Genomic DNA, 67,054 nt, shown 5'->3' with positions numbered 1-67,054 from the left:
TTAAGTATTGCGATAGAGCATCAGGGAGCAACAAGAGCAGACTACTCCCTAAGGTAAAGCAAGCCAGGAGCTGAGGGTAGCCATAAAACAGGCCAGGCAATGACCTCACCAACAGGGCACAGTCCCACAGCACCTGAGCTGGATGAACAGAGCAGGGTGGTGACAGCAACAGCCAAATGATCATCAAGCAAAAGCAAGGTAACAAGACAGATCCAAGATCAAGCCAGAAAAAAAGACTAGGAGCAGACACAACTACAGCATAGCACAGGCAGGGAAAACAAATACAGTAGGGAGAGCAAGTTAAATGAATTATACAGAATGTAGTTGAATAGACAGTTCTATTTAAAGAACATCATAGTGCACATATCAGCTATGGTAATTAAAATCCATCTAGATTAGGGTATATTTTTAGTCATGCATTCATCAAAGCAAGCTGCTAATGACTAACAGTTACAACATATCCTTACTTTTATATATATATATATTTAAAGCAAAAACATTTCTTTATCAAAGCTAAATAGTTATCTTGTTTTATTGAAACAGGCATATTAGAAATTCTTAGGTTGAAATGTACTAGCAATTTTAAAGGCAGTTGAATACTTTAAGATCAGTTTAACCCATTTGTGTTTATCTTCAACTAGAAACTCCAGGATGACAAAGAAATATTGATAAAATATAGATATGTTTTTAAAAAAATGGAACACCTGAAAACAGAGTATGAAATACTAAAGAGACAACTGTAAGAGAATGAGACACAATCTCAGGTATAGCTCAAACTACATATTATTTCTGCAATTGTTACTGTCCTGGTCTCAGTCTTTTCATATACATGAACCAATACATGGAATGAATCAGTTATTTCCTTTTGAGTGAGTTTTCAAAGCTATATGGTGTAATTCCATGTTCATATTTTCTGCACTCAAATGAAAATTAATATCCTTCAGTCAATTTATTGAAAGTTTGGTATTTCAAAATTACCGAGCCCAGTAATTTCCAAGTTAATTAAAAAAAAAAAAGTGCAAATCCTTTGTTTAAATACTTGCATTAATTTTGCTCAAAACCTTCCCATGTTTCCCTCTCAATCTTGTTGGAACAGCCAGAGGAGTTTTGAGGACCAACTTGGAAAGAAACAAACTACAGAAAACAAGGTTTAGCTATAAACAAAACAATCACTCTTGTCCTTTCTTTACAACTGCTGCTATTATTTTCCTTTCTCTTTTTTCATTCCTTCCCCTTCATACAGACCAGTAAAGTTCTGGTTTTAGGGTTTTTTTTTTTTTTTTTAATAAACACTCCAAATAACTTTGCTATGCAAGCATATTTACATTTACACTTCAAAAGTGAATCAGAAGGGAAGATGTTCATAAACTCAGTAGCAGCCTAGAGTCTTCCACTATAAATGCATGTTGATTGCTATCATTTTGGCAACAAAACTTTACTCATATGAAGGGATGGGTGCATGGGGAGAAATGAGACAAACTTGAAATAAGCTGAATAGAAAGAAAAGGGGGACTAATTTATTTGCTTATTTTTCATTTCACTCATTTTTATTGGGTTTGGCATTTATAGGATTTTAATCACCTTTTTCTCAGAACCATTACTCCCCATACACACACACACACACACACACACACACACACTCTTCAGTTGCAAAGCTGAGGTAATATTTTTACTGGTATCACATAACTTCCTTCCTGAGTGTAGTTTATGGATTAGAAGAGGGAGACCATGTATGTATAAATCTGAATGTAGATACAGATGGACATGGACCCTTTTCACATGTGTAGCCTATTATTATAAAATAACTCTAAGGTGATGACGCAAACATCCGAACTGGTGTCATTCTGCCAATCTGCACAGTACTACATATTTTTCATGCCACATATCTTTGTTGAATAAGCTGTTGGTAAATAAGGAGATCACTCTCATTCAGATTATGTAAATCAGACACTGACAATCCACATTAAGGTACCTGCATAATGGTGGTAAAAGGTTGTAGTTACTATTAACTGTACAACATTTCTTCAGTTCATTAAGCCATGGCAATTTATTTCAATGTGTATAAAGATTTTTTTTTCCTTTAATCATACCATTCTTTAAAAAAAAATCTTATCTTGAATAAAAGTATAGTCTTACAATGATTAGCTGATGCACACCATGCATCTTGAAATGTAGATACAGTTTGCATGTCTTGAGGGGGTACTTGTTAAATGATTGAAAACAATGATTTTTTTACAAATGTTTGACTATGAGGTGTGGCCTTCAAGGAGTTGCTATAAAAAAAAGCACTGAATGTTTCCTTTGGCCTAATCACACAGAATTTTAAACCTAGGCTCCCTTACTAGCTATATTGCATGTAACAAAATTCACAAAAGGGACAGTAAAAATAGTTGATCACAAATGTCTTAATTTGAAAATAAATGACTGCCATGCTTACTTTGGAAATGTATTAAGTAGTTGATTTTTCAGTATAAAAATTTGAGTAACAGTAAGTATTTTCAAATCTGCTAGTTTAAGAATAAGTTTAATTAAAACACATCAGTGTTATTCTGAAATATTGGTAGCCTCCCTTTAAAATTATGCTTCCAGAATGAATAATTTTAAACATATACATATCCTGAAATGTAGAATCTTGAATAATAATATTGGAAAAGCAATTTTATAAAATTGCACTGTGAAGAAGTAGCCACCAATATAATGTCCACATTAGCTTCCTGTTGATACTTAAAGTATTGAAGACGTGCCAACAGTTATCCACACTCCTACAATCTTCTCACTACAGCTCTGTTCTTATCACAGCTTCTGGCATCAGACAGGAAACTTAACTGTGGAAGTAAGGAATTTCTTCTGAATAGCTGAGTCCAAGACAGTGTCAGGAAATATTGTATCTTTGGTGATTTTTAGATCTTACTGATAATACTAATAATGAAAATTCGTGTCTCTCTCCAATGTTAATTTCCTTCCCCCCAAGTGCTTACAAGCTTTTTTACATGACAAATTTTAATTATTCATCCCCCCCCATGTATCACTGTAGTTACATCCAATACTTTGTATAAAAAAGTTGTATATAAAAGTTGCTTTCCCATTGTTTATTGCTTCTAGCTTTCTTGGGTAACCTTGAACTTATCAGGTGATAGAATGTGAGGAACTGATATAATAATTTTGGGAGATTCCTCATATAAATATGTGTGCAGTCATTTTTATTTTTGTCTCTAACATTTCTTTTTGTGGTTTCAACTTACAAATTTGGAAAGGAAGTGGCAGCACCATGAGCAAAATAGCTTAGTTATGAAGGAATGTATCCTTTTATTTTAAAAAAAAATGCAGTAAAATTAACACAGTGTAGTAAATGAGGAAAGGAGGGGGGGGGAAGGCAATGCTTTGCAAATAGCTGGCTGCCTAATAGACAATTAAACCTGCATCTTGATTCTGAAACAACTTCTATAGGTTCTTAAAGTATAACATTTGTTTTGTATTCTTCATTTTTTTCCTGTTGGGTGAGTTTTGCTATTATATTTTCTACAGAGATAAACTTTATATATGTATGTCCATTCTTACCTCTAATTATCCAGCAAGACTGGCAATTTCTTAAAAATTTATACAGCATGGTGACTTTGCATGAAATTTTTCAGTGTGTAAATAACAGTAAATATCAACCATGAAAGAAAACAAAACACTGCAATTTACGCCTTTGTGTATTTCTTTATTAAATACAAGAGGGGTTGCGTATCAAGGAAAAAATTGGGAAAAACATTGACATAAGACAAGGACATACTGTAGCTGCAGTGTGGATTAGGATAGGAGGAGCTGTGTGGTTGCTTTCTCATCACATGATGCTAAATGAAGGGCTACAGTCCCTTCCATTTGCCCCATTAAACTCCCTCCATAGAACACCTTAAATAACAGGAAGTCATTTGCAGTGAATATTAAATTAAAAAGCTATTTTAAGTAGTACCAAAGTTTTAAGTTAGGGTTGATGGTTCTTATCTTGTACTATTCTCCATAGTTACTGTAAAGATCTGAGTAGGGCATAAATTGTACATTTCATTTATTTTCCAGGGATTAAGAAATCATTGCAATAAATTCTTTAAAACATTAGTATTGAAATGTCAAAGATGTATGAAGTTGTTATGATTATAACACAAAATATTGTTAAAAGTAGCAATAGAGTGACTAGATCATATAATCCAATGTCTAATATTAGATAGTGAACAGTACTAGATGTCTCAAAAAGGCACAAGAAAGTATCTTGCAGGCCATTATATAATAGACTAGTTATCAGAAAAAAAATCCAAAAAGTTTAACTGATTTGTAAGGTTCTGCATATAGCATCTGCACATATCTGGTAAGTGTTCTAATCCTTAAAAAATATGTAATGAAAGTCTTTGTCACAGTGATATTCTGGACCAATAAATTCCTTAGATTATGTGTTTTTTTCACACTTTCAGACAAAAAATGTATTTGCTCACCAATAAACTACTGTCTAAGTAATAGAATGAACTAACCCAAATGAAATATATTTTTTGCTTGAACAAACAACTGATAAAAGATATTTTAAGTAAGCATGGATTGTCCTGTATATACAAAAATGAAGCACAATTACTAATAGCATTGCCTTTTCAGATTCCCACTGTGAGGTTAACTACCCTATGATGTATATTTTTGACCTCTAAGCATCCCGTTATTCATAGGGATAGGGATCAGATGAATGTAAGAACATCAGCTTAGTTCATAAGAACAGGATCTTCCTTCTCTATAGATGTGAAAACTTCTAGTAAGCTCTGGCTGACCACATGATTGAGTTTGCTCCCTGACAGATCCTGGGACTTCCTAGCAAGTACCAGAAGAGTTTGCTGACATTAAAGGAATGGAATTGGAACTGGAACCATTTCCTCTATGAAGATGGCACTATGGGAAGATTTTATTAAATAATCTTAGATTCCATTACTTTTAGAAGAATAAGACAAAGGGAAAATCCAAATATAAAACAAGAGGAAAAAAGAGAATGATGATCATGTTATTAAAAGCTCCTCCTAACCTGCTGCAATATATTGACTATCCAAGAGCAGATCCTTACAGAGTTTTAAGTCTGCTTGGCCTGGTGGAAAGAAAGGGACCAGTTTGGTTGGGCTGGGATAGCTATAGCTTGGGTTCTAAAATGCCAAAACATAAGGCTTTAAAGAGCTAAATGCCCTTATGATTTCTAATTATGCTAATATTTATATTGGACATTTGTTTTTTTAACTCTTAATCAGTCATAGAAACACAAAGTCAAGAGAGTGACTACCAGCCAATAATGAAGAATGTGAGTAAACAGATCACAGAATATAACAATACTCACATAGAGGCTTTACAGAACACTAGAACTTGAACCCAGGTGTTTCCTTCCTGCCTCAATAGACTAATAAAGGAGATATTCACAAGTAGCATGGAATGCTGAACTGTTGAGCTTATAACTCGTGAGCTAACATTATCAGTGCTCTCAATAGTATCCAGGTTTATAGAGATTACAGGTTTTAACAGTATTCCTCATTGGTATTCGCCAATAAAGGAAGTAAAAGGGAAAGTTATTTGCGTTTCTTGCAGGTTCCCCCCCCCCCCCTTTAGGTTTCAAGCTGCAGTATCATATGTAGCCTCTACTTTGAGAAAAATATGTGGAATAGAGAAATCAACATAGAATGAAAATAGGACTAATACAGAAGTAACCGTATGGTTTAGGATAAAGGAACTGCAGAAAACCTTGAAATAAAACAAAGCTTCCCCTTAGTTGTTTCCCTTGCATCCTACCTGTATCAACTTCCTATTGATAATTTCCTCCACCTTACAGTCAGTGAGAAAAGAGTACAGCTAACTATAGATAGGAATCCTAGCTAGAGTGTAGGCTGATCTTTTATTAAAAAAAGAAAAGCAGCAGAAACTGGATTGGTAGTTGCTCTACTACCTTAGAAAAGTCTTCCAAAGAAAGGAGCAGATTATCTGTTTCACCTTATAAAACTGGACTACACAAAGAAGTGTTTGCTGTGATTGGCAAAATATACATTAATTCAGTCTTTTCCATCTCTGTTTATCCAAATCTGACTAGCATTTTGAGCACACAGGAAGGTTACATAAAACAAATATATTGAAGATTCTTGCAAAGAGCACTGTTTCCAGATTCAGCTCAGTAAATCCTATTGCTCTCTATATTTATGTCCATATAATATTTAGACATGATGGAACAGAATTTCTATAAACCAAAGTCTGTTATCTAGGGGAAATTCATACTAATGTCTTTTCCTTCCTCTCAAAGTTTCAGCTATTCCAGAGAGAGACCATTATTTGCTGAGATAAATTTAGAGTCTAATATTCTCACCACTTAGACCCTTCATCAATCAGTGAGATCGCCTGCTGAATTCCACTTGTGCTACAATAACATAATGAACAACAGAAAGAAGCTGTAGACTGAAGGAACAAACTGCTTGCAATTCCCTTTCACTCTGGGCAGAGAATGCTTTTACACCATAGCGCTGATTATGTAAGATAGCAGACTAAAGTTCACAGGCTTTTGTTTTGTTCTCCAAATGTCTGTCATAACAAACACTCTCTCCTGCATTCTCTGGGTTTGGACGCCCACAGAGACTATTTTAAGTGGGGCTACGGAGAATCAGCACCTCCGAAAATCAGGCCTTATATGTTGTATGAAAAGAAGGGCACTGCAATGCTTATATTATCAAGCAGTATTACTCATTTACCCTGAAAAATACATACTTTCCAGAATACCTCCTATTCATCTTTTCTTCAATATTAAACACCTCCCCCCCCCCCCCCCCCCGTTTATTGTCTTGGATTTGTTTTCAGGCTTGCTGTAATTGAAAGAATATTGTTTGAAAATATTCTTTTTCAGGTTTGTTGAGCTTAGTCCAGAATACTGATAAAGCCATTTAATCATATACAGATCTAGATTTTAACTTCTCATCTCAATAGGAGCAGTATATTTTTCATACTTTTTATTTCAAGGGTAGCTACAATGATGTTGCTCAAAATCTCAAACAAAACTCACCATTTGGAAGTCTTCTTCCCTTTCAGAGTTAAGACTGAAGAGAAAGCAGAAGCTTAAGGAAAGGAGCTGTTATATTGCAACTCACCAACAGTGTGTGCATGACTCTCCTACATCAGGACAAGATTTGAGTCTATCCCAGTGCAAGGTAAATTTGGAAGTGGAGAAAAGTAGATAGCAAATTTCTCACTTGAAATTATTTTTGATCTTGGAAGGCTTGTGGCCAATATTGCATTTTTGAAAGAAAAATGCTTCTGTATACTTTTGGGGGACTATATGACAATTTAGGTGAGTTAAAAATAGATTAGAATCCATTTCAGATCCGAATGACTTTAAAGTTGAACAATGCAGTCACCAAATCAAGGTTACCACAAGAATAACATTAACAGTATGAAATTAATTCAGAGAAAGATCAGTGAATTAGAAGAATGCAAACAGGAGTCAAAGAATGAGGTTATATAACTTTAATGGATTCTTACAGAACCCTGAGATCTAAGTAGCATAGCCCATTTCCTAGCCCTTGGAGGCAAGAGCCAAGCCTTCAAACTTTGTTTATTGAGTAGCTTATACAATTAATCTTTATTTCTCCAAAATGCTCAAATATGAGGCTTGAAACTTTCAAATTCCCTTTTTTTAATGGCAAATTAGTTTAGACGGACTTATTTTTAATTCCCCAAAATGATTTGGGATAATTTAACATTAACATTTTATCAGTATTTGGATATGCAGTTGCTACCTTTTAAACATAAACATGTAAGCTCATTCATCCCTCAGAATGTGTTGTAGAAAAATTAATACTACGTAGGAAGGCAGTAACAAAATAAACAGGAAAAAAAATTACAGAAAAATATGAACTTTGTAGCTTCTTCATCAGCTCTGGTTACCTCATGTTGGAAGATGCCCCTTTAAGGCTGGCACAGGCTGCAGTCTTTCTTCTCCAGACTTTGTACTTACTCTAGGAAAGCCAGAGCATTAACATCCCTTAGGTTTGCTCTCCCAGAATCTGGTCCAGTCTTGGCAGAAAAGCAGGAGCTTGAATTTAGGTCAATTTAGTGTGTGTTCAAAATCACCCCTTTTAGTATATCTTTTAAAAACCACAGCAGACATGCTCCAAAAAATAGGAAAACAATGGGATTAAAAAGCAGTGACAATTTTGTTCTCTTCATGCAACAGCAGTGGGATACACTGGCTTACTTTCTTCTCACTCACATGACTTCACATATATGTTTGGCATCATCAGTGACCATCACCATTGTTGACTCTTACATCTCATACTTTCATTCTCTCAACACTTCTTAAAATATTCTTAGCCCCTTTTATCAGCAAAGAATTGGGAAACAAGAATGATTTTTTCCTAGCCATGTGTTGGCAACAGGCTGTTTTAGTCTATTAACATAAAGCTTATTTCAGCAATATATAAACAACTCAAAGTAAAATAGTTTCCAGAATATATACATTAGGTTTCTGTCAAACAGGCCTGTGTTTTTCCACAGTAATCTTATTGATGCAGAAACCTTAAATTCAGTTTGGTACTGCTGTATCATTTTGTCAGTTGAAGCTTTCCTCTCAAAAGAAGTCTGATAATCCCTCAAGATTTTGCATTTAATTTTGTTGTTGTAACTGCCTTTTCATTTCACTAGCAAGAAAGAGAAAAAAAAACCTCTCAATGCTCAGCCTTTCTCCACACCCTGGTCTCCAGAAGGCCTAGGAAAAGTAAAAAGAAAAAGAAAAAAAAGAAAAATGCAGAGGAAAAACTGAGCAAAGCTACTTTCAGCAAACCTGAATTATCTTTTATATGTGCCTATATAGGACAGAGAGTAAAAAAGGTAACTGAAACTCTTCAGCAGGGACACTCAAATCAAGCAAATCAACTATTAAAACCAGAGTATCAGCTATTTCACAGTGCAGAATAGGAGCTGCAGGAAAGAAGCTTAAGCTCTGTAATATGTGAGCCTGTGATTCACATTAGCTGATTGCAGTTGGTAGTAATTTCTGAGGGTGTTCTACTGCCTCCTACTAAAACACACATTTTACTAGCATGTCAAGGCCAAAGTAATGGCTTGTATCCAGAAAAGCGCAATACAGTCAGAACAGATGGCCTCAGTGGATAACAGGAGATAACAGTACGCATACCAACAGGATGGGCAACAGTACGGTCAACTGATAACAGTATGCATAGTCAACAGATAACAGTGCAGATGTTCAACAGATAGCCAAGTGCAAAGTTCCACAGTACCGAGATGCTTACGGTGTGAGTCTGCGGTGTCACTTCCCCTTTGCTGACTAGGTTTGCTCAGCACTCGTGGGGTCATTGGAGGGCTACCCCACAGTGTGGTGACTCTGGCCATGGTGCACCCGGGGTTCCTAAACTCTTGGGGAGCACCCCAGAGCAAGCCCCTCTTCTATGGGCTGCACCATCCTGAGTCCTATGCTTGCCTGTGTAGCGTCTATCACATGCTCCCTCAAAATTTTCACATCTTTTTGGCAAAAACACAATTCTTTTTGCAGGTCAAAAAAAAATCTTCTGATTAGCTGTGTGTCATGCCAAGAATTGCTTTTTCCTCCTCAAGCATCATGCTGTCAACCCTATAACATTCAGGCTGTAGAATAGGGCCTACATAATTTTGATTTTTCAGTGGTGTTGAAAAACACTGGGGAGGGGGGGGGGAATAACCTTTGCAGCCCTCAAATGCTTAGTTTCACAAGTTAAAAGTTTAAAGAGTCTCTGAAACATATACTCAGGCTAGGAACTTCTATGCACATGAGTTTATTTCCCCCAGGTGCTTAATTACATGTCCGCTTTTTCTTTCAGAAGCTAGCTAATGACAAAGTAGCCATCATAGCGTTTGACATTATGCATATGAAGGTGTGGTCCCAAAATTTGGATCAATAGAAAGCCAAATATAGTCCAAGACATGCGTTTCCTTTAAACTCCCATTTTCCTTTAGCTTTTCTTTCCACTCCTTCATTCCATGATGTTTCTGGTGCTAACTCCTGGGCAAATATGTAATTAGAGACATGATGCCCAGTTTCCTGCATACATCTTATGTCATAGAAAATATAGCCCTTCCTCTGTTGAAAAGGGTCTTATTTTTAATTGACACATTTTTCCAAAATGTTTATGTATGCATAAAATCTTATTGCTGAGATACAGAGAATATTTTCCTTAGCAAATTACTTATAGTAGGCTACAAAAAAAAGTTAATACCAATGTATTTTTTATATTTCACAAAAGTGAATGTAAATTAAAAGTGTAGCAAAATGTTCTTCACTATACAGGTTTCGATCAAAACTGGTTAAAATATTTTAATATCTACAGGACTGAAAAAAATAAGAATTCAAATATGATTCTAATATAACCTTGGATAGTCAATGGCATGAGTTAAGTATTTTAAAGCACAGACTTCTCACTAAGGAGTTATCTCACTAAGGAGTTGTCACAAAAATCTTATGTTCGATGGTGTATGTGTGTGTGTATACACACATACACATATATTGTATTTTAACCCCCCCCCACTAATTAGCTTTCAACATTTGTATTTGTAACTGACTGCATTTGTGTATGTCAACTACAAAATAAGGATCAGAGTCAAAACAGGAGGCATCTAAATCCAAAATTGTCATCTGAGAATCTCTGAGATACCTAACCTTTTCAGGCATCTCATTTTCTGACTAAAATTCCCCAGATGATAGCTAGGGATGTGCCTTTGTGCATTCATAGAATCATTCAGTCATGAGTGCTGAACATACCGATGCCTACGGCCAGTCAGGATCTGAATGTCTATGCCTCTAGAGGGATTCACTCAGTGACAGTTTAATGTCAAATAGAGAAACAGGACCAAGAAATAGAACAAATACCTTTGAAGTTGAAATAATTTTGAAGTTGAGTCACACGCAGTGATATAAAAGAATAAACCTATCAATCAAGTGTTTCAGCTAATTAGAAATTGCCATTATTAAAGCATATTTTAAAATATTTTTGAATATGCCTTAGAAGTATACTGGACATGAATAAAAAAGTTGCTTAATAATGTTTTAAAGAAATTTCAGTTAGACAACACTGATATAGTATGCTCCCAACTCTTAGATGTGTTTTAACAGAGAAAAGTACCACCTATCAATTAAATTAGGAATTCCCAATTTTAATTTGTTTTGGTATCACTAATGGCAGCAGATGCCCTCAACAGCAACTGTGACAACAGCCTTCAGCTCTGCTTTATGTTAAAGGCAAGCACAGAAGGCATGAGTAACTCCTCCACCTCTTCAATACTAAGGTTTTTCACTACTGATATTAATACAGGAAGCATCAAAGGAAGCATTCACAACATAATTTATCCTCTACTTCCTCCTATCAAGTTACCATCTCCCAATCTACGTTCCTCACCTTTTACCACATCCTGTAACTACTTTCACACACCAGGGCCACATATTATTCTTTCTACTTCCACCCTACTGCAACATGCTCTTACTACCTCAAAGCAGGACCATACCTCTTTCTACTGTATACCTTATGTCCTGAAATTAGGATCTCGATCCCATGACCTCAACTCTCTCAGTCTATTACTGCACATGCTACCGTCATGAACTTATTGGCTTATTGTAAGCCTCTCGCTGTCCTTATCCTCCCCACCACACACCCTCACTCCCTCAGATAGTAACCCCAATCCTAGTTCCCAATTTTATCTACTCTTACCACTCTCTTACTGCACAGCCCAACCTCCAAAAACCAAGACCTTGGCACCAGTAGCCCCAACAATCCAGAAGTCTCTGCTGCCACCTGAACTCTTCCTGAACGAGATGGTAAGCATCTCTACAGCAATTACTCAGTAGAGTTAAAAGCCAGGAACTATAGCCACAGCCTGGCACTAATGTATCATCTTGAAATTGTTTGGCCACCACTTGTTGCATGCATACCACTTAGGGAACCTCTGAATTAGATCAGTTCTTAGTCTTCCCTATTTTAACCAAGCGCCCCTCCCCCCCAATAAATAAATAAATAAATAAATAATATATATATATCAAACAGTAAGATATTTTGGCATGAAATATAAGAAGTGCTTAAAAAAATACAAATGTTATGCATGAATTCAAAGTTGTATTTAAACAAGCAAGGGGTTGCTCAGAATGCAAAAAGGAAGGAGTAGTAGGGGCTTCCTGCTCCAGAAGTTTTCCCAGATGATATTGAAGAAATGGTTTCTGAAACTGCAGTCTTTCATGTGAAATCAAAGGGAGGAAGAGGACATGCAGCGTCTCCATTTCAGTAGTGAATACAATCAAGGCTATAACAAGTCAATTCACTTATTACTGTGGTATTTCCTGCTGGGATGCTTCCTAGTAAAATACTATTTAAGCCTGCAGACGGAATGGAAACGTGACACTTGCAAAATATTCTTGCTTTTACGATCTGGTCATTGTGGGTTTATTTTTCAGTTAAATGCAAGGAAAGAAATAATTGCTTTCATAGTGATCATAGGATAATTCAGGTTGGAAGGTACCTCAGGAGGTCATCTAGCCCAACCTCCTGCTCAAAGCAGGGTCAACTATGAGGTCTCTAGTTGCCAGGGAGGAGCAAAGGGCAGCTGCTCCCTAAGGGAGGGGGAGTCCAGCATGATAACAAGGCCAGCAGGGCAGGGGCCTCACCAGCCAGGGCCCAGTCCCACAATACCCAAGCAAGGCAAGCAGGGTAGGCCCAGGGATGGCACCCAGGGTCAACAGAGAGTCCAAATCATCAGGCAAATCCACAGTGATGAGGCAGGTCTGAAGTCAAGCCAGAAATTCAAGTCAGGATCAGGTCCAGTGAGGGCAACCAGGGTGTGGCGGACAGATGAGTGAACTTTTGCCTTAAACATTTCTTGGTACGTAAGGTGCAAGCAAACCATAACCCCGAACAAGCCATCTGTCCCCAGCGGAAACAGGACTAAGCTGCTGCGACCCCCGAAATGGTCTCCCTGCGACCACCCGGGACACACCGAGCCTGCACTGAACCAGATCACGATCGGGCAGAGACTTTGGGACCTGGACTGTAAATTATTGCCGTTTTTAGCACAACTTCTATAAAACTTGCTTAGCATGAGTAGCTAAATTTGCTGAAGCCTTAGGCCGCACTCCCTAGTTCACTGAGAAAGGGCCCCAGAGCTGGTGCAGGCGGGAATGATAAGGGAGTTACCAGCAATTTACATTCCTGTGCACTGCTGAAACAGTGCTAATTGCTGGAGTTACCACCTCTTTGTCAGGACCTTGAGAGATAATGGCTGGACCCAAGAATGGAGACACACCTGTCAGCAGAAACAGCAACAGTAAACGGCCTACCTAGGGACAGTGATGAGACCCAATAAGGAGCAGGAGACCCCAGACCCAAATATTATTATTGGTCTGAACTACCACGTGAGGGGTGGGAAAACTTAATTTGAAAAAAGCTATAATTGCCGAGGGATTTCTTTGTTTGGGGTCCCTCGTCCCTCATCGGAGGCACCCAGCTTGAGCTGTGATTCGAACGGAGTCAGCAGAACATCATCGGCCTCGGAGTGGTGGTACCTAGTTTCTTTTCTCCTTTTCCAACTTTCTCTATCTTTTCCCCTTACCCTTGTTCCCCTCTTCCCTTCGCCTCCCCTTCGCCTCCCCCCCCCACCACCTTTTCTCCCCACTCCGTGGAAAATAAAGTTAAAAGGTTGTACGATATTTGACCAGTTTTAGCGTCTTAATCTCGTCCTTGGGATCATAACAAAACCTTCCCGATATTGGATCGGGACACAGGGTCAGACACAGCCCAGTGACCACCAGGCAAGTCCATAGTGACAAGGCAGGGCCAAGGCCAAGCCCTAAATCAATGAGGTCTATACCCAGGTACAAGTACAGCTACGATAGCACTGCAGATCCATACTCCTACAACATAGCTCAGGCAGAGACTAAAAGCCCAGGCCTGAGCTGAAATGGGGCTCCTGGGCCCATGGGCAGGGGGGGGTGTGGGTGGAGGCCCCAGGTGAGGCTGGTCAGGGCCATTAAGGCCTATTGGTGTGCTCAGGCCCCTGACAGTAGTGTTATACACTGTATAAGGAGGTAAAGCCTTCCTATGCAGCAGTTTCTATACTTCCATATAGTCCCTTTAGCATCTCTGTATGGTTCCTCTCTTGGGTAAGTGTTTGCAGGACCAGAATTTAATATGATATCCATATAGTGTTTTTATTGGCTATGGAGTGCCATTTTGTATCTAACCTGTCACTCAGCCCCATATCCTGCCTTTGGGATCTTAGCTCTCATCCTCCTCTGAATACCCAAAGTACTGCTAATGGACAGATGGTCTGGTCAGATAGAAACATATGAATATAAAGCAAGTGTATTTCTAGTTAGGAGCCTAGAAATATTCTTATCTTCAACAAGGTAAATTAGTCCTTGTAATTATGAAACTTCCAGAGTTGTATTATGCAACAAATTCTGTATTTTTTTTCCATTTACTACATACTCAGTATAATGGAAGTATATCTAATAAGTTAGTTTAATATGATTTGGATGTATTCCAATGCTTATTTCAATACATACTAGGGTATCTCAGGGCTTTTTAAATGAGCAGTACAGGAGCCTTTTACAGCATGTAAGAAAAAAAATAATGGCTGTTAAGGAATTAAATTTACAACTGTCTTGAAGAAAACACTATCATGTGATATTCTAGTCTGACTCAGCAGCTTATGAATCCCTCATTGCTTGCTCATTAATACCAGTGTCACCAGCACTGGCCCACTTTCAAGAGTTGTTCTTGTTCCAATAAGCCAATATCCAACCAAGCATAAAGGTACATATTTAATTTTCAACATATAAGAATTTCCATCAATCTAAGGATATGCTGAAATGATTTGGTGGTCTGGGCCAAAGTTTGGTGGAAGGCATATAAATTGCATTAATTTTTAGATGCATTTCTTTAGCAGATGTATTTTTTTTATATATATATATATAATGGTTTGATACCTCTTTCAGTGATGAGTAGCTAATTTAAAAGCTTTACTCTGTTTTTTACTTTTTTTTTTTTTTTTTTTTTGCTTTTTACATTGGATCACATACATGAATAGAAGATTTAAATGGGTCTCGGCTCCTTTACTAGGATGTTATAGCTGACCTTGCTTAATATAGAACTAATTACAAATTAGAGGATTTGGACTGAAATAGTATAGTGCCTATACCTTCCAAGATGGAAAGTATTCCAGAATCATTTTTAGCATTGATGAAAATAAATCAGCACCATTTTCCACACACTTTAATTCAAACATAAAGTTATATTCTAGAAGAAAATTTGATTTTTTTTGATGCTTTCTATTAAAAATAGTTCCACTGAAAAAAATCATAATGGCATATATATTTATGCATATAATGTGTGTTTTGGCTAAGAACAAGTATCAAAACAACCTTTTCAAAGAGTTGTTCCTTCCACTTATGGACAAAATGAACACAAGAAATGGCATGTGTTTAACACCTAAAGGCACATGCTAACAGACTTAGAAAATCAAGAAAGAAACTCAAGCTAGAACAAAGTTCATGGTTTCTAGGCCTATGGCATGGCCAGCCATATTTATGAATTATTACACTGAGGTCATTCAAAGGGCAGAAGACACAAGAGACTTAAATAAATCTCAAGAAGCTCAGGGAATTTTACAAGGCAGTGTAGTCCGGAGGATCTAGCCTTCAGAAAATGAATGTTCTATGCTTTCTACTCAAATAAAAACTGATACATGTTAATACTGGTAACTTAGGTTGGGAAGACGGCCTTCTCTTACTTAAAACACAGAAAACTTGTTGTAGGGTTTTGAAGGTAACTCTAAAGACAGTTGGCTCACTGCCAACACATATACCTTCAGGTATTAGGGTCAGTATAGCTGGAGAAAAAATATTCAGGTTTTAATTCAGTGCTACTCTTCTTATAGAAATCACAAAACTGCATGTTTCAACTGCCAAGAATATAATAATACAGCTTTTTATTGTGAATATGTTCAAATGTAGAAAATACCCCAATTTTTACCATACTGTAATCACTAATCATTTCCTCCATATCAGTACTGGTGTTAAGTTTATCCACTAGCTGTGAAATGAGACAGAAGTCCAACCAGTTAGTGCACTGTCTTCTTTTAATTACATAACAAAAACATCAAACAAGTAGGTAGGAACTCACATGTCACAAAGACAACAAAATTCTGTTATTGCAAATGGAAAAATATGATTTGGTAATTTGAATAATTAATCATTGTACGCAAGTTTTTGAAAACACAAACATTATGTAGCAGTATTTCTTTAAATTCACATGCATCTGCTTCTCCTAAAATCTGGTATATTTTCTTCTTTTATATTCTTCCTATTTTCTATTTGTTTCCTTTTTAATAACTGAATAAAAAGCAGTGTTAACATTTTTACAGAGAAATGTCAATTAAAGAGATACTGAAAAATAAGCAAAGACATTCCAAGTAGAAAACAAAAGGGACAGTATGCAGTATCCAAAGCTGACAACAGCATACAATATTTCATCAACTAAAGCCTCTACCCTAAATACAAAACAGAAATGCAAACTTTCAACAGGAAGGGTTTCCTACATAAAAATAGAATCAAAGAAAAAAAATTATTTTACTGTCCCCTGAAGCTTGCACAACATTCTAGGATGCAGTCTTGTGGCTAGGAAGGCTAGCAGTGCATTAGCTGGAACACATCTCACCTCTTTTCATATGAGACAGGCAGAATTCTCTTGGTTGTACATTTCTGTTTCTTTCTGCAGCTTATTAATTTCAGTTGTGAGTTCACTTATTTTGTTTCTGCAGGAAATCAAAAAAAAAAAAAGAATTACTCAAGTTTAAACATACTACTAATGTTGTCCAAAAAGCGGATTCGTTGCCCGGTGTGCAATAAGCCAATAATTACACACTCAGGAGAGACATTTATTTATTTATTTATTTATTTATTTCAGAGTTGCACAAGCCTGGGTGCTCGGTGATCTCCCACAAATCAAGCACACCCTTCCCCCCCCCCCCCCCAAACTTTTCAGGTAGCATTTATACAATCAAATTTGCCATATTTGTGACTTCCTTCCTCTTATTTGCCATATTTGTGACTTCCTTCCTCTTTTACACTGATTGGTTAATGATTTCTTCACATTTCCCTGGGTCCCACCCCTGCTTCTCAAGGTCCTGGTCAATTAATTAACACTGCCCCAGCTGGGTCAGTAGGTGTTATCTTCTAAGGCCCTGAGGAAGAAGACATAATCCAGACCCCTTAATCATCACTGTTTTAACAGTGAGAGGAAGCTTTTTGCTTCCCAAGGTCTTGGCGCCCAAACAGGCCTTATTTCTCAGCCTTGGCATCCTCCCTTTCGGAGAGTGGGGCACAGGAATGCAGACTGCTTGTAACTCCCTTATCTTTCCAGCCTGCACCAGCCCTGAGGCCTTTTCTTAACGAACTGGGAGTGTGGCCTAAGGCTTCAGCAAATTTAGCTACTTATGCTAAGCAAGTGTGCGGCTACTCATGCTAAGCAAGTTCTATCTAAGATAGAAGTTATCCAAATCTACCTACTTCAAACATTCTTTCTGAGCTTCTCAGGGTTGTCTTGTAACAATTCCCCCCTTTGAGACTTATATGATCATTTTCATATTAGTCTCACTCCCTTAAAATCTTTCCCATATTAGTTTCATATAACACTTAGAAATACATTGAATCACTACATAAACGCATACAAAAATTACTAGCACCAATCCTAGAATTGTTAAACATTTTTTAACCCATGAGCTCACATCAGGGAACCAGGAAGTCAACCATTTCCATGTTTCTTCAAATCCAAAAGAAGTATCTTCTTTCTGAACCTCATGTAAGATTTCAGTCTGCTTCCAGATTTCATTTAGATCGGTAGAAATTCTCCCGCTTTGATCCACATATACACAGCAACTAGTGTTTATTACTGTACATACTCCTCCCTGAGATGCCAATAACATATCTAGAGCCATCCTGTTTTGGGTACTTATTTTAGCAATTTCTGAAACCTCCTCTTGTAAAGCTGCAATGGCATCAGAGGTTTTATTCCCTATTTTTTTCAATAACTGCTGAAATATTTACTATTGCTTTTTCAAGTTCACTCACTCCCAATTGTGGAAACAGCCACCTTACGAATGACTGAAACCTAGTAGGTCGATCTATTAAAGGATTATTGACCCTCTTTTGTCTCCTCATGAATGTTCTTAGCCAGGATTTTTGATATTTATTACTCAGTTCTTTTCTTATAGTAACATTAGGGATTATTGCCCCTAAAGTACACGTCCCTGACCAATTAGGAGGTAGCACTTTTCGTGCCTTGTTCCCACACAACCAATACCATCCACTACCTTTCGGAACACGCCACCCATTTAGTTCCTTACTTGGCCACTTATAACCTATTTCAGGTATATGAGAGCAATTTTTATAACCTCCCACCTTAATGGCTCCAGTACAGTTGATCAGCTGCTTTCCATAGGGTACAGTTTTTTCCCACCATCTATTACTATTATTACATCTTCGGATACATTGATGATAATCTCCTGTCACACTCTGGACTTCCCATTCCTGTTCGGTTGTTTCATCATATTTCGTTTGATCACTATCATTTCTTATCTGTTTCATAAATTCCATAAAGGAAAAATTAAGAGGCACTCCAATTAGGGGGAAGCCCTTGTTGGAATGTTCAGGGAAGTGGGTACACACCCAGCAATCCCTCTGGTTAACTATCTTCATAGATTTCGTAATTACTTCCAAATGGAGATTATGGCTCCAAAATCCTTCCTGATTCCCTTTAATTGTTTGGCTCAGGTAACTTAGAAAAACTAACCACCACATTTCTCCCCTGGTTATTTGGGAGAACATCATTTTTACACAGATACCATAGATACCATAACAACAATATTAACCCTATTCCTAACAAACAGATTAAAGCAATTCTTTCCTGCGTACAATCTAAATTTAAAACCGATTCGCTTCCAATACAACTCATATATCTTTATATATTTTCAACTTTAGAGGTTGAACTTGTTCAGCTTTCCACGTCTCTCGAGGTACTGCTTTCACTCGGGTGTAGTGGATCCAGGAATCAATTCCCTGCAGTTTCACAGCAGTATTTGTTGTTAGCAGTACAAGATACGGTCCCCTCCACTTTTCTACCAATGGCTCGTCCTTCCAGGTCCGAAGATACACTTGATCTCCCGGCTGGAATGAATGTACAGGTGAATCTAAAAGTACAGGAGATCTTAACTGGATGTACCTATGGAGAGAAGTAAGAACCTTTGCCATAGACAAGAGATAATCACTTAAAATTTGATCGCCCTTAACGTGCATTTGAACTTCATTTCCAGTTAAATTTACAGTGTAAGGTTTACCATACAGAATCTCAAATGGACTAACTTTCTCCCTAACCCTTGGGGTTATTCTGATTCTTAATAATGCCAGAGGTAAAACATCAGTCCATTTCATCTGAGTCTCCTGACACAATTTTCCTACCTGCCTCTTAATTGTTTGATTCATTCTTTCCACTTTTCCACTGGATTGTGGCCTCCAGGGGGTATGTAAGGCCCATTTAATTTGTAGTATTTTTGAGATCTGCTGTACTAGTTCTACTATAAAATGAGGTCCTCTATCTGAAGAAAACCCTTCTGGTACCCCAAATCTTGGTATAATTTCTTTTAATAACATTTTTACTACCTCCCTGGCTTTATTGGTACGACACGGGAAAGCTTCAGGCCATCCTGAAAAGGTGTCAACAATCACTAACAAATATTTATATCCATTACATTTTGGTAATTCAGAAAAATCAATTTGCCAGTAATCCCCGGGCATGAAGCCCCTTTTTACTTCCCCTGGGGGGGGCTTCTTCTGAATCTTGGGATTATTTCTAAGACAGATTTCACATTTCTGTGTAATACCTTTTGCAATTATTAGCATACTGACTCCCACAGCAAATCTTTTAACTGTTTCAACCAGTGACTCGGCTCCCATGTGGGTGCTGTCATGTATTTGCTTCATCAGCTTCTTCATTATCGGCAAAGTTACCACACATTGTCCAGTAGATGTCACCCACCATCCTTCGGGAGTTTTTATGCATTTCAGTATTTCTGCTAATTTATTTTCTTTTTCAGTGTATACTGGAATTTCCATTTTTAACATTCTTTCTGGAACTAAGGCTGCCACCGACACGGATAATGCTGCCCTTTTTGCAGCCTCATCGGCCCTTTTGTTCCCTTTAACTATGTCAGTCTGTCCGGACTGGTGCGCTTTGCAATGCATTACTGCTCTTTCTTTGGGTTTATTAACTGCTTTGAGTAGTCCCATAATCTCCTTACTGTATTTTATAGGATTCCCTTGAGAAGATAGCAATCCTCTTTCCTTCCAAATTGCGCCATGGGCATGTATGACCCCAAAGGCGTATTTTGAATCTGTAAACACATTAGTCCGTTTTCCCTCTGATAATTCCAGAGCCCGGGTTAAAGCAATCAGTTCTGCTTTCTGGGCGGATGTATTTGCTGGTAGCGATCTTGCTTCGATTTCTCCTTCCAAAGTGACAACAGCGTATCCAGCCCTTCTTTCTCCCTTTACTATAAAACTGCTCCCATCGGTAAATAATTCCCAGTCCGGATTCTGCAATGGAATATCTCTCAAATCTGGACGGCTGGAATATACTCACTCAATAGTTTGCAGACAGTCATGAGCCAACCTCCCCTCTTCATGAAGTGGTAATAGAGATGCCGGATTAAGGGTATTAGACACCTTCATGGTTACATCTTCTTGCTCAAGTATCACTGCTTGGTACTGCACCATCCTACTTGGGGATAACCAGTGATGCCCTTTTTGTTCTAAAACTGCTGCAACAGCATGTGGCACATAAACAGTCACTTTTTGTCCCAATGTCAATTTTCGTGCCTCTTGTATTAACAGCACAGCAGCTGCAACTGCTCTGAGGCATCCTGGCCACCCTGCACTCACTTTATTCAGCTGTCTTGAAAAGTAAGCCACAGGTCTTTTCCAATTTCCTAAAGTCTGTACAAGCACTCCCAAAGCCTGGTGCCCTCTCTCATGTACATAAAGCTCAAATGGCTTTGTTAGGTTCGGAAGTCCTAATGCAGGGGCACTCATGAGAGCAATCTTGATTTCATCAAATCCTTTTCGGCACTCTGGAGTCCACTCCAGCAAGTCTCCCGGCCCCTTAACAGCTTCATATAAAGGCTTTGCCATTAATCCAAAATTAGGTATCCACAGGCGACACCACCCAGCCATTCCTAAAAATCCCCTGAGTTCTCTTTTTGATTTTGGGGGGGCGATCTGACAAATCACTTCTTTTCTTTCGATTCCTAATTTTCTCTCCCCCTGGGATATTTCAAATCCTAGATAGATTATGTTTTCCTTCATGATCTGTACTTTTTTCTGAGACACCCTGTATCCCGCTGTTCCCAAAAAATTTAATAAACTGATGGTTGTTTCTCTACATTCTTCAATCGTGTCTGCCCCCAATAAGATATCGTCCACATACTGTAATAAGGTAGTGGTCTCTTTCTTACCTTGCCATAATTCTAATTCTTTTGCAAGTACATTACCAAAAATTGTAGGGCTGTTCTTGAATCCTTGAGGGAGTACTGTCCAGCACAACTGCATTTTGCGTTTCGTTGTAGGACTTTCCCACTCAAAGGCGAATAATTGCTGACTTTGTTCCTCCAAAGGAATACAGAAGAAAGCATCTTTTAAGTCCAATACTGTAAAATAGACATTGGAATCATTTATCGTCGTTAACAAAGTGTATGGATTGGGTACCACCGGGTGCACATCAGTCACTATCTGGTTAATAGCTCGCAAATCCTGTACTAGACGATATTCTTGTGAATGTGGTTTTCTTACAGGCAGGATTGGAGTATTGTACTCGGATTGACATTCTCGCAACACTCCATACTTTAAGAAATTATTAATCATAGGCTCCAGTCCAACACGGGCCTCTAACTTCATGGGATACTGTTTTCGCCTTACCGGTTTGGCTCCTTGTTTTAATTCCACCTTTACCGGTTCTGCACATCTGGCTCTTCCAGGTCTCTCCGTTGCCCACACAAAAGGGATTACTGCGTCCATTACTTCAGAGGGAATTTCACTTGGTCCATCCTCCACCTGTTCGGAATCCAGTGCTTTCTGCAACATATATGCTTGTGCCTTCCAGGCGTCACTTTGTGGAATGTGCACCTTAACTTTGTTTTGATCAAAGGTTATCTGTGCCCCCAGTTTATTCAGTAAATCCCTCCCCATTAGGGGTAATGGGCATTCTGGCATGTATAAGAATTCATGTGTTAACACTCTATTTCCTATTTCACATTTAATTGGTTGACAGAAAGGTTTGACCTCTCGCTTTCCCGTGGCCCCAATTACTGGCATAGAGAATTTACTCATTGGTCCCTTACAGCTATTTAGTACTGAGTATGCTGCTCCAGTGTCTACTAAAAACTTAACTGTTTCGTTCCCCAGCTTTACTGAAACCAGGGGTTCGGCTGGGGAATCCAATTCCTCAACCCCCGGTCCCCGTCAGTCTGAATCCTCTGTACCAATCATGAGCAAATCTGCCTCTGGAACAGATGCAGACTGAGGTTCCCAATGATCTGATTGTCTCTTCGGGCACTCATTTTTCCAGTGCCCCTTCCCCCTGCAAATTGCACACTGATCTCTCCTTAGCGGAATTCTATCTCCCAAATTCCCTCTTACTCTATACCCTCTTCCACGTCCTTGTCCTTTCGGAAAACTCCTTCCCTGAGAGGGAGTTTGTGCTTGGGCAAATGCAGCTGCCAAGATTGCAGCATTTTGCCTCTTATCTTTCAGTTTCTCCTTTTGTTTTTCCTTTCTCTCTACTTCTTCCCTGTTATTGTACACCTTATATGCAATTTCTATTAATTGCGATATCGACATCCCCGACATACCATCTACTTTCTGAAGCTTTCTCCTTATATCTGGTGCTGACTGTCCTACAAATAATGTAGTAAAAGTTATTTTATTTGCTTTGTCCTCAGGATCCAAGTCTGTCCATTTTCGGGCAGTTTCACATAACCGCTCGTAAAATGCAGAGGGATCCTCATTCTTACCCTGTGCGACTTGATATAGTTTTGCAATATTTTTGGGCCTAGGTACTCCATGCTTTACCCCATATAATATTAACTGTTGGTACTGTTTAGTCATTAACCTGCCTGCCCCTGTGTTTTGATCCCAACCCGGTTCCCGGGTCGGCATAAAACGGTCTGGTCCGTCTCTGGCATTTTGCCTTTCATTCTCCTCTTGAGCTTTGTCTAATACCATTCTTTTCTCCTCAGGTGAAAGCAAAGTATTTAAAAGCACCTGTAAATCCTGCCAATCTGGATTATGATTTTCAATTATCATTTTAAAGGATTGATACATCTTCTCTGGATTTTCTCGGTACGACCCGGCAGACTCCTTCCAATTCATTAAATCTGTAGTTGAAAAAGGGACCTTCACATACACAGGCATCCCGTCTGGTCCGACTGCTTGACGCAGCGGGGCCTGAATCGCGGGATTTTGTTGAGCCCGAGTAGCCCGAGTTCTGCCTGCAATCGGGCTACATACCTCACTTCCCTCATTTCTGCTATCGACACTATCTTGATCTCTTTCCGGAGAGACCAATAATTGTACATCCTCTTCCTCATCACCCACTTTTAAACATCTTTTCCCAATGCTACAAGCAGAGCAACACCAAGGCATTTTCTCTTTGTTTCCCATCATCATTAACACATTTGAGTCAGAGATCAATAGCTTACATTTTTTTCTAGTTTCATGATCATTTCTCAGAGAGAAGAACAAATCTACATATGGGACCTCATCCCATTTGTTCTGTCTTCTGCAAAACAACATAAGTTGCAAGATTGTATTATAGTTTAGCGTTCCCATTTCTGGCCATTTTTCCTCATCCTCCAGTTTATACATTGGCCACCACTGAGTACAGTATTCCTTTAATTTTCTCCTTGTTAAAGGATTCCCACCAAACTTACTCCAATGTTTCAGGATGCATCCTAAAGGAGAACAGGAGGATACCCCCACAGATTGTCCTGTTCCCATATTACCACCCTTAAAAGAACGTTCTTACCAATTACGCTTTCGTACACTCCAGTCGTCACTGTCCAAACGTGTACAAAGCTTACCTTTGGTTACCACAACCAATTACCCTTGTATCATACCCTTTATGCAATGTCTCTTAATAATTACTGCGTTGCACCTTTGAGTCGCTTACCTGTTCCGACCAGGGAGGGTGCTCACGGAGTCCCCGAACAAAACGGTCGGTGCGCGCTGGAGTCCGATGAGCAGTGTCTCCCCGCCGGAACTGGCAAGACGATCCGGGCAAGGCTTTACAGCGAAGGTCCCACCAGAGTCGCCAGAAAACTGTTGTCCGAAAAGCGGATTCGTTGCCCGGTGTGCAATGAGACACTGTTAAGACAAATAACATTTTAAGTGAAGTGCAATCAATATCTCTTTCTCACATTGCAGTGTGTTTCAAATTCACTATTTCAAGGAATAGCTGGAGAAATGAGAGGGGGGGAAAAAAAGCCAGTGGTTCTATCAGATAAAATCTCAAACAGTTACTAGAAAGCTTGGATAAGAAATAAAAAGAAAAATAAAATATTTTATCCCCTTTGGTAAAACACATGTGAATTATCAGATGGGTGAATATGAAAATCATAAAATCATTTCACGATATGATCATCCATATTTAAAATGATGAGATTTAGGACTGCTTATTCAATATTGCAATGTGATCAAGTGACAAAGCGAATTATACAATTTTAGTCTTTGCTCAATATATAATCTAAGTACTGCCTGACACAGACAACAGACACATACAGTAAGAAGTCCTGAGTTTGAGATGCTGGTTCTCTCAACTGGAGCTATCAGACCTATCAGGCATAATGCATTGTAGCTCAAGTCCACTGGCACTCAAGTTACTAATGCCGTGGGGACTCAAACATTCCCCATTGATCCAAGTATTCTATAGCTTTGCAGTTGGCCTGCTTTCACAGACCAAGTTAAGGAATTGTTAAATTGAGCGTATATAATTTAACAATCCCAATAAGGAAATAGCAAACAAATCTACCTGTACCTAGATATAAGCATACATTTCCTCTTCTCCTGACAAAGAATCTGCAAAGGGGCCTTCTTAACTGTTATAACAGGATACATTTCATCACAATTGAACAACAATTAGCCCATGTTATTGATAAGTACAACTATAACTTCATGTTGTTGTATTTCATTCCTTGAAATAAGTGGAAAGAGAGACATCAAGTGGAAGAGAACATTAAGCCTTCTACTGTATGAATGTATTCTTAAAACATACCTAAGTGGTCCAAGATAATAGGATTTATCCATTATCTGTTGCTAAGGACCTGACAAAGGAGAGTAAACGACACTTTGTTAGAAAGCTATTCATTTTGATGAGTTGTAAATTATGGTAACAAAGAATCTGTAGAACTATACTCCAGGCAGAGAACTGCCACCTTCTCAATGTTCTCAAATAGATTTTATTCAGTTAATACAAATGAAAGCAGAAATCCATTTTTGATTGTTGTGCAGATATACATTACTTAATCAGTTGTATAAATATTTAGAGTAACAAGGTATTTTTAATTGTTTTGCAGTGCTGAAAGATACGATTTAGATCCACTTCTTTTTTAAGATCGCTCAAGAGATGTGAGCATCATAAGCAAAGCTCAGGCACAGAAAAAGCAAAAGATAAAAAAGAAGGGTTGTTAATCTTCCTCTCATTTCTCTCATCCCTATTAGTTGCAGCTATAATCTGTACAGCTAAGAAAAAAAGTCTCTGTATATCTTCCTCTAAAAAGATTTCAGATGCCTCAATGACACTCAAACATTTATTCCAGTTTTCATTCCACTTAATCCATGTTGTGTCATTGGGTGCTCTGCAACTTTAATCTGAGATGAGAATGCTCCTCCAGTATCCATAGGACCACCATGAGTACCCGTGAATGTCAGCTGCACAACTGAGCACCAGGGAATGCTATAGAACATTTGCCTTGAAATCCCCCCCCTCCCCGCCAGCAATGTGCTGTGTCTAACCTGATAGTCCACAAGAACTACATCTCCCAGAATGCACCATAACTACGTGAAGGCTGGTCTTCCTTCTCTCTCTGCCTCTGTCTCCATCTCGGTCTCCGTCTCCGTCTCAGTCTCTGTCTGTCTGTCTGTCTGGTCTCAGGTGTCTCAGGTGTTATCAAAAATTACAACTAGCCCATACTGGTTGTAGCTAGCAAGTAGCAGGCTTGTGCTTGAGAGTTCAAAAGTTCAGTTTTAGATATTCCCTCCCTCCCTCCCCCCCCCCCCGGGCAAAAATTATCAGCTGCCTATCAGTGTTCACTATTTAAGCTATTATTCAGCTACAACATGTTTCTGTTTCTGTCCTCCCTCTCCCTTTCTCTCTTCCTCTCTCTTTCTTTTTATGTGTGTATCTGCCTCTCAGTCTCTCTCTCTGTCTCTCTATATTTCTCTTTCTGTCTGTCTCGCCCTCTCTCTTGCGCTCTCTCTGTCACTCTCTCTCTTTATATCTCTGTCTCCCTCTCCATCTCTCTCTCTCTCTCTCTCTTTCTCGGTCTCTCTGTCTCTATCTGTCTCACTTTCTCTTTCTCTGCCTCCTGCTGTCTCTTACTCTCTGTTTCTGTCCCTCTGTCTGTCTCTCTCTCTCTGTCTCCCTATGTCTCTCTATATTCTCTGTCTGTCTCTCTCTCTCTCTCTCACCATGTCTGTCTTTCACTCTCACTCTCTCTGCCACTCTATCTCTCTTTCTAGCTTTCTCTCTCTCCTTCTCTCTCCTTCTCTTTCTTTCCATCCATCTCTCTCACTCCCTCTCTCTCTCCCCCCTCTGTTATGGAAATTAGGCTCCCCGGCCACCATAACAGGGTCCCACCCTAGGTTCCCGCAAAAAAAGTTCAGAGCCAAATCAAAGCAAATTAAATAATTAAATTTTAATGACGCGCGTGCCATAATTACAGCTCGAGCTGGGTGCCTCCGAAGAGGGACCCCGAACAAAGAAATCCCTGGGCAATTATATCTTTTTCAACTTAAGTTTCCCACCCCTCGCGCGGTAGTTCAGACCAATAGTAATTTTTAGGTCTGGGGTCTCCTGCTCCTTATTGGGTCTCATCGTTGTTCCTAGGCAGGCTGTTTCTTTCCTTATCGTTACTGTTGCGGTTTCTGCTGACAGTTGTACCTTCGTTCCTTGTTGGGTCCCGCCGTTGTGTCTCAAGGTCCTGACGAGGAGGAGGAGGTGATTCCAGACCACAACAATTAACACTGCCCCAGCAGTGAGAGGAGGCTTTGTCCCTCAAGGTCCTAATGCCCTGCACTGGTCTTATTTCAAAGCCTTGACATCCTCCCTTTCGGAGTGTGAGACACAGGAACGCAGACTGCTTGTAGCTTCCTTATCTTCCCAGCTGGAACCAGCTCTGAGGCCCTTTTTTTTACTGAACTAGGTAAAAGTTCATTATTTTATCTGAGTGTGGCCTAAGGCTTCAGCAAATTTAGCTACTCATGCTATTTTTTTAATATATATATATATATGTTTTATATAAATTGTGCTAAGCGGCTACCTGTAGACAGTTTCAGTTCAATATTCTTTAACACCCTCCGCTGTATCTTTCTCCATCACTATCTTTTTTTTCTCTCTCTCTGCCTTGGCCTCTCTCTCTCTTTCCTCTTTCTCTCTCTCTCTCTCTCTGCCTCACTCTCTTTTTTTCGCTCTCTGACTCTGTCTCTCTCACACGGTCTCACTTTGTCTCTCCTTCTCTAGCTCTTTCTCCCACTCTGTCACAGAATCACAGAATGGTTGAGGAGATCATCTAGTCCAACCCTCCCCCCCGGCTCAAGCACGTTGCACAGGATCGCATCCAGGCGGGTTTTGAATATCTCCAAGGATGGAGACTCCACAACCTCTCTGGGCAACCTGGTCCAGTGCTCTGTCACCCTCACAGTAAAGAAGCTTTTCCTCATGTTCAGACAGAAATGCCTGTGTTTCAGTTTGTGCTCGTTGCCTCTCGTCCCATCGCTGGGCACCACTGAAAAGAGTCTGGCCCCGTCCTCTTTACTCCACCCCCCCATCAGGTATTTATACTTTAGATTTATATTTTTTCCTGTCTCTATCCCTCTCTCTTCCTCTATTTTCCTGTCTCTTTCACCCTCTCTCTCTCTTTCCCTGTCTCTATCCCTCTCTCTTTTCATTTCACTCTCTCCTCTCTCACACTTTTCCTCTCTCTCTCTCCCTTTGTCTTTCTCTCCTCTCCCTCTCTTTTTCCTCTCTCTCTCCATCCTTCTCTCTTATCCTCTGTTGCTCTCCCTCTCTCTCCTGTCTCCCTCTCTCTTTTTTTTTTTTGGCTTTCTCCCTGTCTCTCCTTTCCCCTCTCTCTCTCTCTCTTTCCCTGTCTCTCTTTTCTTGTCTCTCTCTCTCCCTCTCTCTCCCCATCTCTCTCTTTTCAAGTCTATCTCCCTCCATCTCTTTTCCTCTCTTCCTTTTTCCTGTCTCCCTTTCCCCATCTCTCCTCTTTTTTCAAGTCTCTCTTTCCCCTTTCTTTTCCCATCTGCCTTTTTTCTGTCTTTCTCCCACTCTCTGACTCTCTCTCCCTTTTCCCATCACTCTCACCCTCTTTCCTTCTTTCTCTCTCTCTTTTCGTGTTGTTTTCTAGCCCTCTTTTCCCATCTGTCTCTTTTCCCATTGCTTTCTCTCTCACCCTCTTTCCCTAATCTCTCTCTCTCTCTCTCTTTTCCTGGCTCTGTCTTTCTAGCCCTCTTTTCCCCCCTCTCTCTCACTCTAATGGTCTTTTCCATCTCTCCCTCCCTCACCGTGTTTTCCTGTCTCCCTTTCCTTGTCTCTCTCTCTTTTTTCCCATTGCTCTTTCTCTTGCCCTCTTTCCCCATCTATCTTTTCCCATCTCTCTTTCTCTCTCACCTTCTTTTCCCATCTCTCTCAACCTCCTTACCCATCTCTCTCTCGCCCTCTTTTCCATTTCTCTCTTTTTCCTGTCTCTCTCACCATCTTCTCTCTCTTTCGCCCTCTTTACCTGTCTCCCCGTTGCTCTCCTTCTCCCTCCTTTCCCATCTCTCTCTTCCCATCTCTCTCCGTTTTCTTGTCTCTCGCCCTCTTTTGTCTCTCTCTTTTCCTCTCTTGCCCTCTCTTCCATCTCTTTTGCCCTCTTTTCCCATCACTTCATCTTTTTCCTCTTTTCATCTTTTCCTCGCTCTTTCCTCTCTATATCTCTTCTCCTCTCTCTCTCTCCTTTTCCTCTCTTCCCTTCTCTCTCACTCTATTTCCCTCTTTTCTTCTCGCCTTTTCCTGTCTCTCTCGCCTTTTCCTGTCCATATCTCCCTGGTCCTCTCTCTCCCTTTCCTGTCTTTTTCTGTAGACCTCTCTCTTTTCCTCTTTCTTTTCCTCTCTCTTCCCTTCTTTTTCTCTCACTCCCTCTCTTTTCATATCTTTTTCTTATCTTTCTTTCTCTTTTCCTGTCTCTCTCCCCTCCTCCTTCTCTTTTTCTGTTTCTCTTTCTCTCTTCCTCTCTCATTTCCTCTCTCTCTCTTTTTCCACTCTTTCCCCCCCTTTTCCCTCTCTCTACCCTTCTCTTTTTTGCTGTCTCTCCATTTTTTCTCTTTCTCTCCCTCTTTTCTCTCATTTCCTGTTTCTCTATCCCTCTCTCTTTTCCTGTTTTCTGTCCCTCTCTCTTCATCTCTCTTCCTCTCTCCCTCTCTCTCTTTTCCCATCTCTCTCCCTTTATCTCCCTGTTTTCCTGTCTCTATTTCCCTCTCTTTTGTCTCTCACTCTCCCTCTTTTCATCTCTCTGTTTACTCCCTCTGTCTCTCTTCCTGTCTCCCACTCTTGCTCGCTATCCGATGCCCAGTCTCTTTACCTGACTCTATCTCCCCCCTTCTCCTCCCCCCCCTTCTCCTTTGACATGTAAAATCAGTCTTCACCAAACAGATTTATGGAAAGTCATTGTGGGGGAATCTGCACAGCCCCCCTTCTTGGTAACATGGCCTGGATAGCAACAGCTGTTAAGATAGGAATGTGAGTGTAAACAGCGTGTGTGAATAGGACACCCAAAACTGTCTATTCTGAGAGGATGTTTGCCCAAAAACTGACAATGCTTTGAGGAAATTAACAATGACAAAATTTGCTTAAGACCAACCATCAACTGGATTAAACAGTAACCAGGAGATTACCAAGAGACTTTTGAGAAAAGGAGTCATCTCGAAAAGAAGTATAAAAGCAGCATGAAAAATTGTGATCGTGGAGAGAGATCTCAGAATGAGAAGACAGTAACAGAGCAGCAGTCAAACCACCTTTGGCACTGCCAGAAGTGGCCCCACTGGCATCGCGACCTCTGCCTAGGCCTGACAGAGCAGCCACCCCACCCCGTTGGATGCCGCGAGCACCTGCATCCAGTTAGCAGACTGACAGCACAGGGTACAACACATAGGGACCCGCCCCTCAGGTGTGCACAGGCCTCGTGGGGGGGCTTTCTCACCAGCATGTGGATCAGCAGGTTGTAGGGAGCAGCACGGGTGCACCTATAGCTGGAGCACCCGCAGCTCCCACAGGAGGGGTGTGCAAGTGGGGGAACCCACACTCCCACGGGGTGGGGGGGTGGGGGTGTGTGCTTGTAACCCACACTGCTTGGGGGGGGGGGGGGGGGAGGATTATATAATACTCCAAGTATTCAGATGTTGGGGGAACCTATCCCGGCTGGTTTGTAAAGTCTGACATGCAATTAGAACGTTTGTGTGAATAAAACAATTACTGTGCATGTCTAGAAATAGAGAAAGATGCCTTCAAATATCTGAGAGGGATGAAGTACATACACATGCAAAAGACCAATACCAGAAAACTATCACACTCCTTTAAACCTTAAAAAAGGATTTTAGTGGAACATAGGCCTTACACTGGGTTTTTGCACACAGAAGTATTTCACTCTAAGTCCATACTTGGTTTGGCTTTTGGTTTTATTTTGGGGGAGGGGGAGCCATTTTAGAACAGCTTGGGGCCAAGCCATTGTAAATTCTGTAGGTGATCACTTGCCACATGGACAGGGTATCTGGGGTGGGAAGGGCTTCCTTTGTGGAACCTGCAACAATTGAAGACAATAAGGCTATCCTAGAAATACTACATTAAAGTAGAATCAACTCACAGCCCATTTCCCAAAAGATGCTGAGCATTAGCTTCTCTGTACATCTGTAAAAGTCATTCTGGGCGTTAGCGTCTTGGCAGGAATACAGATCTTTCAAATGCTATATTGTCATGGGTTATATTTAGTCAAGTGGCAAATAAGATTGCCCTTTATTTGCAGTTGCCTTTATTTGAGTGCTGCCTGTCCATTGATTTGATTAATTTTATTCAATTCTTGTGGTTTTCTTTGCATTTTTTTTCCTTGTGTGTTGTTTAGCTTCTGAGTTCTGAGGCCTCCTTGAGTGATGTGGCATTTTAGTTCCACTGAAGCCAGAAAAAATCAGGTTGTGATTTATTGTTGCATCAAATTTTTAGTCTGGTTCCAATTGTCGAATGGAGAGAAAAATCATTTCCAGTAAAATACATGAACTAATGGTGTAGTTTGCTAAAGTGTTGCTGGCTTTGGTCTATACTGGATTTGACTGGTTGTTTCATCAGGGTTTCTTTTTGTATTTTTATAACTGCATGCTGGGATGCCTTGCAGTCAGCACCTTTTACATGGATTAAGTAAATAACTGATGGATAGTAAATAACTGTACTTAGGTGGAAGGTTTGTTATTTGCACCCTTCCGCCTACTGGGGGATGCCATTATTGTTCCTACATTGCTGACCATGTGCTGCCAGTTCTTTGAGATCAGTCCTCTGCCCATCCAGCAGCTCCAGATAATTGTTTTGATGTATTGCTATATGGATGGGATTTGCATGCCCTTCAGTCCTGCTGATACAAAATGCCTTTAAGATCCTGCCTTTACCATCCTAATCTACAAAGGAAACAGGAAAAAGGAACTTAAACTCCCTGTACTCAGACAGCAATGAGACTGTTCCAGCTTGCTCCAGCACTGCACTTTCTTGCCTGTGACTTGTAAACAAGATTCAGCGTACCATGCAAAGGAAGAGTAACCAGTAAACCTTCTACCCCAGTAAAAGGATACTCCTAACTCCATGAGCTGCTGTAAAAACTGGATGGATATATTTTGGAAATCATGGATGCTTTAGCACATTTAGCTCTCTATGGATTCAGCCTGATGATTTCTGGTAAGCCTTTGCTTTAATTTCTGCTTTCAACATGGCATGATTTTCTTGTTTCTCACACAAAGCGCACAATCCCCCATCCTTATTCTACTGATTTATCCTTACTAATTTACCACTTATTTCTGTGAAGCCCTCTTGCACCGAGTGAGGGGAGCAGGGCTGTGACTAAATTATCAGGTAGAATTTGTCTATGTTTAGGATCTGTCACCAACTCTTTTTAACTGTAGAGGTTGTTTGTTCACACATATGCACATTGTAACAGATTTCCTCTGCTGGATAATGTTATTAACTTTTACATAAAGCTGATTACTTTGAAATGATCAACATTCCCCCCCCCAAAAAAAAAATCTGTTATAAATATAGGTTAGATGTTGACTCTTACTGCCCGCCTACTTCACGAGCTGGTTGTGTAGTAGGGAACGTTGTTTTTTCTAGTATTGGCATTCTAGTACTTGGTTTTAGTTAGGTTCTCTAATTGTCAAATCTAGATAGAAATCAGTGGATATAAAAGTAGAATATACATTGTATACAGCTAATTAATGCACTTCAAATACAACTGAGGGAAATAGTGCTAGTCATAAAGGACAGGTTTATGAAAAGGTATGCAGTAAGATTTTATTTATTAGCATTCTGACCCTTAATGTTAGAGATGCTGATAATATTCAGAATCCTGAGAAAGCCTGTTTTCTTCCCATGGGATTCTCAGTTGCTCAGCATTTAAGTGTTGCTCTCACCATCCATATTTTGATTTTCTAGTCAGTTTCCTGAGGATAACATACAGAGCAAAACCTGTAAAAGGGAAATAGGCTTGATACTTTACGCAGTTCCAGTCCATCTCTGAACAAAAAATAACATGCTGTAAAACTGCACACTGCTACAAAGAGAAACAGATGGTAGCAAGAAAAGATAGAAGTCTTCATTGAAGCATAACTTGCTTTACAGTTTCTGGATCTTCATGAATTGCAAAATGTTAATAGTTAAGTGAAATGATGAAGAAATGGATTTGAGATGTTTTTGATGTGTTTGATTTCTGGAGATATACAGGAAAGAGAATGTAATTAACATCTGGTGAATGTGTGCATGTGAGTATTGCTATCTAGCCATTGCTGTAATAGGCTGCATATTGTTTATTCATTTCTATTTTGTGGTGTGTGTTTCTTGATTGTTGTAGCTGCACATTGATTCACCCTATTTAACTCTCAGATCACTTCCAACTTTTTCAGTTAATCCAACCGCTTTTCCCAGGATAAAAATCTTCTCTTGTGTCTCCAACTTCTACATAGTAATGTATACCCAGTTATAGGAAGGAAGTAACATTCATTATGTCATGAGCATGTGAGGGACAAAAAGCTAGCTACACAGATTAGCTATAATTAGCTGACAACGCACGCAGTTCAGTGTTGAATACTGCCAGTCACAGCCTTAGCCATAGAGCTTGACCAGTTAGGTGCGTATTGTAGTCACACCCATCTCAATAGATCTGTCAGCCTTCCCGCTTTTGTTTGGGTGTGATATCATGTTTCCTGGGGCCAGCAGTGGAAGACTATGTGAACCTGCTTTCCTCTAGATACAGCGGGAGTTCAGAAAAGCAGTATTGACATTCCCTGAGCAGGAGAGGCATTAAAGTCAATGCAATCGGCAGTGAACAGATTTAACCTTGTCCCAAATGATATGGGCTCTTGCAGGTGTGTTGCTGGGTTGGTAAAAATCTGTTCCACCCTTGTTCCCAGGTAAGGACCATGGCTCCGAGCTTGGCTCCCTGTTACAAGAAATGTCCTTTAATTTCTTTTTCTTATAACAGAACCTCATTGTCAGCTAAAGCCAAAGACTTGACTTTGAAAGATACTGTTCAGTACACAATATATTTCATCCTCACTTTCTCTCTCGCACTGTATATATAATCATTGCTTGCCACAGCACATGTTTCTTTATACTGACAAAAGGTCGAATTTAACACTAGTGAAAGGCTTGAAAGCAAACCAAGCATTATCATACTTTTTTTTTTCTTCTTTTGGCTAATTCTGCTCCAGTCGACATTTTGCAGACAGTCATTTTCCTCATGAGGGGCTGAATCAAAATGATCCTGACATTTATACAAGTGTGGATTCAAACCCCAAGTTTGTGGCTTGATAATGTCTCTAGTAAATCCTGAGAAGAGATATGTTCCATACTCACCTATTCACTTGAAAGGCTGAGGATATAACAAGGGACAAATGTTATAGCTTGTCTTTTGACTGTTAACAAGAGTCTTGGATGGATTGAAATTTCACTTACAGCTTCTCACAGTGGGATAACATCCAGGAATGTTAGTGTGTAAGATTTATTTTAGCAAGATGGCCACCATCGGCAAGAGATTTGTGGAAAACAACAGCAATTAAAAGCAGGCTCAAATACATTTAATAGACTTCCTGTCAGGAAACAAATACATTTTCTAATGTCTACGTTTTCAAAGACAGACAATTTTATGTGCTACAGTTTTGTACTCTACCAATAATGGGCGAAGCAGTGTTTCTAAAAATACTAGAACAATTTTTGGCAATTTTGCTGTTGCATTTCAATCCATATATGGTGAAAGACACAAACAGTTACACTAACGTTTTAAGAAAGGATTACAGTGAAACTATCAGTGCAGTAGAATTCAGTGATAACTATGTATAATCCTTATATATTGATGAACCTTCCTTGGGATTAGTAGGCATTAGCATGAAAAAAAGATATAATCATATATATTAAAATTATTCTATGGCTCACATTTATAAAGCTAAACAAGTTTATTCAAGCTACAGTACCATATGCACACAATTATATTGAGCATCATTATTATGATGTGGGCTCTTCAAAAACTACATAAAAGTGGTACTTCTCAGTTTTTTAGTTACACAAACTGGAAAGTTCTAACACTTCTGCTTCAAGACTTTTTTTTCCTTTTGTGAAACTTCCCCCTAACCTTAACCTAACCTAAAGAAAATATTGAAATCTTCTACACTTTGGTTAATACAAGTCTGTGATAGTGAACAGGAAAGTTGTTCACGGGAAAGTCATTCTTCCCCTAGTCCTAGCACAGTATGAGCACCTTGAAATATGCTTTTGCCAGAATTAAATGGAATTTAAACTTCGAACATGTTCTATTCTATGGCTACAGCTCTGGATTTTTTAGCCTCTGACAGCTAAAGCCAGTGATACAAGTCACATTTGAGTTTATGAAGTCAGGTATTTCAGAACTATTTTGTCTCGACATTAGCCATTAGACTGAAATAGCGTCCTTAACACACCTAAATTTTTAAACATCTACTAATCTGAATTGCAGAAGAAAACAATTAGGGTTTATAGTCCTTGTCCCTGAAGAATATTTGCTTTATGTGATCCAGCAATTGCATCTGCCTGCCACATTTGGATTAGTTGCACAGTACATTAGTAATTTTATATAGAAGTTTGGTTTGGATGATCATGACTACAAAACCTTTGGATCTCTATTTTGGGAGGAGAGAGCTATTATGTTGTGGTGGTCTGATTCACGGACTCCGATGTGCTGGATCAGAATCAACTTTATTCAAGCAAGCAAGCCCTATATATAAGCTCTAGCCCGGATCGGTACTTTCCCGAAGGTCATGTTCCCATCATCACTCCTTCTCATTCCGTGCGGCTACTACCTTATCTACATACTGCTATTTATTCCTCCCAAGGCTTTCGGCTCCTGTCCCGATCCAATATCGGGAGGGTTTCGTTACGATTCCAAGGACGAGATTAAGACGCTAAAACCGGTCAAATATCGTACAACCTTTTAAATTTATTTTCCACAGAGTGGGGAGAAAAGGTGAGGAAAGGCAAAGGGGAGGAGAGAGAGAAAGAGAGAGAGAGAAAAGGGGGAGAGAGAAAGAGATATCACCACCCGTGGATCCAGCGGCGTCCCGTTGGTCCTCTTCACCCTGGGTGTAAATTTTAGCGATGCGCGTGCGGTAATTACAACTCGAGCAGGGTCCGACCCTAGGTTCCCGCTGAAAAGTTCAGAGCCAAATCAAGGCAAATTAAATAAATAAATTGTAATGACACGCGTGCAGTAGTTACAGCTCGAGTTGGGTGCCTCCGAAGAGGGACCCTGAACAAAGAAATCCCTGGGCAATTACAGCTTTTTCAAATTAAGTTTCCCACCTGTCCCGATCCAATATCGGGGGGGGTTCGTTACGATTCCAAGGACGAGATTAAGACGCTAAAACCGGTCAAATATCGTACAACCTTTTAATTTTATTTTCCACGGAGTGGGGAGAAAAGGTGGGGGGAGAAGGCGAAGGGGAGGAGAGAGAGAAAGAGAGAGAGAGAAAAGGGGGAGAGAGAAAAGGGGGAGAGAGAAAGAGATATCACCACCCGTGGATCCAGCGGCGTCCCGTTGGTCCTCTTCACCCTGGGTGTAAATTTTAGCGATACGCGTGCAGTAATTACAACTCGAGCAGGGTCCGACCCTAGGTTCCCGCTGAAAAGTTTGGAATGACACACGTGCAGTAGTTACAGCTCGAGTTGGGTGCCTCCAAAGAGGGACCCTGAACAAAGAAATCCCTGGGCAATTATAGCTTTTTTCAAATTAAGTTTCCCTCCCCTCATGCGGCAGTTCAGACCAATAGTAATCTTTGGGTCTGGGGTCTCCTGCTCCCTTATTGGGTCTCATCATTGTTATCTTTACTCTGCCCTTCTTTCTCAGGGCCTTGACAAACAGGTGTTGTTCCAGCAATTAACACTTACAGTGTTATCTTCCAAGGTCCTGATGAAGAGGATACAATCCAGACCCCCCCTAATTAACACTGTTTCAGCAGTGAGGGGAGGCTTTGTTTCCCAGGGTCCTGGCGCCCAAGCAGGCCTTATTTCAAAGCCTTGACATCCTCCCTCCCGGAGTGTGACGCATAGGAATGCAAACTGCTGGTAACTCCCTTATCTTTCCAGCCTGCACCAGCTCTGGGGCCCTTTCTCACTGAACTAGGGAGTGCGGCCTAAGGCTTCAGCAAATTTAGCTACTCATGCTAAGCAACTTTTATAAAAGTTGTGCTAAGCGGCAGTAATTTGCAGTCCAGGTCCCAAAGTCTCTGCCCGATCGTGGTCTGGTTCAGCGCAGGCTCGGTGTGTCCCGGGTGGTCGCAGGGAGACCATTTCAGGGGTCGCAGCAGCTCAGTCCTGTTTCCGCTGGGAACAGATGGCTTGTTCGGGGTTATGGTTCGCTTGCATCTTATGTACCAAGAAATGTTCAAGGCAAAAGTTCACTCATCTGTCCGCCACACCACCCCTCACGCGGTAGTTCAGACCAATAGTAATTTTTGGGTCTGGGGTCTCCTGCTCCCTATTGGGTCTCATCGTTGTTCCCAGGCAGGCTGCTTTTCTCCCTTATCTTTACTGTTGCGGTTTCTGCTGACAAATGTGTTGATTCCTCGGGTTCTGCCCTTCTTTCTCAGGGCCCTGACCAACAGGTGTTGTTCCAGCAATTAGCACTGCCCCAGCAGTGACAGTAGGTGTTATCTCCCAAGGTCCTGACGAGAAGGATATAATCCAGACCCCCCCCCCCCCCCCCCAATTAACACTGTTTCAGCAGTGAGGGGAGGCTTTGTTTCCCAGGGTCCTGGCGCCCAAGCAGGCCTTATTTCAAAGCCTTGACATCCTCCCTCCCGGAGTGTGACGCATAGGAATGCAAACTGCTTGTAACTCCCTTATCTTTCCAGTCTGCACCAGCTCTGGGGCCCTTTCTCACTGAACTAGGGAGTGCGGCTAAGCAAGTTTTATAAAAGTTGTGTTAAGCGGCAGTAATTTGCAGTCCAGGTCCCAAAGTCTCTGTCCGATCGTGGTCCGGTTCAGCGCAGGCTCGGTGTGTCCCGAATGGTCGCAGGGAGACCATTTCAGGGGTCGCAGCAGCTCGGTCCTGTTTCCGCTGGGAACAGAAGGCTTGTTCGGGGTTTTGGTTTGCTTGCACCTTACGTACCAAGAAATGTTTAAGGCAAAAGTTCACTCATCTGTCCGCCACAGCTCCTTAACTCTATCTTGTCCAATCCTTCGCTGTCTGCCCCTACATTATGTTTTAATTACATTTCTGGCTATACATTTGCAAAGAAAAAAAAGTTCCAGCTGTGATCTTATTCATCGTGCTCTGACTCTGCAGCTAGCAGCCAAAAACAGCAGCTTCAGTCTGTGCAGGCTGCTCTGTGCACCTACACTAAGTGGAGTTACAAAAGTGGCCTGATACCCTCCCTTTTTAGCTTTAAAGTTTGCTTTTGGTCTGTAGGTGGTTCAGCCCTTAATGAAAGTTAGAATAGCTCTTGGGAAGCCTCTGTTCCAAAGGGCCATTCCAGCAGCTGGTAATAGGGTGAAAAAGCATTACATCAGACCCTGAGGAACCAAATCTAAAAGGGTGAAATTAAATCACAGTACATTCACAAGTGTTAACATATGCTATTGTTCATATATAAATAATTAGAACTGGTTGGATGGAACATTTTTTGCTGAAATTTCAGAGAAAACGTGAAGCTGTAATGTTTTGCAGAGATGGTCTGGTCTCCGCAAAAGTTTCATCTGGAAGACTTCAGGAGTAGAGGAGGAAGCAGAAAAGCCAGAGACTGACTTCAGCTAAGCAGTTAAGCTTTAGGATATGGGAGATCTAGAGCTGGTCCTTCATGTGATCACATGAGAATCACCTGAGATGAAAATCTGCTCTGAATCAGTCATGCAGAGTTGGACCTGCACATTCCACAGCCTACACCTGTCTCCTAAGCACAGACAAACTCTCAAACTCTCTCCAGATTTCCAGGAAAGATTCAGAAGTGTGTGTTGGGGGGGGGGGGGGGTGAGTTTGTATTAGCACAGAAGAAAATCAAGCATTGATGCATCTACTACTTCTGTGAAATGGATATATATGGTTCCAAAGTCAGCTCCCATCATGATACAGGAAAGGATATATTGCTTGAGGGGAATATACTCCATATCACTAAGGTCACTGGAGGAGGAAGAGGAGGCCTTTATTTTTCAAGAGCACTGGAGCAGGTTGCCCAGAGAGGTTGTGGACTCTCCTACCTTGGAGATATTCAAAAGCCGTCTGGCCAGGGTCCTGGGCAACGTGCTCTAGGTGACCCTGTTTGAGCAGGGGGGGTTGGACTAGATGATCTCCAGAGGTCCCTTCCAACCTCAACCATTCTGTGATTCTGTGAGTCACTACTCACCTTATACACAATATATGCTCTGATATATTCTATCAGGACTAATTGGTTATATAGGTTATTTAGTACACTTCAGCACATGCACACGAACACACATCATTATCCTCATTATGCATCTGGCACAAGCATCCTTGTTATATAGAGTTTTTCTAGTTTGCAAGTAACTTTTTGACCTTAGGACCCATATTTGGATCTCTGCAAATCCAGCTAGGCTCAGCTGAACAACAGGCCTGTTCTACTCAAGCCTATTCACATTATTCATCCTTTTCCAGCATTACTTAGCTTTGTCAGACTGTTGTTCAACACGCAATCTTTGCAAATACTTTGCTTTTCATTTTACTTGCTTATGTTCAGCAAGACAGCAGTGTTGTGAAAGCATTTTTCTTCTTTATACATTTCAATACCCTCCCATATTTTTAGACTACCTCACTGGGAAACCCAAAACCAAATTTCACCAGTGTGTCTTTTCTAGCTTTTCTTTCAGCTTAGCAGAGTGCACTGATAGGTTGAGAAACAGACCGAAATGTACGGGAAACAATTTTACACTATTTTACATCAAGGTAATTGCATTTTCTTCATGAGAGTTGCTCCTGAAGTACCCCAGGGCCCATGAGAGAGCATTAGCTATGAGAGACTATTTTATTTTTCAGACTTATGCTCTGGTCTTTCCACTATTACTAAGTATCAAACCAGTTAGTTTAATACCGCCCTACCCCCTCCAGTAATGTTGAGCTCTATTTTTAAAGACAAGAAGGCCTCAGTATTCTCTGAGTTATAATCAGTCCCAAAACTGCAGAGCAGCATTATGAGAGCCATGTTTTTTTCAAAGAGCAATCTTCTTGCTTTAGGAGAATGGATAAGTGGAAAACACAGAGGGGAGAGAACTGGTGTCTGGTTTAGACTGTAAGCTGTAAAAGCAATTAGATACTTTCCATGGACTACAATGAGATTCCTGGCAAACTTGACATAAGTTTTGTTCATTTCTGCTATTTATCAGCAATAATTTCAATAGTTTTAAGTTTGTCCCTTTCTTTTTTTCTTTTCTTTTTTTTCATTTTTTTTCTTTTTTTCTTTTTTTTTTGCTGCTGCTCTGTGGCAGACAGTCTTGATCTACTTGGGTAATAATAATTTCTTGGCAACAATATATCAGCATTGTTTTCCTGCTGAGGACTGAGTTGTCAGAGGAGATTCTGACTCACTGTGAGAAATTATCTGAGTTGCTGGTATCTTTGCATCACAGAAGAAGTTAGGCATTTTCCAGGGCATCAAGAGACTATGGAGTCCATAAAATGAATTTGTGACTTCAAAGCCCATAAAAAGTAATTGATTTTTTGAAAGAAAGAACAAAAAAGAACTGAGATTCATGAGAGAAATTTTGCATTGGCCAAGAAAAAAAAAAAAGGAAGGAAAAATTACTTGGTGAAAATATTAAGCTTGGTCAATATTCCACTCTACACACCCAAAAAATGCCCACACAGCCAATATTTTGGATGTTTCTTATTAACTTAATGTCAAATAAGGAATAGTCCACTTTTTTTTTTTTTTTTTTTTTTTTTTTAGAAAAAAGGGGGGAGATGGGCAGATCAGGTCTCTAATTTGTTCATTTCTTTGACTTTCAATTACATTAGATCAATATTGATTACTTTCCAAATTAATTAATTAATACCTTTTGGTATCAATTACTTTAATACTATGCTAAGAATTAATCAAATACTGAACTTAATTCTAAAGATTTGATGGCTTTCTTGACAAAATTGCTCAAATGATTGCCACTTGGATTCCTAAATAGATTAGTCGTATTCTTGTAATTCAATAATGGATTTTATACACAGAATTAAAGACAGTCAAAGAGGTTACAGTTGAAAATATAAGTACCAAGACAGGACACAATGAGAAATCCTGAGGTGCAGAAGATTTAGTAATGTTTGTTCTAAATGAAAAACTTTTTTGAGCAGACCATGTGTTTAGTGTTACTTTTTAAGAGACTTGAAAGAGGACGGGCTGGTGACTTGGCAGTCTGGAATATATTTTTGCAACAGATTCAGAATAATTCTTAAATCCCACAGTTAGTATCATAAAGGAAGTATGCAACTGATTATTTTACTCTCAACAGGCAATGCAACAGTAAATCTATGCTAAGCACAGATTCTAGCCCCCCTGTTAGTATAGCATCCATATGATTTATATCCATATTTCAAGATAGTTACTAGAAGAAACAGTTATATTTATTGTTGTTATTGGCAGGAAATCAGAGATCTGCCTAAGCATTTCGAGTTTATATCACTTTGCAGTCACCTCTCTACACATGATGATAAAAGGGGGGATTTGTACATGGAAGAGTCACTGGGTAAAACCTTGTTGTCTTATCTCCTGACTCGCCTCCCCCCAAATCTTAAAACTTTTTTTGCTTTTTTGACTACTGCTTCAGATTTGAAGACTACCTCCTACAAACTGCTCAGTGCTCTGAAAGCTAGTACAGTCCAAGTGTTCAGCAAGAAGGGAGAGTTTCTACTTATCCTGCACTAGGAAGTGTACAGAGGCACTTGTCCTGTGTCTTGAAGGGGTTTTCAAGTATTGAACTATTATCCGAACATAATGTTTTGAGTTTGTTTTTCTATGTTTTTTTTTTTTAAACAGTTGCTGAAAGCTGTCTTAAGACTAAGACTTTTGCCATTGACTTCACTGGGGACTGGATTTTAGGCCGAATATAGTCGCTTTGGTATACTGCATTACCTGAAGCTGGTCGAAAATTCTTCCCAGTTATGGCCAAGTTCCTTTTGCAGAGAGGGCTCTCTGAATTCTCCGCTTTAATTCATGCTCTGCTGCTACTCCTGGTCTGAGTGGAATTCTCCTTCAAGGATAAGAGTTAATTGTTCTTGAAATCTGGAGGAGCCTAGACTATTTCAGCATTGTTTACTAAACAAAGCATTCAGAGATAGCTCTTCCTAAGAAAAGAGCAAAGATCTTCTGCTCAAGGGAAAGAGCCAGAAGAAATATGAAGATCAACTAAATATAGGGCATGTCTGCACTGCACCCAACAGGGTAGATTACACAGTGTGATTTCAGGACCCAAGTTATCTCATTTAGAGCTACACTCTGCATTCTACTCTATGTGAGTGTGGACGTACCCCAATAAGACAAACAAGTGAAAAAATGAAAGCAGAGGTGTGAATCATAAGGTTTAAACAGAGCATGTAAAAATGAATTATGCCTAGATATGTGAATGAGCAAGTGATAGGGAAAAACAGATTAACTCAGATTAGCAAGGAAACTCTTGGGCCTTGGCTCCTGGCTGCTTATGTGTTAAATAGACTGTTCACCTTTAGAAGTATTAGTGCTTCCACCTGCCTCTTGCCGTAGTTCTTTTTTCTCTGTTATGCTCCAGATTCAAAGGCAAGGACTTCCAGTTTCTAACCACTTCAGGCAATTAATAGTAATGTTTAACAAATTTAAAGAAAACAGATACATCATTAGATTTTTTAGAGTTTATAAACTCTTTTTCTTTCCTTCTTCCCACTGCTGCTTTCCTTCCCTGTGTCCCTCATAAAGTCACCTCAGTACTAATTAACTAAAACATTTGCTCAGCACTTTGCATTCTCAAAACACTATGTAAATATTGACTAATTATTAAATATGTTTGGGGTAGGATTATCCTTTCCCTCCTTAAAGATGCTGTGTCTCTGATCCAGTTCAACTGACTATTCTGACTGATTGCTATGATGGAGGAGTGCTAGCCACTCCACATTCAACATTGTGCAGAGGTTTCCAATTTCTAGGCAACTTTTCAAAGGCCTCATGTATGTATACATTGTCTTGAATATTTTCATGCTCTCCTTGGGGCCCAGAGAAGGGTTAACAGTGCGAATCTGGAAGTATTTGGGCAGGGACTTTCAGAGGTAAAAGGACAAAATATAACACTTTTCTATTCTTATTATACACATGCTGTATCTATTAATCTATGTCATTGAGCTGCCTCAAACTGAGATTGCCTCATTGTTTTATTACTGAGCTAGTGTCTAACACCAATTCTGATTTAAGAAAGCAATGTTGTAAATTTTATTAAGAGACTTGATCCATGAGCTGACATGTGTCTGGGCTGTGTTCCAAGGAATTTCTCAGAGGCAGTGCTTCAGGTAGTCCTGACTGAGCTTTGCAGAGAACAATGATGTGGGCTTGCTCTGTGGAGCAGCACAGCACAGCGAACATGGAGACTCCATGCCTGTATGAATGCAGCATTTTGGTAGGGAATGAGAATACACAGGGGTTGCAGAGAGAGCATGATATTTCCTGTTCTGCATGATTTTTCCAGTTGAATATGTACTAGAGAAACTGGGAAAGAATGATAGTAAGGTCCTTCTGGTGCTGCCCAGGCCAATACTGCCAGGCAAACCTAACAAGAGAGAGTGCAATCTTTTAGTTAAGAATGGTCAAGTGGAACTTGAACTCCCTGTATTCACATTGCCATATGAGTTACAGTGGGTACAGGCAGAAGATGTTACTCAAACTGTCTGCTTCAGGGGATTCCATTTTTCCCTACGCTAAAAGGACACAAAGCGGTGCTGGGCAACAATGAGCCTGTGTCCTAATGTTTGAGCAATGCATCTTCTCTGCATGACATTTCCCAAGTTCTTCCCAAGTTCTTTTCAAAATCCATTTGCACACACAGCAAATCACTTTCCTGCTGAGGTCAGTTCTTCAAGGAGAGGGACAGGAGTCAAAGGACTTTTTCAAGGAAACACAGAGGATCTTCACTGATACAGACAGGCTGTATTTGTTGTGCTTATTCAGTCCCAGTATAGACAAAAACCCTCCGTAAGGATAGGATTTGCCTGTTTTGCCAGACTAAGGAGTGTAAATTCCTTCTCAGCAAGGACAATCAGATTAATCTAAGATGCATTGCCAGAAAGAGATGCTGTAGGAATCCCTTAGCATGGAGCAGAAATCCATTTTATACTTTTCTGCTTTTTTCCCCAATCTGAGGGCAGTAAATCCCAGTGGAGTCAAAAAAAAAAAAAAGCCTTCCTATCACTTCATTGAGCACTGGGCCTGTAAAAGGCCAGTTCTGCTAGATGCTGAGTTGAAGGAGCTCAGTGCCTTCTAAGACAAGCTCTTCCATGGTCCTTCAAAAATGCACTTAAAAATGCAGGTTCTATTACTGCAAAACTGTGGACTATATTTTCATTTCCACTTGCAATAGATTCAATCCATGAAACTTTAACTGCCAAGGACTAAATGACTCTTGGGGAATGATTGCACAGGTATTTAATGCTCTTTTAGACACCCAAGTTACCCTTCCTGGCCTTGTGGCGGACTGATGAATGAATTTTTTGCCTTAAACATTTCTTGGTGCATGGAGTGCAGGCAGGCCACAACCCCGAACAAGCCATCTGTCCCTGGCGGAAACAGGACTGGGCTGCTGCGACCCCCGAGATGGTCTCCCTGCGACCACCTGGGACACACTGAGCCTGCACTGAACAAGACCACAATCGGGCAGAGACTTTGGGATCTGGACTGTAAATTATTGTCCGTTTTTAGCACAACTTCTATAAAACCTGCTTGGCATGAGTGGCTAAATTTGCTGAAGCCTTAGGCCGCACTCCCTAGTACAGTGAGAAAGGGCCCAGAGCTGCTGCAGGCGGGAATGATAAGGGCGTTACCAGCAATTTGCATTCCTGTGCACTGCTGAAACAGTGCTAATTGCTGGAGTTATCACCTTCTTTGTCAGGACCTTGAGAGCTAATGGCTGGACCTAAGAATGGAGACACACCTGTCAGCAGAAACGGCAACAGTAAACGGCCTACCTAGGGACAGTGATGAGACCCAATAAGGAGCAGGAGACCCCAGACCCAAATATTACTATTGGTCTGAACTACCACGTGAGGGGTGGGAAAACTTAATTTGAAAAAAGCTATAATTGCCGAGGGATTTCTTTGTTTGCCCCCCCCCTCGCTCCCTCTCTCGTCCCTCGCTCCTCGTCCCTCGCTCCTCGTCCCTCGCTCCTCGTCCCTCGTCGGAGGCACCCAGCTTGAGCTGTGATTCGAGCGGAGTCAGCGGAACATCATCGGCCTCGGAGTGGTGGTAGCTAGCTTCCTCTCTCCTTTTCCAACTTTTCTCTATCTTTTCCCCTTACCCTTGTTCCCTTTTTCCCTTCGCCTCCCCCTCCCACACACCTTTTCTCCCCACTTCGTGGAAAATAAAGGTAAAAGGTTGTACGATATTTGACCAGTTTTAGCGTCTTAATCTCGTCCTTGGGATCGTAACGAAACCCTCCCGATATTGGATCGGGACAGGCCTCCTGCTCTTTCTCCAAAAGGACATGGATCTCTATCTGTGTTATATCTGCCAGCCTCATGTAGGCTACTCTGCAAGGTCTAAAATGATGCTAGACACCTATTTTTAGGCAACCAGATCCTGTCCACCAATGGCTAGATTTTGATTCCTCTGGGATAATCACAAGTGTAACTAAACAATAGGCCTGAATTGTAATTGCTTTATACCTTGATTTAGGTGATTTATATCACTCTGAAAAAAGAGAAAATTATGTAGCAAGTGCTCTGAATCTGATATGATATTGCTTTGCCCCTATTTTGCATAGGGATCAAAGGCAACACAAAAGCCAGGCCTCAGACCTCAGACTGATACTACTGCTTTTTCTTGGGATGTTAAAATGCTCCTGAGCTTTGGGGGGGGCGGATGGGATACATGCTATTTTCACTTTGCAATCTGTGTTTTGAAGTCATGAATCAAGGACTCATTTTTGTAGCATGCTACAGGATGACTTGACTTCGCTGACCTGTGACTTTATACAATATTTATTTTAATTGTTTTTGCATCTTTTCCAGAAGGTTTTGTTTCTCCATTATGTAACTTCAAGTTATCTGGGTTGGCACCACAAAGGATGGTAACTGTAGCAGACTGGATGGGTGTGGTGAGCATCAGTGTGCTGTCAAGATGCTCTAGTCCCCAGAGTGGTCATTGGCATTGAATGCAGAGAGGGACCTCCTCACTTGGCCCAAAGCACAAAATACACACACAAAGTCTGCAGTAAGCACTAAGACTCTTTGACCTCTTTACCTAAGACTATACCCATTTCTTTCAAACAGAGTACCATTTGCAAGCTGAATGGCATTAAATATTGAGCCTGTCTGTGTACATACAAAATATATTTGCATCCAAAGCAGGAAAATAAAGGTGATACATAAAATAAATCAATTATTCTTCCTGTTTTAGCTGGAAAAAATATTACTGTTTCTTTTCTCCTTACCTAGAATTTCAAAAGTAAAGGGAAATGCCGGTTATTTGCAAAGGGCTAATTATAGGAGATGCTGTATTTCCCTCCTGCTATGTGCAGTTGAACCACTACTACCTAGAACACTTTCTAAGAGACAATATTTTAATTAGGCTTGTAGCTACATTTTCAAAGATCTTGCATCTCCATGTCTTTATTAAAATTCTGTTTATCAAAGGGAGCCCTGTCTATTGGTTAAAGCATACCATTACAAAAAACTGGCTCTATTCCCACTTCTGCCACTGACTTGTTATTTACCTTTGGGAAGAAATTTTTGTGCTGTGGTTCTCTGCTGCTTATTAGGGCTACAAATGCCCTAATATATGAATGATTATGAAATCAATAATTGAAATTCATAAAATAATTGAAAAAGTATTCTAAGCTTGCAAAATATTTATTACTAATTGCTATGACTAGAGACATGCATGCACTATATCAAATAATACATAAAGAAATATATACTTGGTTTATGGCCACTCGTCAAGAAAGCTGTTAAACCCACTTACAGAACACAATAAGCAACTCTATTACACTGACAGTCTTATGAACAACCAACCATATTTCTGGCAAAGCATCAGACTTGGGACAAATACATATGTGGCTAGTTATCCAAGGAGTCAGTTGTATCTGTGGAGACAGCACAAGGTTTTCCTTGGGCTTCTGCATCATCTCTTTAAAGATGCTCCACAAGTTTGGGAGGGTCATTTCCTCTTCTGCAAAAAACAAAGACATGAAGAGCAAACCACATCTGTTCATAATGTTCATAAAATAAAGCCTAAAGTCAATATAATAGAATAGTTAATTTACAGCCTTTTTATTTCACATAAACACTCAGTAAACTACCAGCCAGGGAAGCACCAAGTATTAGGTGAAAGGGGTTATCTAGTGATCAGAACAAAGAGATATGCAAACTCTGCAGTAAAAATCTTTTCACCTGCTGGTTTTCTTCCTAGGTAAAGTGGAAGCAGCACTGGACCTGATACTGATCAATTCATTCCCTCTGGTGGGCAACTCAGAGACCTCACTTATCTGTATTGCTTCCAAATGGCATTCCAGTGAGCCTATCACAATAGACAGAGATCAGGCAGATGTGACAAACCAACACCGAGAGCTGCTGGAAGTTAATGAAGACTCGAAGAGAACAACCGCCAAAAAAGTGGTGTGGAAAAGGGAACAGGCTAGTGAAACTATTGGAGTGTACTACTGTGAAGGGAAAGTCAAGGATGAGGTGACAAGGATACATACAATGAAGATGCCACTAGGAGGTACTGTATGGAGGTCAAAGCTGAATTGTGCGTGTCGTTACTTGCAATCTGGCAGTTACCTTTGGTTAACAGAAGTGGGTACAGAATTGGCCCCAGAATGGGCAAGGCAGTTTGGATGCAATAAATGGACTTGGCTCAAATCCATGTTTTCTTTCTAAAGTGCAGAGATAATTAGTAATATTGATGGTTAGTCATTTTCTTACAGATGTTAGTCAGACATTTGTGGATATTCTGCCTATATCTGGTTACAGCCAGGAACACAAAAGGCAGGTATTAAAATAAGGTAAGAGCAGCTGTTCTGGAGGCATCAATGCCATGAAATAATAAATATGGTAACTCTCGTACTGTGCTTTTCATCTTCTAAGCCTTTTATAAACATGAATCCATTTCAAATCTTGACAGCTCAATGAGGTAGATAGCTAAATATTGCTATCCTCATTTTACAAATGGGATACTTGAGCCTGAAACTAAGTGCCTTGTCTAAGGCTCAGGAAAGCTCAGGCTCAGCAAAACTGGATCTGCACAATCAGTATCAGTAAGATTAAACAAATCCAGTACAATAGCAAAAAGAAACTCCAAAGTATTTTCTGTGAATCTAAGAAAACTGTCCACAAAAATCAACTAGGGATTTCACTACTGACTGCAATTTTAGGCAAAATGCACCCTGGTTGTAAGACAATGGACAGTAGGGGAAAAAAAATCCTATATCAGGCAGGGAGGTAGTGAGGTTAGAAGCTGGGAGTTCCTAGGAACTAGTGCTCTGGCCATTAAATCATCTCTTCCCATGCCAGAAATTTCATATACTTCTGTATCTCATTAGATGTGTTAAAGAATAGCGAACTGAAACTGTCTAGAGGAAGCCGCTTAGCACAACTTATATAAAACTTGCTTAGCATGAGTAGCTAAATTTGCTGAAGCCTTAGGCCGCACTTGGATAAAATAATGAACCTTTACCTAGTTCAGTAAGAAAAGGGCCTCAGAGCTGGTTCAAGCTGGGAAGATAAGGAAGCTACAAGCAGTCTGCGTTCCTGCGTCTCACACTCCAAAAGGGAGGATGTCAAGGCTTCGAAATAAGACCAGTGCAGGGCATTAGGACCTTGAGGGACAAAGCCTTCCCTCACTGCTGGGGCAGTGTTAATTGTTATGATTTAGAATCACCTCCTCCTCCTCGTCAGGACCTTGAGAGACAACAGTAAGACCCAACAAGAAACGAAGGTACAGCCGTCAGCAGAAACCGCAACGGTAAAGATAAGGGAGAAAAACAGCCGGCCTAGGAACAACGATGAGACCCAATAAGGAGCAGGAGACCCCAGACCTAAAAATTACTATTGGTCTGAACTACCGCGTGAGGGGTGGGAAACTTAAGTTGAAAAAGCTATAATTGCCCAGGGATTTCTTTGTTCGGGGTTCCTCTTCAGAGGCACCCAGCTCGAGCTGTAATTACGGCACGCGTGTCATTAAAATTTAATTATTTAATTTGCTTTGATTTGGCTCTGAACTTTTCTGCGGGAACCTAGTGTCAGGCCCTGTTATGGTGGCCGACAAGCCTAATTTCCATAACAGATGTCCAGACTGAGTTCCAAAGCAAAGAGATCACCATAAGCTCCAGAGAAGTGTAAGAAATTTTGGCTAATTTTCTGCAGTAAATCAAGCTTTCAGAAATTCCACTAATGTTTAGCAGAATTTATTATATTGCCAACATTTTATATCACAACAGTTAGCCTGCAAGGACACTTTTTAATCTGTCTCTCCATTTGTCTTTCTGAACTTTAATATGGGAAACCATTATTGTAGGTATCTCCTAAAATTATACAAAAAAACTTTAAAAAGATGTTTTATTTTGGTCTGAGCCATGGCTAGTGTGTGTTTGTTTATTTTAATATGGGAATGTTAAGGGAAAGGTGTCAGGACAATGCATTTTGCTTTGGCTTGTGTTTTTCTGACAGAATGTGCTCTTTGGAGGGTCAGGCAGATCGCCAAGAAAGCTCTGTATATAAGCCTAACTCTCCAGGTTTCAAGGGAGGTTGGAGTGAGGGAGGGAAGGCCTACCACTCACATAACAATCCATGGAAAAGTTTGAAAGAGGGGATAGCATCTTGAATTTGACCCTGCTTCCAATAGGAAGCCAATGAGCTGAGCCGATCCCTGGGACAGTTGTGGGACAACCTCCATGGGTAGCGATCTTCTGAATCAGTGGTAGCTTTTTACACTCTGTGTAAAAGGGGCTGTGGCCTGAGGAACGAAGAATTTAAAGTAATCAAACTTTGAGAGCTTACTGTATGGCAAAAGTTGTTCTAACCAGAAATAACACAACGTTCATTCATGCCAGCAGTAGGTGGATTTATGAGAGTCATTTTTGGGTCCTGAATCTGTTTCTCAGATCTTGTTTGCTAAAGCTTTGGCTGACATGATTTGAGCTCATATCTCATCAGAGAATGTGAAGAATCTAATAGTGCTGGGTGGGTGAGAAAGACAGAACTTCTCAAAGCTATTACAGGCCACAGAAAGAGGAAGAAGAGGCTAGTGAAGGACTGTGAGTTTTGGCAATGCTACTACAGCTGGAAAACAGGCCTTTTCCTCCTTTACTGTCTGAATAATTTTTAAAGGCAGAATACGTTTCTCAAAACCCAAAATTGGGCAAGAGTTGAAATGTGCACTGTTTCCTGTTGAAGACAGCAGAATGACCAGCACTTTTGAAATCTAGCCACTGTTTCAGTGCTTCAGGCTATGAAGCTACTGCAGTACTCACTGAGCATTAAGCATTTGATTAGTCCCACTGATTTTAATGGGATTTCTTATCTGCCTAATTATGTACTTATAGATATTATCAAATCCTCCCCAAAATGGATTAAAAATGGAAACTTCTGCTGTTCATTTTACAAGATCTTTGCCTGTATGATATGGAAAGATAAGAGATGTAGTTTCCTGTTTGAATCTATACATATGCTATTCTTAAAATAAGAAGCCTGTTCTCCTGTATCTTTTATATTTATGGCTTGGCATTTAATATTTGTGTGTGTGTGTGTATAAATATATATACATGGAGAGAGAGAGAGAGAGAATAGACTATACTATTTATATAGAAAGAGAATAGATTATACTATATATAGTGTTGTTACGTGTAGGGATTTTGCATGTGACTAGGAGCCACATGTACACTCAGAGAGAGTGCAAAAATGAAACTGATTTGGAGACATTAGTTCAAATGGTGCCTACACATTTGGGATCTCCAAGGTCGAGGGTAGCAAGCACGCAGGCTAAGGTCCAAATTCCCAATGAGCCACAACCAGAGATCACGATGTTCATAAATTCCAAGTCTTATTAACAGAAATAAAATACAGGAACATGAATGTACAAGCATACACATTTTGTTATAGGGTTTCCTAAAAGTAGTTACTGGTAAAGCAAGATTTCTACTATAAACAAAGAATCATATCTTTAGTCAGTTCTTTGTTAATTTAGCCACTCTCAATTTAAGCAATTAGAGGCTATATCCCCAGGAATTCCTCTGACAAAGGGGTCCCCCAGAATTTGGAAGATTAGCCAATTACAATTTAGAGGAAAGAAACTTACAGCAAAGATGACTGACTAAAGATAGGTGTCTCTGAGAGCATTAGGAAAAGAGAGAGTGTGTGTGAGAGAGAGAGTGTCACTTTCTCATGAATAAAGTGAAGAGAATTATACCTGTCCTTAAATTTTTTGGTGAGTGGAGTCAAGGTCCCTGGTGTCAGGTTTGGATCTCTCTCTTTTTCTTGTCTCTCTCCCTCGCTCACTCACTATGTGCAGACCCCATATTTATATGAAAAACTTACATTCGTTCTTGTGGAGTCTTTTTAGATATATGTGTGTTAACAAAAAGGGGCTCTTAGCTTAAAAGCTCTGTTTGGGGCAGTACCGGCAGAGAATAACAGATTGCTGTTCTTTCTGAGCTGAGTCTGGGGAGTAGTCAATGGCTGCTGCCAGAGGTTCCAGAGAGCTGTTACCTTGGAAATCGCACCCAGAGCAGGATCAGCAAGGGCTAACAGAAGCTCTTCCAGCTCTTTCGAGGTACTGGGAGTTGTCCACAGAAGGAGACCGTATTATCCTGCCTGAAAGGAGAATTGCACTATCATGCATTCCCATCCCATGTAGACCATAGGTTTTGCGATCCCTGAGCTGGCACCGGAGCGCGTCCAATTGATTCAGAGGCATTTGAGATTGACTGCTGACTCAAGCCCATTTACTCTTCTTTACTGCCAGCAGCTCCTGTCTGACTCACCCTTAGGCACGGCTAGGCAAACCTCACTGTTTAACCCTTGCAGCTTTGGATCTGACCCCCTGCTTCAGCCAGCATGGCTGTGAGTCAGTGGATTGCCTGGGCACAAGCTGGGGGGAGTTCTGTGTTACAGTGTATATATCTAGAACAGAATACTATATAGTCTATTCTATAGCTAGTCTAATATAGTCTATTCACTCGCTCTATACAATATATGCATATTTTAATATACATATATATATTTGAAGTGGAGGGTTACCCTCGCAGAAACTTGCTACAGTGGGAGAGAGTTACGGCACTTGTCCTGCAACTCATTATGTCTCTATAAAGAATTGGTGCATAGAAATTGTGAAATCATGGAATGCAAGTCACAATCTACAAATACTTTGGAGCTAAGTCCACCAAGGAGTGTGGGTTCCTTTCCACTGCAAAAATACTGTGAAGAAAAAATCTTGTGAATAAGCTTAAACAACACACAAAGAAAATAGAATGGGAAAATGAAAGTGAATTTCTCATTAAAGAAATTAATAGTAGCTCTCTAAATTTGGTCTAAACCCCACTGCGACTAAAACACTTAGAATTATCTGTAATTAACAATTCGTTTTGGGGAAAGCTGTTCAATTTTCTTTTCTTAAATAGATCATGATTTTAGCTGTGTGTTTGTTATTCATAAATAACTTTCAACTTACGAGTTGACAGCAAGCTGGAACTGCTCACAGATTTTGTTTTCCTGTTTCTTGTGAGAACTTATTTGATTGTTCCATATGAGAATTCTCTATTTATCTAGGTTACTATGCAAGTCCAGATACCAGTGACTAGACAATGTGACTGGTGCTCTGTCCATCCCTGGTTCTCTAAACATAAATGCATCTGCTTAACTTCACACAGTCTTGCTGAAATTAACTGAACTACACTTATACACAAAAACATAAAATGATATGCATATATGTAAGCTGAGAGAATAAATAAGCTCAGAGAATAAACACTAGAACTGTGGAGAGGACAGAAATTCCATTTTGAAAAGAATTTTGAGTTTTCAATATTTGTCTTATTTCCAGTTAGAAATGAAACCTTAAAATGTCAACATTCTCCAAGAAAGAAAATCCCAAGAAAAACATTGCTTTGGATTGACTGAAATGTCTTGATTTTTCCCCCCTCAAATTCTCCTCATTTCATATTGCATCATGTAACACAAATGTTTTACAATTTGAATAAAAACTTATTTTAAAATGGAAAAATTAAAATGTTCATTCCTCAAATATTTTAAGAATACCACTTTTTTTTCCCCTCAGATTTTTCCAAAATAACATTTTGGGGACACTAACACAATTTCAGCTTCATATAAACTTTGATGTAACATCGAAGCTGTTTTTTAACAGCTCTAACAAATATCTAAGAGAACAGAAAGTTAGTTCATATTTTTTATCTCTGCTTTCTGATCTTCCTTTTGTCAATTTCTGATCCTACTTCTACTCAATTTCTTCAAAAACAAATTTCAGCCATATACCTCAGTTTGGTTTCTATAACCATTGGTATGAACCAAAGTATACATGCTTGAAAGTTTTCTATAAATGAACCAAAAAAGAAGCATAAATGGAAGATTTTATGAATAAACTATCTCACGATTTCTACCAACTTGTATCTGTGTCCCTTAAATAAAATACCCCACATAAAATAAATGTGACCAGTAAAAAGGAGACCTCAGCAAATGAGGAACTGATTAAGAGCATGAATTACTCTTGAATGATTCCTTCCAGCTGAGGCCCAAGTGAGAGTTTCTGTCTGCCAGGTCCAGCTCACTTTGCTCATGAGAAGGTGGCAGCAGTGTGATGCTTCAGAGAGTTAAACAAAAAACAAGACAGAGAAGGAACTTACCCAGGAGGAACTCTATGGCTAAATATCCTCAAATATAGAAAGAGAAAAGGGACCAGTAGTATACAGTGCCCCAGTTCCTCTGATGTACTAAAAGAAAAAGTACAAAGATGTAACATTTTGACTCAGATCAAGATCTGAATAGTTTGAAAAATGAACATTCCCTAATTCTTAAAAGACTTTTTGTATTTTTTTTAAACCACATTGCATATCAGTAAGAGCATGGCATAAAAGCTCCAAGCTAAAAGTAGTCAGAAAACCCCTACTTGGTCTCACAAAAAAACTCAGAGCTTTTCCTTGGTATTTTCCAATTAAATGAATGGACACTATCCTAACTTTTCAAAATGATGTGTTGTAATTAAAATTTCCATTCATTGAGTACAAAAAATACCATTTTGTGAGATTTTTCTGTCCCTTCCCTTTCTGTTTAAAAAATATGTATCTAGGAATGAAGAAACTTGGGAAAGTATTTCACAGCCAGTTGGAGCTCCTAGTTAGGAAGTACTTACAGTTAGCCAGGTAAATATCTAATTTGTCTTAATTCCATGTCCCAGGTTCTAGTTGTATTCTTGCTCCAGGGTATAGGTGAGTCCTCTGTCCCTGCCAAAACACAGAGATGAGGTTGCTGGTGCTATAAGAGTCAGCGCATGCTAGCAAGAAATTCATACGTAAAAAGCTATGATAGGGGACTGTGCTTTAAACCATTCTCAGCTTTCAGCCCAGGGATCACCCAGAGATAAGAACTGTTGATTCCATGCTTCTCTCCTGTTTTGATTTTAGCTTCATTCCATCCAGTGGCCTTAACTCTTACAGCAAATAAGGGAGAACATGTGAAAATTTCCTTCATCAGAATGGCAGCAAAAGAGGAAGATGCAGTGATCTACAAAAATGGTAATTAATCTCCCTTCCTCTCTTGCCCCTTCTCCTCTCCCTACTATCATTCTCTTAGCCAAATGCCCATGTAACTCCATTAAAGTCATTGCTGATAATGTACATGCTGAAATTAGAGAAGGCATGATTCCTTGTGTATTTAATGCTCCCAAAAGGAACCATCTAGATACTGAGCTTACCTATTTATTCGCTCCCCCTCCACAATCCCAAATTGCCTTTGTGCCTTTGCTTTCTTTCCTATTTTCCTTTTTTCTTTCCCTCCCCATCTCCTCATATCTTTGCTTTGCTGCCTTCAGATTCTTTTTTTGCTGTGCTGCTCTGAGGGCTTCTTCCCTGCATCCTCTTTTGCCTTTCTACTGCTTTTCAAGTGCATACCTTTGCTTTTCCAAATGGCTTTTAGAGGCACATTAACTTTTAGCCCCTTATCTTGTTTCAGTATCAATGTAACCAATGCTCAGATCTTGTTACACAGTGATCCAGAGGGGAGGGAGGAAGCTCGAATATTATTGCATTACTTAGTGCACATGTATGACTAACTACTGCAAACCTAGAATAACACAGATGAGCTCCTTCAGTGAAAAATAGAAAGGAGACAGAAATATGTCAAGTCTGGGAAGAAAAGAAAAAACACATTGTGCTCTTCCTGTTTTGTTCTGCTTGGTAAATCCCAGTGCTACTGAGATTAAAAAGGACCTATTCAGCATTTGTTATTTGACTCCAAGCAGCCACACGTGAATCCTTACAGAGAATTACCACTTACTTCATCAAAAGCCAAGAAATACTTAACATTCTTTATCAGTAGACTACAAGCAACACTCTTGTAAAGCAGTGCTTAACTAGAAGTTGTTTATCCCCTTTATCACAGAACCTCCTCAAGAACTAGCTTCCTTTCTACTTACACCATTCCAATTACCAAAAACTGTAGTATAGCTAAAGGATTGTCTGCAAATTCGTAACCAATAAATACATTTTCTGGGATGGATTGCTCAGTTCATCCCAGCTGTCTTCCCTCAGTAGCTGAGTCAAACTTCTCTCGCTGTAAAGTGTGAATGAGTTCTGTTAAGGGATGTTATGAGGGCCGCTGCCTCTGGTGGGCTCCAGGACCCAGGAATCCCTCCTGCCCGGCCGCTGGAGCCCAGCCCAGTGCGCCCGGAAACCCAGGGATCTCCCCGTCCCAGGCCAATGGACACAACAGCTGCTTTCCTGTTTGCAGGTTCAACCAGTAGCAAGGCTGAGTGTGTATCCCAAACACACACACACACACACACACACACGGACACGGACACGGACACAGACACGGCCAGCTACACAGACTGCCACAGACAAGGCGCTGCCTTCAACACCGCCCACCTACAACACCACCAGAACTCCCATAACACATAAGCACAGAGCGCCGAGTCCCCTTCCTCCTCTCCGGCCAGTAAGCATTGCCATTCACTAGCGAAAGCACACACGCCCTCACACTCTGGTTCACATGCACATTCGAGGATCCCTCCAATATCAGCACGGCCCCTCCGTCCGTCTGATATCCCTGCCCGGATCCTGGGCCCCATTACTCACTATACAGGTCTCCTACTCACCGGCTAGTCCAGCTTGATGCTCGCTAGCAAACTCGCACACTCGTCTCACAAGCACCCCACGCTTGTGGATCCCTCGTGTATCAGCACGGCCCCTCTGCCCATCTGAGATCCCTGCCTGTATCCTGGGCCTCCGACTCACCGGCAAGTCCAGCTTGAAGTTTGCTAGCGAACTACACACACGCACACCAGGTTAGGGGACAGTGCAAACACTCTGGTCCGCCCAGGCACACGGGCCCTACGACCCCTGGTCCCGCTCCGGTGGCTGACGCTGAGACCCTCTCTCGCCCCAGTTGCTGGCGCCACAGACACGGGGCTGCTGTCACCTGAGGTCTGACTCCAGTTGCTGGCCCCAAATTCACTCACTCTTGTCTCTCCAGCTGCTGGCCCTTAGACCTTGCAGCACTCGCACATGGGATAGCGAGTGAAATTACACGGAGAGATAGCTAAGAAGGGATTTAATAAGAAGATAGGAGAGAGTGCGGTGATCAGGCGCAGGGCTCGGTCAGGCAAGCGTACTGACCGGCCCCTGCTTACACGTGACTGATCCCTTTTATACCCCCTCCTCGCCATTCCCCTCTCCTTGTTCTTTCCTGATCCCCTTCCCCTAAACATTCCTTAATAAATCTTGCATAGTCCCGCAGCCCTCTCCTCAAACATCCAAAATCTTCATGTTCATCTTGTTTCCCCTTCTCATCAGGTACAAATCCAGGTTGGCTCTCTCCAAAGCTATGCCTGTAGTTTCTTAACGGCCCATCAGTTAGCGACATGAGAGTTTTGGTCTTTGTCATTGTCTCTGTTAGCCCTTGTGTCTCTATGTTTTGTTTATTGCTTTCCCTGTTGCTCATGACTCCCTTTGAACTGAAAAGTTCCTTGATATGATACCCTTAATGAAGCAGATGCTCTCACATTCCACTTACCATTGCAAATGTTCTTGTCAATTGTGCCTGTGTGCTCTTTTCTCAGGTTCTTTCATTCACTCTGTGCCCAGACACGAAGTGCCGGGTGAACTACAAGTGTCCTATTCCCAAGTTCAGCCACAGGATGCAGGGATTTACTCTGCCAGATACATAGGAGGAAACCTCTTTACTTCTGCTTATACAAGGCTGATTGTAAGACGTAAGTTTCCATTAATGTGTGCTGATAGTTAATTCTTTAAAGTTGTTGTATTGAATCTAAGATGAAACCTCTAATGTGCCCAAATAAGGGACAAAAATCTTTGTTGGCATAAAACACCATCAGTTTGCATCAGTAGAAAATTTTGCCCAAGCATCTCTGGTACAAGCTGATGCTGCTTTAAACAGCTGGGAGATTTAAAAAAAGAAATCAGATTTAGGGCCAATTCATCTTAACTGTGACCTAGAAGTGCAAAGAAATAGCATCTCGGTTTTTCAAACCTCACATAGGTTTGAACAAAGAACAAGGGACAAGGAATTCCCTGAATATCTGATGTGGAATGTAATCTGAACACAAAATAAGAATTTTCAAGTGTCTCCTTTCTCTACAATGGGCTGAATCCAAACCACATTTATCCTGAGGACATCATCTTTGGCTTTCAGTGTTTTCATTTCATAAACCACCCCAGTGTGTTCAAAATTGGTCTAGCTGTTCAAGCTCATCTCCGAGTGGATATGAAGAGCAAGTTTAAAATGCAGGTAGACATTTTCCATTTAGTTCTTTAGATGTCTTGCAACTCACGCTGTTGTGCCCATTTTCATCAGGTGTAAATAAAATCCTAGTAACCTGAATAGAAATGTAATCCTGATATGTGAAAATAAATAGCTCCTCAAAGCTCTTATATTATGCAACAAATGTTTTCCATAGTAAACCATATTTTATTTGCAAATATTCAAAAGATATTTCTGGGAGTTGCAAATGAATTAATGTGAGACCCAACGTTTGGATTTTGAGGCTATGTCTCTACTACTCAATAAAATGTTCCTAGATCTGTTCTCTGCCTCTGAGATGAGGTGGTACAGCAAAGGTTGTGTCCATAACCCCCCCCCCCCCACCCCCACAAGGCCTTGTCCATACTGCTTATTAGGAACAGTCCTTGGGAGAGTACTTGGGAGCATGCTAACAATAAACAGCATGGATGATCATATGCCACTGCTCAAACACATGTCCTAGTGCTGTTGGATTTGCTCTTATAGACATAGCCTGAGGTTTTCTAGCAAAGCTTCCTTCTAAGTAACCCCATCGGAGAGTTGCATTTTGGGAAGAGGAGAGTAAAAAGCTCTAAATGCCATGTTGATTCATGAAACGCATCCTGAAAACTGAAAATTTCGTTCCAAGTCTGGATTATTTCAGTTTTACTGAGGCTGCCTCAAGACTTTCTAATTTATCACCTTCACAATCACAGCATTACATTAGAAGAATTCATGAAAGTAGTATAAGGCCAACTTTTATCCAAGAGAAGACATGACAGGTGCCCTGCCCCCAACTTCTAGTGGAAGCCCCACCCCTACTGGTGGTCACACATCCCACTTGCCCTGGAAGTCCCTCCCCTCTTCTGGTCACCTGATCTGTTGTTTATTCCACCTCTTTTTGCCCCTGGGGGCCACCATTTTATAAAACGTCGCACCCCACGTGTTCACAGACTGCCCTGTGATTGGCTGGCACGACCAGCCACCCCCTCCCAGTTTACCCAGAAGTGTGTTAGAACAGGGAGGCCCCTCCTACCACATACGCAGGGGCCGCCATGTTGTTTCAGACACTGTTTTATGGCAGGGAGCCGCCGCTTTGTAAAAACATGATAGCCCACATGTTTTCATACTGCTCTGTGATTGGCTGACTGCTATTTTTTGAAACCATCATACCCCATGTGTTCTTAGGCAGCCCTGTGATTGGCTGGCAGGACATTCTTTAATAAGGGATAATGAAATGAGTAATTAAAGCAAAAATGTGAATAGAAAGAGGGAGAGAGAGAAGGAGAGGGAAGGGGAAGAAAGAGAAAGAGATACCACCCGTGGAGCCAGTGGCGTCCCGTTGGTCCTCTTCACCCTGGGTGTAAATTTTAGCGATGCGCGTGCAGTAACTACAACTCGAGCAGGGTCCGACCCTAGGTTCCCACTGGAAAGTTCGGAGCCAAATCAAGGCAAATTAAATAATTAAATTTTAATGACGCGCGTGCAGTAGTTACAGCTCGAGTTGGGTGCCTCCGAAGAGGGACCCCGAACAAAGAAATCCCTGGGCAATTACAGCTTTTCCAAATTAAGTTTCCCACCCCTCATGCGGTAGTTCAGACCAATAGTAATTTTTAGGTCTGGGGTCTCCTGCTCCTTATTGGGTCTCATCGTTGTTCCTAGGCAGGCTGCTTTTCTCCCTTATCGTTACTGTTGGGGTTTCTGCTGACAAGACGTGTTTTGATTCCTCAGATCCCGCCCTTGTCTCTCAGGGCCCTGACCAACAGGTGTTGTTCCAGCAATTAGCACTGCCCCAGCAGTGACAGTAGGTGTTATCTCCCAAGGTCCTGACGAAGGGGATATAATCCAGACCCCCCCCCTTAATTAACACTGTTTCAGCAGTGAGGGGAGGCTTTGTTTCCCAGGGTCCTGGCGCCCAAGCAGGCCTCACTTCAAAGCCTTGACATCCTCCCTCCCGGAGTGTGAAGCACAGGAATGCAGACTGCTTGTAACTCCCTTATCTTTCCAGCCTGCACCAGCTCTGGGGCCCTTTCTCACTGAACTAGGGAGTGCGGCCTAAGGCTTCAGCAAATTTAGCTACTCATGCTAAGCAAGCTTTATAGAAGTAGTGCTAAGCAGCAGTAATTTACAGTCCAGGTCCCAAAGTCTCTGCCCGATCGTGGTCTGGTTCGGCGCAGGCTCGGTGTGTCCTGGGTGGTCGCAGGAAGACCATTTTGGGGGTCGCAGCAGCTCGGTCCTGTTTCCGCCGGGAACAGATGGCTTGTTTGGGGTTATGGTTTGCTTGCACCTTATGTACCAAGAAATGTTTAAGGCAAAAGTTCACTCATCTGTCTGCCACACCACCCCGTGACTTAAACATTGATTGGTACGTCTCCTTCCTGAAGTCTTCATAGCCTTCGTCCACGGTGGTGATATGAGATAGAGAAAGATCAGAAGGAAGTATAGAAAAGGTAGAAGCACGCACGGTAGTTATGAACAATTTTTGACAAGTCGCGGGAAGAGTAAAAGGAACGATATGGGTTTGGGTAGGAAAAAAAAAGGTGCTTAACAGTGATTAAACAGAGGTCTTGCTCAATGCAGGCTCATTCTTTAACAACTTTAACAACATTTAACTTCACAGAACAAGCATCAAAACTGAGTTAACGAGGTAAGTGATTGTTACAACAGGTATAAAACAGCTGGCAAATGCGTGGTGGATGTCAATATGCAATTTCCTCCTTCAGGATAAACTGGGAATGGGTTTAAATGATAGGTACTGTGGTTGGCTGTGGCCAACAGATGGCACAGATTTTCTTTATGCCGTCGGGCGAGGTGGTAGGAACAAATTGCATATTTGACACAACATGTCAGATTAATTGAACAAAGCAAGGAATTATACAAGGTAAGAACATTAAAGCGGCAACCGCACATAACAAATAGAATATTAACTGTTTCACCCACGGTGCCCCCGGTAACCAGGACCACAAATCGCCACTCCAGCCATTCCAGGTTTGGACGGGGACGTGGGCTATTTTTCTGATATCTTTGGTTACCTGGAGAACTACTTCGCCTACATCATCTATTTCCAAACAATGGTTAGAAATATTTAATTTCCCACACACCCCTCCCTCTTCAGCTCACAGATAGTCTAAAACCATGCAGTGCTGAAGGGTTGCCGTGCGCATCTGTTGGGACTGCCGAGTTAAAAGATCTATTGCATCAGCGGTTTTGTTGGTAATAATTTCCAGAGCCGCTTGTAGTCTGATTATTCGGTTTACGTTATAAATGGGTTCTCTCGCCCCCGATATTGGTTCATTGGGGTTCCAGGTTGCAGGCCCATAATGTTGAATTATTCGTTCAGGAGGCCACTCATTGTTTCCCCATTTTTGCGTCCCCCCCAAATCTACCTTAATGGATCGCGTCTTACGGGCAACCCTTCTGTCTCCGAGGTTATCATATACCTTTATGTCTAACCGAGGTCCGCCTGTTTCTGGTAAAAGGGAAAAACAAAGGTCTGATAATCCCTATATAACAAATTCCCAACCATCCCGCGGGTAAAATTTTATATGCTGTGTCCGCAGATCCAATAATGCCCCTTCTTAGCTCCAATGCCCTGAGCAAATGGCCCATCTATCCCTGGTGGGAATTGAAAGTAAGTTGTGTCTCTGTCGCCCAGAGGGCTGACAAATGTGGTTGCCCCATCACCTATTCGGCCAGTACAATACCAAGCCCCAGAAGTGCCTTCCCATTTGCAGGTTCGCTTGTAAGGGGGATAATTGGGTCATTGGAGAGTTAAAGTTTCATTTTTGTTTGACCAGTATCCCTCAAATCCCCGATTGCGCCCCATTTCATCGAGCCACGTCCGTGAGTGGAGATTCCCATCTTTATCGAGCAGCTTACAAGTGAGTGTCCATCGACATTTACTTTCCCCCACTTTGATCCCTCCCTCCTGGGTACGATTTAAACAATATTGCTCCATGGCTGGAAATTGAATTGGCCAGGTCCCACTGTCGTCCCACGTGTCGTCCGCAGTTTCACTATAATTGCTTACGATCTGGTCTGGGGTGAGGGGTGTGGACGTCCACGGCCAGCTTGACAACCCTAGCGGTCCTCCGCAAACCCAGCAGTGGCTTAAATTGAAAGATGGCTTACTGCTTTCGCTAGCAACACGAACTCATTGTTCTCGAAGGGATTAAATGGGTTGGGGGAAGGTAGAGGGAGTGGTCGTTCGTCGCCCTCGTGGATGCATCCTTGAATCAGGATGGTCCAGAGCAGTAGGTGCATCTTGGTCAGACCACTGCCCTTGAAAACAGAAATAAGAACAAACTCGCTCCTCGGGTCAGGAGGAGGGGATAATCCATTTTGTGTGAATCTAGTGGGTTTTCCCACTAGCATCTTTTGCTCTCCAAGTATATTTATTATTCTATTAACCTCCCAGCCGTTTTGCTCCCAAAAAGGAAGCCATTCCGTGCAGCCTTTGAACACCGCATATGAGTCCATGTAGATGTGTACAGGGGAAGTAGCCTGGCTTTCATGTTGGAACATGCTCCACACTGCAACCAGCTCTCCCACCTGCGCACTGCCCTCTCCCTCTGTAATGATCTGCTCCTTAGTCCCCACTTGGAGCGCCACAGCCCGGTATCTCCAGGTTTTCCCTTTCCGCTTTGAGGAAGCATCTGTGAACCATGCATTTAGGATCTGATCGGAAAATGGGGGAGCTACTTGAATTACAGGGGGGAGTTGGGGGGTTTCTTTATTCAAGTCTGCCTCATCTTGTATATTTAATACTTTAGCGGCTCCTTCCGTTACAGAAAAAATTTCGCAATAATGCTCTATTTGTGTGTACCATTTTCTTAGGGAGGCTCTCTGAGCCACCCCGTCAGGGGGCGGGGTCCCTGCCAGGACTGCTTTGGTCACCTTAAACAGACCTCGGAGAACTATGGGTTGCTTTCGAATAGTTCGTTCAGCCTCCCTTAGAGCGAGGCTGACTACAAACAGCCCCTTCTCCCACGTGGTGTACCGCTTTTCAGCATCTTTGAAGCTGCGTGAATAAAACCCGATGGGCCGTGTAGGCCCCTCTGGCCCCTTCTGCCACAGGTGGATAGAGAACCCGGTCCGGGCAACCCCCCATTCGGTCTGGATAGGGTCGGTGGGGTGGATTGGCCCCAAAGCTTGGTAGGCGTTCGCCTCAAAAACCAGCAGCCGCAACGCCTCATCGTGGACCGAGGTCCACTCCCAGTGAGCCCTTTTCCGTAGTAAGTCGTATAATGGCCTGGCAACAATTGAAAAATCGGGAATGTGCTTCCTCCAGGATACGAGCAGCCCTAGAGCGTGTTGCAGGTCCTTTTTGGACTCCAGCATTTTAATTGAGTCCAACGAGGACGGGGTATCCGAGGGACTGCAGGTCATCCCCCTCCTCCACCAGATTCCCCAAAATTTTACTTCACTGGAGGGAGTTTGGATCTTTTCGGGCGGAATTGTCAGCCCTATCTGCTCTAGGTGAGCAATAATGTCGCGCTGCATTTTCTCAACGTCCTCTACCTGGCTCCCTCCCACGAGCACGTCGTCTATGTACTGATAAATTTTGACTCCCGCCTGTATGGGGACAGTTTCGAGCTCTTGTGCTAGCGCATGATGGGCTAGCGTAGGGGAGTGCTTGTACCCCTGAGGTAGTCGAGTGAATGTGTATTGCTGTCCCTCCCACGTGAAGGCAAAACGCTCTTGGTCCTCAGGCTGCAAAGGGACCATAAACAACATGCCTTTGACATCGATTGTTGCCATCACAGGGTGGGACTGTTCCTGGATAGTCGCTATTAAGTCAGCAATATTTGGCTCTAGTTTTTTGGTTGGGAGCCCATCCATCAAATCTCGGGGCATGCCTTTTTGCAGCCCCAATTGCCATAGTCCCTGCCGGGTCAGGGATCTTTCTCTTCTGGCTAAGTCTGGGCTCCTCCCAGAAAATGCCAGCGGCTTGTTTGCTGGCTCTGCCGCCCGCATGGCCCTAGTTTCCACTTTTTGGTAAGTCCGGCCGACTGGCCCGTATTTCCTCCCATAATTGATCAATTCCTGGGCTACCTCCCCCCAGGTCCACACCTTTTTCCCCAGCCACCGATGCTCAGTGGTTACCATCCCCTCCAGGGCAGCCGCGATTCTCTCCTCGCGGGGCACATCTTGGATTCTCCCCTGCAATTGAATCCCAATAGGTTTCAGGGAATCAGGAAGTCCCCATATTAGGGGCGTCATCCGCTCGGGATCTACCGGCAATAACATCGGAGAGCTCAGGTTCGGCTCGAGTTCCCGATCGTACATCATTTGCAGACAAGCTGCCTTTTGTACGCTTTCCAGCAATTGATCGATGGAACCTGTTATAGCTAGGGGATCCCCCCTTTCCAAAGGGTTCAGCCCCCCCCGCCCAACATGCGGCCCTCTGAGTCAGGGACCACAGGGCTCGGCGATCGCCGGTCGTCAGGAACATGCCCGGGCCCCAATATCCCTCTGCCTCCTTTTCCGATAGCAGGATTCCGTCCCCCCGTCCCCGACAGGGATACCCGCCACACATATTCAGTTTTGGATTCCCTAGCCGTTCTGGCAAAATCTTTTCGCAGCTTGGCCAATTCGGTAGCTGTGAAAGGGATTTCTTTGGTAACAACCTGGGGGCGGTTGTCGCTGTCGTCCTCGTATATATATTCCGTTTTGACTAGTGGGCACATATGGAGGGGGGGGGCCGTCTACGGCCTCCTTTAGTCTTTTTAGGTCCCTTTGGGGGTACATTTGGCGTACCCCTTTTCCCTTGGGCAGCACCTCACTTTTGGTGAGGGCGTCTGCCTCCCTCAGGAGCTGGTTTCTTAGCTCCTCTTTCAGTATCAGACCTTGGTGCTTCTCCTCCTCCAGCACACGCTTGATTTCCCCTAATTGTTCTTGCAGCGGCGTTAGCGCCGCTTGCAGCGCGGCAACCACAGCCTGCGCCTGACAAGGTGCCCGCTTCCTGTCCTCCACCGCAGCTGCTAGGCACGCTCCTAGCATGGCGCAAACAATAGCTTTCCCTTTTCCTCTCTTAACTTTAGCTTCTTTTTGCAAGACCGCTATTCGGTCCACTACACTTTGCAAGTGGAACCAATGGTCCCGTGCCCAGTCTCGTCCCGGGGGCGAGGGACGAGAACGGTGTGCTTCCAAAAGGTCATACAATTTCCCGATTTCCTCACAAAAATCGCCTGCCTTCTGGGCGGCCATATCCTACAAAGGGGATTTTGTCCCGGGAGGACCAAACCTTAAAGGAGTCTGTTTCCCCTATACGCTCCCAGGAGGCCAAACCGTAAACTACTACAAAAAATGTCCTACAAAGGGGATATCGTCCTGAGGGGGTCACACCTTAAAATCCAAGTTTCCCCTATACACCCTCAGGAGGCCAAACCGTAAACTAGTATACTAAAGATCTCAGCATTCACTCCTTCCTCACGCTTCTTTCATCTCCGGCCGCTTCCCTCGCGGGAGAGCGGAACCGCGGATCGGAACTCCGCACTCGCTTCGTACTTGTTCGTACGTCTCGTTCACACACACAATCACTCAGCACACCATAAGGTTGTACGACACTCTCGTCTCAAGGGATCCTGTCCGTGATGCCAATTAGATGTCCCGATCCAATATTGTGAGGGTTTCGTTACGATCCCAAGGACGAGATTAAGATGCTAAAACCGGTCAAATATCGTACAACCTTTTAACTTTATTTTCCACGAAGTGGGGTGGGGAAAGGCGAAGGGGAGGAGAGAGAAAGAGAGGGGGGGGGAGAGAGAGAAGGAGAGAGAGAGGGGGAGAGAGAGAAAGAGATATCACCACCCATGGATCCAGCGGCATCCCGTTGGTCCTCTTCACCCTGGGTGTAAATTTTAGCGATGCGCGTGCAGTAACTACAACTCGAGCAGGGTCCGACCCTAGGTTCCCACTGGAAAGTTCGGAGCCAAATCAAGGCAAATTAAATAATTAAATTTTAATGACGCGCGTGCAGTAGTTACAGCTCGAGTTGGGTGCCTCCGAAGAGGGACCCCGAACAAAGAAATCCCATGGCTGTGGGGGAGCTTATAGCTACCTGTAAGACCATTGTGGGGTGCAGGCTGCTGCTATGTGTGTTTCCTTATCCTTAGGTCGATGATGACCTTATAGAATGCTTTAAAAATTTCCAGCTGACTGACTGAGGGGGGAGAAGACAAATGTGTACTGTGAACTGTTTGCCTTCCTGCCTGGGCATGCAGCAAAGAAAGGGGAGAGAGCATAGAAGAGACAACAGCATTCAAGGGAAAAAGGAAAAAGGCTGGAGAAGCCTGACTGGCGACCAACACCCCTCATACCCTGTTAATAAAGTGTCTCTGTGCATCAGTTAAATTGATTGTCTGGTGTTTCATTTCTTACATGTGTGTAGTAGCAGCGTGTTGGTAGACATGTCTGCACCACTGCTTCTTGTTTAAAAGACATGTACTCAGCTCCTAGGGAGGTGGGAAGCTTTGGGGGGTATAAAATCTCCTTTTTTAAGCTGCTAAAAGGTGAACTGCCAATCTGACTTGCAAACCAGGACGCTTACAGCTTACACAAGGCAGCAAGAAACCGCTTTAAAAGGAACAAGGTGATTGTGGCAGAGGTGGACACTCAATGGCAGGCAGACTTGGTGGATATGCAGCAGTTTTCCAAATACAACGATGGTATGAAGCACATCTTAACAGTGATAGACATTATCCAAGCATGCCTGGGCCTTTGGCCTATAAGGCAAAATGGGTTCTGAAATAACCAGGGCTTTTAAAACCAT

The 67,054-nt window shown here is 41.5% G+C and overlaps 1 protein-coding gene and 1 long non-coding RNA gene across 6 annotated transcripts; one reads left to right on the top strand and one right to left on the bottom strand.

Moving 5' to 3' along the window:
- Window positions 1-31,833: 31,833 nt before the first annotated feature.
- On the top strand, window positions 31,834-66,636 carry LOC135324192 (angiopoietin-1 receptor-like). 4 transcript variants are annotated; one of them, XM_064499929.1, is made up of 6 exons: window positions 31,834-32,306; window positions 47,729-48,040; window positions 54,948-55,058; window positions 57,602-57,754; window positions 62,079-62,162; window positions 66,438-66,636. In XM_064499929.1, exons 1-5 carry the CDS (start codon window positions 32,255-32,257, stop codon window positions 62,126-62,128), a joined length of 678 nt encoding a protein of 225 aa, XP_064355999.1. In that variant the 5' UTR covers window positions 31,834-32,254; the 3' UTR covers window positions 62,129-62,162; window positions 66,438-66,636. The 4 variants fall into 4 exon arrangements, with proteins under 4 accessions (XP_064355999.1, XP_064356000.1, XP_064356002.1 ...); XM_064499932.1 differs by lacking the exon at window positions 62,079-62,162 and having other exon boundaries at window positions 31,836-32,306; XM_064499931.1 differs by lacking the exon at window positions 62,079-62,162 and having other exon boundaries at window positions 31,836-32,306; window positions 66,399-66,636.
- On the bottom strand, window positions 47,151-55,356 carry LOC135324193 (uncharacterized). Of its 2 annotated transcripts, XR_010385551.1 has the most exons (4): window positions 55,238-55,356; window positions 54,677-54,767; window positions 52,024-52,128; window positions 47,151-47,488 (listed from the first exon to the last, which is right to left on the bottom strand). It is a non-coding gene; the product is annotated as an uncharacterized LOC135324193 (long non-coding RNA). The 2 variants fall into 2 exon arrangements; XR_010385550.1 differs by lacking the exon at window positions 47,151-47,488 and having other exon boundaries at window positions 50,871-52,128.
- Window positions 66,637-67,054: the final 418 nt, after the last annotated feature.

This window comes from Dromaius novaehollandiae, chromosome W (assembly GCF_036370855.1).
Source record: "Dromaius novaehollandiae isolate bDroNov1 chromosome W, bDroNov1.hap1, whole genome shotgun sequence".
Lineage (NCBI taxonomy): Eukaryota > Metazoa > Chordata > Aves > Casuariiformes > Dromaiidae > Dromaius > Dromaius novaehollandiae.
Note: the sequence above shows the minus strand (reverse complement) of the source record. Positions and strands in the feature narration are given on the sequence as shown.

Excerpts from the sequence above, each read along its gene's own strand:
- LOC135324192 (XM_064499929.1), top strand. The coding sequence starts at position 32,255 with ATGGATGCTTTAGCACATTTAGCTCTCTATGGATTCAGCCTGATGATT. Across the intron at positions 48,041-54,947 it reads AATGAAGATGCCACTAGGAG|CTTCATTCCATCCAGTGGCC; the intron begins GTACTGTATGGA and ends TTTTGATTTTAG. Across the intron at positions 55,059-57,601 it reads TGCAGTGATCTACAAAAATG|GTTCTTTCATTCACTCTGTG; the intron begins GTAATTAATCTC and ends CTCTTTTCTCAG.